The following is a 72,089-nucleotide window of genomic DNA, read 5'->3' on the forward strand; positions in this document are numbered from 1 at the left end:
TTGTGTCATAAAAACTGAGAGTTTTTGTCCCGTTTTCAATTTATTGCAGTATTTAAAAAAGGGATCCGGGAGTTGGGTCTTAGTCCTGAGGTGTACGGGTCGCATTCTTTCAGAATCAGTGCGGCGTCAGAAGCGGACGGTTTGGGTTTAGGAAAGGATGTGATAAAACGCATCGGGAGGTGGAGTTCTGATCGTTATCTGTCCTATGTGCGGCATTAGGTATGCGGAATTATGGTTTTATTTTGTCCAGAAGTGAATACCTTTTTGGTTGTCTTGTTGCAGGTGACGTCCCGTTATTAGTCTGGATTCTTGGACACTCTTTCGTTCATTGAGGGGTGCTGCGGGCGGATGTGAGGCCAAACGGTAGGCAATTAGGTTTTAGCAGAGAGCAAGTGGTGGTCCGGTGGCTGGGTTTTCGAGAGATGGTATGGAGAAGGGTGCTTCCTGAATTCCATAAGGTGGCTCGTTTGGACCGGGCGCCGGACATTTTGGTGGTGCATATGGGGGGGAATGATTTGGGGGCTCGTCCGGTTAGGGAATTGATGAGGGATATTCGAATTGATTTTTTAAGGTTATGGACATCTTTTCCTGGGGTGTTGACGGTTTGGTCTGACATTGTGCCGAGAAAAAATTGGAGGGAGGCCAGATCAGTGAAGGGCATTAATAGGGCACGAGTAAAGTTGAATAGAGCCATAGCAGCTTTTGTTGGTAGAAACGGGGGAGTAAGTGTTCGGCATCTTGATTTTGAGGCAGGGGTTGGTGAATTTTGGGCAAAGGATGGTGTGCACCTGAACGATATTGGGATTGATTTATGGGCATTATCTATACAGGAGGGGATTGAGAGGGCTTTGGCAGTGTTGGGGCGCTCACGAGCCTGAGGTGGTCAGAGCTGTTCGTTTGTGGCGGGGGGTGGGGTTCTTGGAGTTGGCACAGAAGTGTCGGTGGGAAAGTTATTGGAAATTTACAGGCAGTGGCTTGATTAAGCGGGGTGATCTGGCATTTGGTTTTTTGGGGCTCTGGACGGGGTTTTACCCTGGGAGCTTTTGGTGCCCTTGAGCTGGTGATGGACGGCTGAGGGTAACACGGTGGTTCGATTTCGGTTTAGTTATGTCAAATTTATCCAAAGAAAATTACAGGTGCAGTGTTTTTATTTGTTAAGGTACGTGAGGTCGGTAAGTTGGGGAGGGGGCTTACGGAACTATGGAACCCGGGTTGGCCGTATACGGTCATGTGGCGTAACATTGTGTTGATCAGACACACAAAAACTCTGTTCAAAGGTCAGCTTAGGGTTTACTTCATGTACACACAAATTGCCAAAGGCAAATAGAGATCCCTTAATAAAGACCTAAATATAAAACATAACTTTTATTTTGATTATTAGATATAATAACGGAAAAGATAACACACACTTAAAAAAACACACAGTACTGGATGTTTCTGATAATTCAGCGACGGGTTATATGACCCATAACTATTAAAGTGCTTGTGCTTCTGTTATGGCAGCTGTGTATCGAGTGCTTATCTGTCTAATATATTATTCTAAGGAATGTGAACTGAGGTCTAAGATGGTACACATGCAAGAAATAGGAGCATGTTCACACTAGCAAAAAGATGCAAAACCTACAAAAGACAAAAAAATATATCTCATACCCTACCATCATTATATCTAAATGTAAAACAAAGTTACATATGAAATATAGGGTCCTTAGTGAATTATTTTTGATCAAAAAAAGTATACAAGCCGTCCCACCAGCGACAAGGTGACCCTAAATTGGGACGGTCCTACACTGTCTATATTAAAAACCTTACTGTATATCAAAGTTGAAGTAATGCATATAAAAGGGTAGACAAATAGAACCGGGTCCCAACATCAGACCACCTAAGCCCGTGGTAAGCTACATATATACTAACCAGCTCAACAAGGGGGATGCCACACCCCTAATTTGCACAGAATGAAAACAAGACAAAAAACCAAGCAATGTGAACCGAGGTCTAAGATGGTACACATGCAAGAAATAGGAGCATGTTCACACTAGCAAAAAGATGCAAAACCTACAAAAGACAAAAAATATATCTCATACCCTACCATCATTATATATAAATATATTATTCTTCAGAATAAATCACCACCAATAGTGAGTCCTCAATATAATCATACTCGGTATACACTATTCACTTTATTATCAGGGCTTATTTATCAGGAAATTGGATAAAAGGGATTATGCTATACGTAGCATGAGAAAACTGCTTATATGTACAACTAAACTGGTCATCAAGGTGTTCAGCAGTCTCTCCAGTTTCTATAGATAGAAAACTATTTGGATCACAATAGATATCTTTTCATATCCAAATGAGCCTTATTCGGCAATATTTGGTTTCATTCATTAGTGGGCAGTGAGGTAAATGCTTCTACTGCCGCCCTTGTATCTCATCTATTAGACTTAGGAGCTGTAGCACTTATTTATCACTGTAGTGCTTTTCAGTTGTCATGCAATAGGGCTTCTTGTAGCATGCATTCTTACCTGTAGCAGCTACTCAAAACCATAACATTTACTGATTTTTATCAATTGTATATAAAGCGGAAATCATACTGCTCCTGTTATTCAGCCCTTGTATTTTGATCAACAGCTACTAATACAATATGATGTACCACACGGCCCGGCACCTAGAATGACATCCCCACAAAGCCTCACTACACAGTATTATGTCCTCACAGAACGATATGCTCACACAGCCCCTTTACACAGTATTGTCCCCACAAAGTTCCCTTAAACAGTATTCTGCACCCTGTGACAGAGTCACCGGTGTTATATGCAAGAGGAGGTATGTGTCACTCCGGCTGCTAGCTTGTGTGGACTGAAACCTACAAACTTTCCTCCAGCATGTTATATGTTGGAGGTTAATTCCTAAAGATGTGGTTTTATGTGAATGGCAAAGAGGGTGGGAGGTCATTCACCCTAGGTCCCCTCAGAGTGTAGCTGAGCAAGCTTAAATGCTCAGTCACTATTTTTTTTTCTGTAGTGTGTGGTCTGGAGAGTGAATTTTCCAGGCTGTGTTTGCCAGAGAACAACACCGAAGGACTGGTGTTTGGGGCACTTCACTGTGCTACTTTGAGTGGGAAAAGCCTCGCTAATGGACTCTGCTATACTTTATCTTTTGTTTTCCCGTTAACCCGGAGAGGGCCTGTTTATTTTTGTGGAACGCTGCTGGAGTTTATGCCATACAATAAACCAGCAGGAAGTTAACCCGAACCGTGTGTCCTGTGTCTGCCTCTGGAGAGCCGAGCAAGTCAGTTTATCACAACCCATACAGTCTTGTTGCGCAGTATTATGTCCCCACACAGTTCCCTTGAACAGTATTATGCACTCATACAGTTTCCTTGCACAGTATTGTCCCCACACAGCACCTTACTCAGTTTTATGTCCCCCCCTTCCCTCGTAGAAAGATGTTGAAAAAACGTACTCTCCTAACCCCATTCTCCCACTGCTCCAGTCTGCGCTGTCTACTGAGGCACTGCTGGCGCCATGTAGTGACGTCATCACACCTGCAGCGCTCTCAGCTGCACCGGCTCAGTGATGGGACAGGGAGCTGCACAGTGAGGATGAAGATATCAGCGAATGTGAGACGGAGGGTGGCGGAGTGGTTTGGGAGACCAATACATAAAACTCTTTGGCTGCGTGCTGCTGTTTGCCCAGGTCTGGCATAGTAGGCAGTGCTATGTGCTGAGTACATTGCTGCACATTTTTATTTAGAATTTGACACATATTTCTGATCAGAATCCACATGAATTCTACTCACAAGCCATATCCTACTGATCTCAGTAAGAAATCCATGTTGCTGTTCATTTGGTTTTGGATGTGAAAAATGCTTTAATAAGTGAAAAATCTCTTATTGAAGCAGTTTCTCCCTGGAAAGCGCAGCAGGTAGCCACTGTCAGACTTGCCCAACTGAATGACACTAACCCGCGTGGGGACCCACAGCAGGAATATGAGGGTCTGGCTTGGATTTCTGAAACATAGATTCAAGTGCAAATACAAGTCAGATTTTTCCATAAAAAAATCACTGAATGTAGACATACTCTAAGGCAGGGGTCTCAAACACGCGGCCCGCGGGCCGCATGTGGCCCCTCCGGCTGCTTCTTGCGGCCTGCAGGCACATAGACCCCGTAACGATTGCAGCTCTCTCCAGCAGCCGCCGACATCAGCGCTGTAGTGTAGTGTATTGCTGCGCAGAGACCGGCTTTCTGCACAGCAATACCAGTGGCAGCCGCCGGCAGGGCCGGCCCGAACGTATAGGCGAACTAGGCGGCCGCCTAGGGCGCCGACCCTAAGGGGGCGCCAGAGAAAAAATAGAAAAAATTATAAAAAAAATCTTTTCAAAAGGCAAAAAGTTTTAGGGATGGAAAGAAAAATGTACATAAATTTTTTTGCCATAAATTTAAAAGAAAAACTGTTGAGCTTCAATTTACGCACGGAAAGGAGGCGCTAAACTACGGACGTGAGTCGTTTGCATCGCCTGCTGACAGGTGTTTGATCCCGCGCGTTTATTTTGCTCCTAAGTTTTCAAATGTTGGCAAAGCAAAGCAAACAACCAAAAATGCACACACTACACTAAGGGGGCGCCCGAGAGAAAAAAATACGTATACTTAAAAGGTAGGTGTACCATATGGCCTATTTATACGTAGTTTGGACTTTAGGTACTAGTTGGCGATTATATTGATAGATGTCATCAGCAGTCGATGCGGCTAGTGGGAGGAGTCTGCTTTGACGCATTGGCGTAGACTGCCTGGACTGCCAGTCAGGCCAGCTAAGGCAAGGGAGATAGTATCTACATTTTTTGCATATCGGCGCGCGCGATTATAATATTTTCGAGGTATGTCTCTACTGTTTGCATGCTTTATCATGTGAGCCATTGCTGTTATTTTGTATATTCATTACATTCATTGTTCCATGAGGTTTCATGAATGCAAATAGAAAATAAGAGGTTTTTAGTAAATTTTTGGCCTAGGTTCTAAAGTGTTAGGCGCTGCGAGGTAGGTATACTGTTTTGATTTTCAAAAATATTGGAAACATTGGAAATTGTTAAAGAAATTTGTGGTTTTTGTCTTAAAAGTAAAATCGTATTATATAATGTTCAGATAACAATTTTAATCGGCGCGTTAACTTTTAGGTAAATGCTGTGTGTTGTAACGAGTCATGGCTGATAAGAAGAAAAAACTTTCGGGGTTTCAGAACCGTAAAAGAAAAGCTGAGGAGGAGAAATCACTATCAAAAATCAAAGGGTAATTTTTAAAATATCTAAGCAATAGAAATGAAGACGCGGAATTCCAAACGTTGGAACAACAGGCTTCTGTTGCCTCGGAAATATCGAATGTGGAAATAGAATTTGTTTCTCATGCTGAAAATAGTGAACTATAACCATCAATATCTGGTGGTAGATCTGATCAAAGTACCAGTACTGACATGGAGGCTGGTACATCTATAGAAATACTATTCGGACGATCCCGCTACGTGGACCGTAATCAATGATGACTTACGCCTAGATGTAGTAAAACTCGGCCCCACACAAGTTAAAGATTTCTATTTTCCTTTGGACACTAATCGTAGAAAATTTTCTTGTGTTCACTATAAACGTCGTCTTGTCAATGGTGAAAGTCTTGAACACAATTGGCTAACGTATTCTATTCAGAAAAATTCAGTTTTTTGTTTTTGCTGCACGTTGTTTCCAGACTCATCACTTCAACTAGGAATCATCAAACGCTCAGCCTTAGGTACTGATGGTGTAAATGACTGGAAAAACATATCTGCTATTTTAGCCAGCCACGAAAAAAGCAAAGATCACATGATTAGCTTTCAAAAATGGAAGGAACTCGAAAATAGACATAAGATGAACAAGACCATTGACGAAGAACACTTACGCCAAATTGAAGAGCAAGAAAAATACTGGCATCAAATTTTAGAAAGGTTGATAGCTCTAGTGAGGGTACTAGGTACGCAAAACTTAGTGTTCCATGGATCAAATGATGCATTGTTTGCATCTAATAATGGGAACTTTTTGAAATTTGTGGAGTATTTGGCTATGTTCGATCCCGTCATGTGTGAGCACATTCGGAAAATCCGGGACAAAGAGATTCATGCACATTATTTGGGAAAAACAATACAGAATGAGATGATTCAACTGCTAAGTAATGGTATTCAGGAAAAGATTCTTGACGATGTCAAAACTGCAAAATACTTTTCTGTAGAGCTGGATTGTACTTCTGACGTGTCTCATGTTGAACAAATGACTATCATTGTTCGGTTTGTTTCCACATCAGAAGACAAAAAGTTTGAAATTAAAGAGCACTTCTTGGGATTCATTCCTGTTTCTGATACAACTGGAGGTGGTTTGACAGCCGCTGTCTTGAACAAATTTGAAGAACTGTCGCTCTCTGTGGACAACTTACGAGGGCAAGGCTACGACAATGGGAGCAACATGAAGGGAGAAAACATTGGACTACAAAGACGAATTTTGGACATAAACCCACGTGCATTCTTTGTGCCTTGCAGCTCCCATTCTCTAAACTTAGTCGTCAACGATGCCGCTAAATGTTGTTTTGGAGCGACAACTTTTTTCCTGTTAGTTCAAAATCTCTACGTATTTTTCTCTTCGTCAACTCAGCGTTGGGAAGTACTCGTGCGTCATTTGCCATCTCTGACTCTAAAACCTCTAAACGAAACAAGGTGGGAAAGTAGAATTGATGCTCTGGCCCCCCCTCCGTTACCAATTGAGCGAAGTCCATGATGCCCTAATGGACATAGCAGAAAATATTAGTCTCACAGGAAGCTCTGGAAATGTCTCCCGGCTAGAAGCTCAAGGTCTTGCTAAACAAGTTGGAACCTTTTCTTTTGTTACATCTGTTCTAGTATGGTTCAACATTTTGTACGAAATCAATTTGACAACAAGTAAGTTACTTCAGTCACAAGAATTCGATTTAGCTGCTGCTTCTCAACACCTTGACAAAACAAAGAAATACCTGCAATCATTAAGAAGCAATGAAGAGTTTGAGAAGCTGTTAGTTGATGCGAGGGAAATCGCAGAAGAGCTTGGCATACCAGCTAATTTTGAGTCAAGTTCTGCGCCAAAACAAAAAAAGCAGCCTCACCGTGTCCTATTTGTATAGCTCAGTCCGTTTTGCAATGCTGTGGGTCTCCAACCAATAGCCGTGACTTAAGGCTTCACATAAGAAAAATAAATAAAAATAAATTTGGTGAGTCCCAAGAATAATTAAAATCCTCAATTTATTAGAAAATAATTAAAAGATCATACAGGTTGGGGATACATCTCAACGCGTTTCTGGCAAAAGCCCTTATTCTCTGAGATACAGATTCCTTATGATACATGGTATAAAAACAAATGGTGACCAACCATTGATCAATAAACACATATGTTAGCAATCAATCACATTTGAGAATAATCAGCATAATCACAAGGCTAAATCCAAGAAAGCCAGAGAAAAAGAAAGAGAGAAAAAAAAAAAAAAACGACATTCAATTCTCTAAGATCTAATATAGATAAAGGGTATCATTCCTATAATTCATGCCATTGGGGTATTTTGTATCCAGTTTAATAATCCAAAATAACTCTCTTAGGAGGAGTTTTTTCCTCCAATCCCCTCCTCTAATAGGAATATCCACTTTTTCTAACCCATAGAAAGAAAAATTATTTAATTCCCCTTTATGTCTCTCTACAAAATGTTTGCAAGCTCCTGAATAGGATGCATTTTTATTTTTGATGTTGGTGACATGTTCTGCCATCCTTTTCTTTAATTTGCGTATTGTGCAGCCAATGTATTTAATTTTACATTCTTTGCAAAATATGCAATACACAACATAGTTAGTATTGCAATTAATAAATCTTTTTATATCATTGGCTGCATCAGTTTTTTGAGTTTGCAATGTATACTGGCACATCGTACATTTGGAACATGCACATTTAAAAAAACCTTTACAACTGAGCCAGATTTTTTTATCACTTTTTTGTGGCCTGTATAGACTTGGGGAAAGAGTAGCACCTAATAATCTCCCTTTTCTCGGCACACATACTAATCCATTTTCCAGGATTTTGCTTAAATCTCGATCCTGAAATAATATAGGGATATATCTGTGCACAATATTTCTTATTTCCTGAAATTGGCAGCTATATGGGGTACTGAAGATGGTTTTTTGTCCATATTGTTTGGTTTTTTTGTTATTAGTTTCTGGCTGTTATTAATATCATCATCTCTGTTATTTAAATGAGTGTTTCTTGCAAGAACTTTTTTTAAAGCTGAATCAATATGTTTTTTCTTATACCCCCTTTCCATTAATCTAGATGTTGCTACCTTTGCTTGTTCATTAAATAGTGTGATATCAGAGCTATTCCTATAAATTCTATTTAATTCCCCATAGGGGATTGAATTCACAGTATGGGCGGGGTGGCAGCTGTCTGCTCTAAGTGTAGTGTTCCCACTGACAGGTTTTCTATAGTTGCGATATTTAACCCTTTGTTGTTTTACATCCCCCATGAGATACAAATCCAAAAAGCTAATTTTATCCTGCGGTTCAGTATAAGTGAATTTTAAATTTACATCATTAGCATTGATATAAGATAAAAAGTATGGAATTTTTTCCACTTCTCCGACCCATATTAGCAAAACATCGTCCAAATATCTAACATATAGTTCAATGTCATTTTTGAAAGGATTTGTATCTGTAAAAATAGTACTTTCTTCCCACCATGATACAAAAAGTATGGCTAAGGATGGGGAGAAACATGAGCCCATTGGGCAACCTTTGATCTGGAAATAATATTCTTCATTGAACATAAAAAAATTATGCTCCAGAAGATATTCAATACTCCGGATAATCATTTCTTTTGTTTCATCCGTATAGCCACTATATTTTTGCAGATGGTGGAACACAGCAGTTAATGCCAGATTATGTGGAATAGATGAAAACAGATTTACCACATCACAAGACAGAAATTTAGATTTTTCAGACCATTTGACATTTTTCATATAATCAATCACTGATGACGTGTCTTTTAAATAACCCGGTGTTCTGGGAATTAATGGCTGTAGATAAAATTCTACCCACCGACTTAAATTTTCGTTCAAAGAAGAAATACTCGATATGATGGGGCGTAAAGGTGTAGGAAATTCTAGTTTGTGGGTTTTAGGGAGCCCATGAAAAATTGGTGTCGTCGGATTATCAGGTATTATATTATAACTCATTTTTTCAGTAAACACCCCCATTTTAACTCCATCTTCAACCAATTTACTCAAGATTTTCCTGCATGATTCTGTAGGATTAAATTGTATCCTTTTATACGTCTCATTATCATCCAGGATATCATAAACACATTTTTCATAGAGTTTCTTATCCATAACAACAATACAGCCTGCTTTGTCGGATTTTTTAATCACCAGGTCATCTCTCTTTGATAAGCTGGTGATTGCTTTTTTCTCATCTATGGTTAAATTATTTTTTTTTATTTTTTTTTTTTTTATTTGATACATTCTGTTTAATTTTTTGAGAAAGTTCTATCAAATCTCTTTGCATTTCAACTTTTCAGTCTTTAATTGATTCAGCCTTAGAATCTTTTGGATAGAAAGATGGATTCAAAATATGAAAATCCTTAGTATCAACATGTATAAGATCAACATCACCTGATTCACCTTGTAAATCCTCCAAAGCAAGCCGTGCACATTGTTCATCAATGTTCCAGATCCCCCAAGTTTCAATTCGAGGGGCAAGAAAAACTAGACAACCTATGGTCCAGTGTTATCGTGCTTACCCCTACAATTCTCTCTGAACATGAGATCAGTATCTTAAGTAAAGGGACAAATTTTGTTCCGAATCAGGATTTTGATTTATTTCAAACGATTCTAGATATAAATAAACTAGCCAGATTATTGACAGTAAAAAAGCATTTTTATAATGATCTCAATGTCCCTGGGGAATTGTATAAGGAGGAGGATAATTGTGAAACCCTTGCACAATTGACGTTTGATGAACAATGTGCACGGCTTGCTTTGGAGGATTTACAAGGTGAATCAGGTGATGTTGATCTTATACATGTTGATACTAAGGATTTTCATATTTTGAATCCATCTTTCTATCCAAAAGATTCTAAGGCTGAATGCATTTCAACTTTTCAGTCTTTAATTGAAAGAGATTTGATAGAACTTTCTCAAAAAATTAAACAGAATGTATCAAATAAAAAAAAAAAAAATAATAATAATAATTTCACCATAGATGAGAAAAAAGCAATCACCAGCTTATCAAAGAGAGATGACCTGGTGATTAAAAAATCCGACAAAGCAGGCTGTATTGTTGTTATGGATAAGAAACTCTATGAAAAATGTGTTTATGATATCCTGGATGATAATGAGACGTATAAAAGGATACAATTTAATCCTACAGAATCATGCAGGAAAATCTTGAGTAAATTGGTTGAAGATGGAGTTAAAATGGGGGTGTTTACTGAAAAAATTAGTTATAATATAATACCTGATAATCCGATGACACCAATTTTTCATGGGCTCCCTAAAACCCACAAACTAGAATTTCCTACACCTTTACGCCCCATCATATCGAGTATTTCTTCTTTGAACGAAAATTTAAGTCGGTGGGTAGAATTTTATCTACAGCCATTAATTCCCAGAACACCGGGTTATTTAAAAGACACGTCATCAGTGATTGATTATATGAAAAATGTAAAATGGTCTGAAAAATCTAAATTTCTGTCTTGTGATGTGGTAAATCTGTTTTCATCTATTCCACATAATCTGGCATTAACTGCTGTGTTCCACCATCTACAAAAATATAGTGGCTATACGGATGAAACAAAAGAAATGATTATCCGGAGTATTGAATATCTTCTGAAGCATAATTTTTTTATGTTCAATGAAGAATATTATTTCCAGATCAAAGGTTGCCCAATGGGCTCATGTTTCTCCCCATCCTTAGCCATACTTTTTGTATCATGGTGGGAATAAAGTACTATTTTTACAGATACAAATCCTTTCAAAAATGACATTGAACTATATGTTAGATATTTGGACGATGTTTTGCTAATATGGGTCGGAGAAGTGGAAAAAATTCCATACTTTTTATCTTATATCAATGCTAATGATGTAAATCTAAAATTCACTTATACTGAACCGCAGGATAAAATTAGCTTTTTGGATTTGTATCTCATGGGGGATGTAAAACAACAAAGGGTTAAATATCGCAACTATAGAAAACCTGTCAGTGGGAACACTACACTTAGAGCAGACAGCTGCCACGCCGCCCATACTGTGAATTCAATCCCCTATGGGGAATTAAATAGAATTTATAGGAATAGCTCTGATATCACACTATTTAATGAACAAGCAAAGGTAGCAACATCTAGATTAATGGAAAGGGGGTATAAGAAAAAACATATTGATTCAGCATTAAAAAAAGTTCTTGCAAGAAACACTCATTTAAATAACAGAGATGATGATATTAATAACAGCCAGAAAATAATAACAAAAAAACCAAACAATATGGACAAAAAACCATCTTCAGTACCCCATATAGCTGCCAAATTCAGGAAATAAGAAATATTGTGCACAGATATGTCCCTATATTATTTCAGGATCGAGATTTAAACAAAATCCTGGAAAATGGATTAGTATGTGTGCCGAGAAAAGGGAGATCATTAGGTGCTGCTCTTTCCCCAAGTCTATACAGGCCACAAAAAAGTGATAAAAAAATCTGGCTCAGTTGTAAAGGTTTTTTTAAATGTGCATGTTCCAAATGTACGATGTGCCAATATACATTGTAAACTCAAAAAATTGATGCAGCCAATGATATAAAAAGATTTATTAATTGCAATACTAACTATGTTGTGTATTGCATATTTTGCAAAGAATGTAAAATAAAATACATTGGCTGCACAATACACAAATTAAAGAAAAGGATGGCAGAACATGTCACCAACATCAAAAATAAAAATGCATCCTATTCAGGAGCTTGCAAACATTTTGTAGAGAGACATAAAGGGGAATTAAATAATTTTTCTTTCTATGGGTTAGAAAAAGTGGATATTCCTATTAGAGGAGGGGATTGGAGGAAAAAACTCCTCCTAAGAGAGTTATTTTGGATTATTAAACTGGATACAAAATACCCCAATGGCATGAATTATAGGAATGATACCCTTTATCTATATTAGATCTCAGAGAATTGAATGTCGTTTTTTTTTTTTTTTTTTTCTCTCTTTCTTTTTCTCTGGCTTTCTTGGATTTAGCCTTGTGATTATGCTGATTATTCTCAAATGTGATTGATTGCTAACATATGTGTTTATTGATCAATGGTTGGTCACCATTTGTTTTTATACCATGTATCATAAGGAATCTGTATCTCAGAGAATAAGGGCTTTTGCCAGAAACGCGTTGAGATGTATCCCCAACCTGTATGATCTTTTAATTATTTTCTAATAAATTGAGGATTTTAATTATTCTTGGGACTCACCAAATTTATTTTTATTTATTTTTCTTATGTGAAGCCTTAAGTCACGGCTATTGGTTGGAGACCCACAGCATTGCAAAACGGACTGAGCTATACAAATAGGACACGGTGAGGCTGCTTTTTTTGTTTTGGCGCAGAACTTGACTCAAAATTAGCTGGTATGCCAAGCTCTTCTGCGATTTCCCTCGCATCAACTAACAGCTTCTCAAACTCTTCATTGCTTCTTAATGATTGCAGGTATTTCTTTGTTTTGTCAAGGTGTTGAGAAGCAGCAGCTAAATCGAATTCTTGTGACTGAAGTAACTTACTTGTTGTCAAATTGATTTCGTACAAAATGTTGAACCATACTAGAACAGATGTAACAAAAGAAAAGGTTCCAACTTGTTTAGCAAGACCTTGAGCTTCTAGCCGGGAGACATTTCCAGAGCTTCCTGTGAGACTAATATTTTCTGCTATGTCCATTAGGGCATCATGGACTTCGCTCAATTGGTAACGGAGGGGGGCCAGAGCATCAATTCTACTTTCCCACCTTGTTTCGTTTAGAGGTTTTAGAGTCAGAGATGGCAAATGACGCACGAGTACTTCCCAACGCTGAGTTGACGAAGAGAAAAATACGTAGAGATTTTGAACTAACAGGAAAAAAGTTGTCGCTCCAAAACAACATTTAGCGGCATCATTGACGACTAAGTTTAGAGAATGGGAGCTGCAAGGCACAAAGAATGCACGTGGGTTTATGTCCAAAATTCGTCTTTGTAGTCCAATGTTTTTTCCCTTCATGTTGCTCCCATTGTCGTAGCCTTGCCCTCGTAAGTTGTCCACAGAGAGCGACAGTTCTTCAAATTTGTTCAAGACAGCGGCTGTCAAACCACCTCCAGTTGTATCAGAAACAGGAATGAATCCCAAGAAGTGCTCTTTAATTTCAAACTTTTTGTCTTCTGATGTGGAAACAAACCGAACAATGATAGTCATTTGTTCAACATGAGACGCGTCAGAAGTACAATCCAGCTCTACAGAAAAGTATTTTGCAGTTTTGACATCGTCAAGAATCTTTTCCTGAATACCATTACTTAGCAGTTGAATCATCTCATTCTGTATTGTTTTTCCCAAATAATGTGCATGAATCTCTTTGTCCCGGATTTTCCGAATGTGCTCACACATGACGGGATCGAACATAGCCAAATACTCCACAAATTTCAAAAAGTTCCCATTATTAGATGCAAACAATGCATCATTTGATCCACGGAACACTAAGTTTTGCGTACCTAGTACCCTCACTAGAGCTATCAACCTTTCTAAAATTTGATGCCAGTATTTTTCTTGCTCTTCAATTTGGCGTAAGTGTTCTTCGTCAATGGTCTTGTTCATCTTATGTCTATTTTCGAGTTCCTTCCATTTTTGAAAGCTAATCATGTGATCTTTGCTTTTTTCATGGCTGGCTAAAATAGCAGATATGTTTTTCCAGTCATTTACACCATCAGTACCTAAGGCTGAGCGTTTGATGATTCCTAGTTGAAGTGATGAGTCTGGAAACAACGTACAGCAAAAACAAAAAACTGAATTTTTCTGAATAGAATACGTTAGCCAAATGCGTTCAAGACTTTCACCATTGACAAGACGACGTTTATAGTGAACACAAGAAAATTTTCTACGATTAGTGTCCAAAGGAAAATAGAAATCTTTACCTTGTGTGGGGCCGAGTTTTACTACATCTAGGCGTAAGTCATCATTGATTACGGTCCACGTAGCGGGATCGTCCGAATAGTATTTCTATAGATGTACCAGCCTCCATGTCAGTACTGGTACTTTGATCAGATCTACCACCAGATATTGATGGTTATAGTTCACTATTTTCAGCATGAGAAACAAATTCTATTTCCACATTCGATATTTCCGAGGCAACAGAAGCCTGTTGTTCCAACGTTTGGAATTCCGCGTCTTCATTTCTATTGCTTAGATATTTTAAAATTTACCCTTTGATTTTTGATAGTGATTTCTCCTCCTCAGCTTTTCTTTTACGGTTCTGAAACCCCGAAAGTTTTTTCTTCTTATCAGCCATGACTCGTTACAACACACAGCATTTACCTAAAAGTTAACGCGCCGATTAAAATTGTTATCTGAACATTATATAATACGATTTTACTTTTAAGACAAAAACCACAAATTTCTTTAACAATTTCCAATGTTTCCAATATTTTTGAAAATCAAAACAGTATACCTACCTCGCAGCGCCTAACACTTTAGAACCTAGGCCAAAAATTTACTAAAAACCTCTTATTTTCTATTTGCATTCATGAAACCTCATGGAACAATGAATGTAATGAATATACAAAATAACAGCAATGGCTCACATGATAAAGCATGCAAACAGTAGAGACATACCTCGAAAATATTATAATCGCGCGCGCCGATATGCAAAAAATGTAGATACTATCTCCCTTGCCTTAGCTGGCCTGACTGGCAGTCCAGGCAGTCTACGCCAATGCGTCAAAACAGACTCCTCCCACTAGCCGCATCGACTGCTGATGACATCTATCAATATAATCGCCAACTAGTACCTAGTACCTAAAGTCAAAACTACGTATAAATAGGCCATATGGTACACCTACCTTTTAAGTATACGTATTTTTTTCTCTCGGGCGCCCCCTTAGTGTAGTGTGTGCATTTTTGGTTGTTTGCTTTGCTTTGCCAACATTTGAAAACTTAGGAGCAAAATAAACGCGCGGGATCAAACACCTGTCAGCAGACGATGCAAACGACTCACGTCCGTAGTTTAGCGCCTCCTTTCCGTGCGTAAATTGAAGCTCAACGGTTTTTCTTTTAAATTTATGGCAAAAAAATTTATGTACATTTTTCTTTCCATCCCTAAAACTTTTTGCCTTTTGAAAAGATTTTTTTATAATTTTTTCTATTTTTTCTCTGGCGCCCCCTTAGGGTCGGCGCCCTAGGTGGCCGCCTAGTTCGCCTATACGTTCGGGCTGCCACTGGTATTGCTGTGCAGAAAGCCGGTCTCTGCGCAGCAATACACTACACTACAGCGCTGATGTCGGCGGCTGCTAGAGAGAGCTGCGATCGTTATGGGGTCTATGTGCCTGCGGGCCACAAGAAGCAGCCGGAGGGGCCACATGCGGCCTGTGGGCCGCGTGTTTGGGACCCCTGCCTTAGAGTATGTCTACATTCGGTGATTTTTTTCATGGAAAATCTGACTTGTATTTGCACTTGACTCTATGTTTCAGAAATTCAAGCCAGACCCTCATATTCCTGCTGTGGGTCCCCACGCGGGTTAGTGTCATTCAGTTGGGCAAGTCTGACAGTGGCTACCTGCTGCGCTTTCCAGGGAGAAACTGCTTCAATAAGAGATTTTTCACTTATTAAAGCATTTTTCACATCCAAAACCAAATGAACAGCAACATGGATTTCTTACTGAGATCAGTAGGATATGACTTGTGAGTAGAATTCATGTGGATTCTGATCAGAAATATGTGTCAAATTCTAAATAAAAATGTGCAGCAATGTACTCAGCACATAGCACTGCCTACTATGCCAGACCTGGGCAAACAGCAGCACGCAGCCAAAGAGTTTTATGTATTGGTCTCCCAAACCACTCCGCCACCCTCCGTCTCACATTCGCTGATATCTTCATCCTCACTGTGCAGCTCCCTGTCCCATCACTGAGCCGGTGCAGCTGAGAGCACTGCAGGTGTGATGACGTCACTACATGGCGCCAGCAGTGCCTCAGTAGACAGCGCAGACTGGAGCAGTGGGAGAATGGGGTTAGGAGAGTACGTTTTTTCAACATCTTTCTACGAGGGAAGGGGGGGACATAAAACTGAGTAAGGTGCTGTGTGGGGACAATACTGTGCAAGGAAACTGTATGAGTGCATAATGCTGTTCAAAGGAACTGTGTGGGGACATAATACTGTGCAACAAGACTGTATGGGTTGTGATAAACTGACTTGCTCGGCTCTCCAGAGGCAGACACAGGACACACCGTTCGGGTTAACTTCCTGCTGGTTTATTGTATGGCATAAACTCCAGCAGCGTTCCACAAAAATAAACAGGCCCTCTCCGGGTTAACGGGAAAACAAAAGATAAAGTATAGCAGAGTCCATTAGCGAGGCTTTGCCCACTCAAAGTAGCACAGTGAAGTGCCCCAAACACCAGTCCTTCGGTGTTGTTCTCTGGCAAACACAGCCTGGAAAATTCACTCTCCAGACCACACACTACAGAAAAAAAATAGTGACTGAGCATTTAAGCTTGCTCAGCTACACCCTGAGGGGACGTAGGGTGAATGACCTCCCACCCTCTTTGCCATTCACATAAAATCACACCCTTTAGGAATTAACCCCCAACATATAACATGCTGGAGGAAAGTTTGTAGGTTTCAGTCCACACAAGCTAGCAGCCAGAGTGACACATACCTCCTCTTGCATATAACACCGGTGACTCTGTCACAGGGTGCAGAATACTGTTTAAGGGAACTTTGTGGGGACAATACTGTGTAAAGGGGCTGTGTGAGCATATCGTTCTGTGAGGACATAATACTGTGTAGTGAGGCTTTGTGGGGATGTCATTCTAGGTGCCGGGCCGTGTGGTACATCATATTGTATTAGTAGCTGTTGATCAAAATACAAGGGCTGAATAACAGGAGCAGTATGATTTCCGCTTTATATACAATTGATAAAAATCTGTAAATGTTATGGTTTTGATTAGCTGCTACAGGTAAGAATGCATGCTACAAGAAGCCCTATTGTATGACAACTAGTGTTGAGCGATACCTTCCGATATCGGGAAATATCGGATCGGATTGGATCGGACCGATACCGAAAAAGTATCGGATATCGCCGATTCCGATACCGGAAACCAATGCAAGTCAATGGGACAGAAATATCGGAATGAAAATAAACCCTTTCTTTCCTTGTAGGTTAATTCTACATGAAGAAAAACAACTAAGAATAATGTAGAATGTATTGGGGGAGGTGGGGGAGACAATAAAGGCATAGAGGTTTAGCCCAATCAAATGGAATAGCAGGAATTATTTTTTTTTTAAGACGTTCTGAGTTACGGAAATATTGACTATGTTAAGTATTTTTATATTTTGTCAGATATTTATGTTTCACTACTTCCATGCTCTTCACCTTCTTTTTTACTTCTCCCACACTTTCTCCTTCATCATCCTCAGCATCTTTTTCATCCACTTCTTCTTCACCTTCTTCATCTTCTTCTTCTTCACCTTCTTCGTATTATTCTTTTTTTTTACATTCTTCATATTCTACTTCTTCATCATATTCTTATTTGTGACAGGCATTCCTGTAGTTGTTATCTATAAAAGGTTGGACATTACACCTTTCGTTCTGCCCGTCACAAAAGATTTACAACAGGATTTGTCCACGTTCAGTTTGGCCTGCAGCAGCAGGTCTTTTCCAGGGGCACCACGAGGAGCAACGGACTCACCCCCATACACTGCTTAGTCATCTTCTGCTTATAATTTAGATATTATCTTTTGCTCTGATTTTTAGTCTTATGCTTAATGTTCTTCCGCTTTTTGTTCTGCAGCTTCTTGTATTTCTGCTTCTTGGTTTTCTGTCTCTTGTTCTTCTGTATCTTGGTGCTTGTCTTCTCTTCTTTGTCCTCTTGGTCAACTTCTTCAGGGTCATCTTCTTGGTCTTCTTCGGGGTGGTCTTCAGGGTCGTCATCTTCGGGGGTCCTCGTCTTCTTCGGGTTGGTCTTCTGGGTCCTCGTCTTCGGGGTCCTCGTCTTCTTCGGGGTGGTCTTCAGGGTCCTCGTCTTCTTCGGGGTGGTCTTCAGGGTCCTCGTCTTCTTTGGGGTGGTCTTCAGGGTCCTCGTCTTCAGGGTCCTCGTCAGGGAGATCCAGAGTGATTACCAAGAACCATTTCAAAAAGCTTGAACTTGGAAATGTAGCAGAAGGTACAAGAGCAAATGGAACTACCGAGGACCAGCTGACGGTACTGGAACCCGGATGGGTAGCAGAAAGTACAAGAGCCAATGGAACTGCCAAAGACCAGCTGACGGTACTGGAACTCGGTTACTAAGCAGGAGGTACCTGTGCCAGAAAGCACTACCAAGGACCAGCAGACGTTGGTGGAACTTGGATACCGAGAAGGAGGCACCTAATCCAAAGGCACTGCCGAGAACCAGCTGACGGTACTGGAACCCGGATGGGTAGTAGAAGGTACAAGAGCAAATGGAACTACCGAGAACCAGCTGGCAGTGCTGGAACCCAGGGTAAATACTAAAAACAGAGTGGAGCCAGAGGTGTAATTGGAGCAAGTTTTAAATCAGTAGTACAGTGGATGTGGACAAAGCAGGAGAATTTGCCGGACACACAGCAGGGGAACAGCTGACGTTACTGAACCCCAATAACACTGGAGCAAGCGTTGACTGTGCAGACGGCACTTCTGAGCAGCAACTAGCGGTATTGGAGCCCAGGGTAAATACTAAAAGCAGAGGAGCCAGAGGTGTAATTGGAGCAACTTTAAAATCTGTAGTAGTGAGAATGTGGACAGAGCAGGAGAAATTGCCGTCCGCACAGCCGGGGCACAGCTGACGTTACTGAACCCCAATGACACGGCAGCAAGTGTTGACTGTGCAGACGGCACCTCCGAGCGCCAACTGGCGGTGTTGGAGCTCAGGGATTACAGTTCAGGTGGTAGAAACATGAACAGAACAGGAGACCTGGATACTGTTGCCAACCAATTATTTATTCTGGAAGAGGACTGGCAAATTCATGAGAGATCCAGGCCTTGTTCATTTTGAGAAAAGTAAGCCGGTCAACGTTATCGGAGGATAGTCGCATGCGACGGTCTGTTAGTACACCACCTGCGGCACTAAAGACGCGTTCCGATAATACACTAGCAGCAGGGCAAGCTAGCACCTCCAATGCATACTGACTAAGCTCTGGCCATGTATCCAGCTTACAGACCCAAAACTTGAAGGGAGAAGAGCCGTCTGGGAGTACACTAAGAGGGCAAGACATGTAGTCTGTCACCATCTGACGGAAACGTTGCCTCCTGCTGACTGGAGCCGTCTGTGATGGTGTAGACATTTGTGGCGGCGGGGACACAAAACTTTGCCACATTTCGGCCATACTGGTCTTGCCTTGTGCTGAGGCGCTGCTTCTGCTCCCTCTTTGTGCAGAGCTTCCTCCACTGCCTCGACGCACTGAGCTGCTTTGTAAAGCATTAGCAGCACTGCTCTCGGTTGGAATGGAGAACATGATGGAATGTACCAGTGCGTTTTGGTACTCCCGCATTTTACGCTCCCGGTTCAACGGTGTTATGAGGCTTTGTAAGTTGTCCCGGTAGCGAGGATCTAGGAGGGTGGACACCCAATAATCAGCCGTGTTGAGAATGTGGGCGATGCGGCGGTCGTTTCTCAGGCACTGCAGCATGAAATCAACCATGTGCTGCAGACTGCCAACTGGCCAAGAAACGCTGTCCCCTGCTTGAGGCGTGATCTCTGCCTGCTCTGCATCACCCCACCCTCGCTCTAGATACTGACTACTAGAGCATTGTGCACCTCGCTCCTCTGGACAGATGTCTTCCTCATCCATTGACTCCTCCTCATCCTCCTCACAAAGTGTCCCCTGCCTTGGCCTTTGTGAGGAACCACGTTGCGCAGACTGTAGAGAAGCAGATGGCATTTGTGACTCCTCATCCTCCACCTCTTCCAAAACCTCGTCCCTTAGTGCTTGCAGTGTTTTTTCAAGCAGGCAGATAAGGGGGATAGTCATGCTGACTAGTGCATCATCTGCACTCGCCATCCGCGTGGAATAATCGAAGGCATGCAAAACGTGGCAAATGTCCTTCATAGAGGCCCACTCAGTGGTGGTGAAGTGTGAACGGCGCGCACTGCGACTTGTTTGCGCCTGCTGCAGCTGGTATTCCATTACTGCTGCCTGCTGCTCACACAACCTCTCCAACATATGTAACGTTGAATTCCACCTGGTGGGTAGGTCACATATGATGCGATGTTCCGGAAGACGTAATGGGCGCTGCAGAGCTGCAATGCGTGATCTTGCATTGCTGGAACGCCGCAAGTGAGCGCACTCTATGCGGACCTTGTGAAGCAGTGCATCAAGATCCGGATAGTCCCCCAAAAAACTCTGCACGACCAAGTTGAGCACATGTGCCAGACATGGGATGTGAGTGAGGTTGCCTAGGCCCAGAGCTGCCACCAGATTTCGGCCATTGTCACACACTACCATGCCTGGCTGGAGATTCGCTGGCACAAACCATACGTCGCTCTGCTGCTTGATGGCATTCCAGAGCTCCTGCGCTGTGTGGCTTCGATTCCCCAAAGAAATTAATTTTAATACGGCCTGTTGACGTTTGGCCACGGCTGTGCTCATATTGGTCACCATAACAGGTAACCGTTCACGGGTCGATGTGGCGGTAGACCGTGACGGCTCCTGCAGCGCTGATTCAGAGGAACTGGAGTATGAGGAGGAGTCAATGTGTAAAGACTGGATTCCTGCAATCCTTGGAGTTGGCAGAACACGTACAGCGCCACTCTCAAGATCTGTACCCGGCTCCACAACATTTACCCAATGGGCAGTGAGGGAAAGGTATCGTCCCTGTCCATGCTTACTGGTCCACGCATCGGTGGTCAGGTGGACCTTGCTACTGACGGCGTTTTGTAGCGCATGTTTAATTTTTCCCTCCACATGATGTTGCAGGGCAGGGAAGGCATGCCTGCTGAAATAAAAGCGGCTGGGCACGTTGTATTGTGGGACTGCCAATGCCATAAAGTTACGGAATGTGTCAGTCTCCGCCAGCCTGAATGATAGCATTTCAAGGACCAGTAGTTTAGCAATGCCAGCATTCAGAGCCTGTGCTCGGGGGTGGTTTGCCGAGTATGGGCGCCTTTTCTCCCATGCCTGTGCTAACGATGGCTGTAGACTGGCCTGGGAGTGTGAGGATGACTGGGAAAGTGGTGCTGTGGGTGGAATTACACTGTGTCTCTGTACAAAAGTGCTAGAGATTCTTCCATGGCGATCCTGTGAGGAAGCCGAACCAGCTGTGTGTGAGCTGGAGGAAGAGGCTACAACACGAGCTGAAGAGGTGGTAGGTGGCGCTGTAGGTTGGCCTAGGTCTTCAGTGTGTTTTTGTAACTCCACCACGTGCTTGGTCCGCACATGTTTCCACATATTTGTGGTATTGAGGTTGCTGACACTTTTCCCTCTTTTCACCTTCTGATTACACAGCTAGCATTTGACAAAGCAAATGTCATCTGCAACTGTGTCAAAAAAGGACCAGGCACTGCAAGTCTTGGGAGCGCCCGCTTTGGATTTTGGAAGAGCCATGCTCCTAATGGGTGCCGAAGTGGAGGCTACAGGCAACCAAGTCTGCCCCCTCCCTCTCCCTCCTTTTTGGGCTGTTCGGGGAATCTCTTCCTCAGAGCTGCTCCCACCACCTTCCTGTCCCTCACGCCATGATGGGTCAAGGACCTCAACATCTACACCACCCTCTTCAAACAACTGCTTCTCCTGGGTAGTCTCGACAGCACAGTACGCACCAGAAAGAGTCTCATCATCAGATGCGTACTGAGGTGTGCTGCTGACCATAGGCACTGGCCCACCCGCCTCTTCACATTCAGAGAGACAAAACGGTTGTGCATCACTGCATACTACCTCTTCTTCAAATTCTCGAATTCTGCTTGGCTGGCCCCCTCTTTCCAAGCCAAGAGATTCAGAGAACAGAAGTAGAGATGGCTCCTGTCCAGGGCTCTTTGACTGCCTGGGCAATTTGGCAGGTGGTGAAGAGACAGATGGGTGCTCTTCAGTGCTCAGGACCTGAGAGGATCTGGAACTAATTGAAGTCGATGCGTTAGCTGCCATCCATCCGACAACGGCTTCAATTTGGTCCTCCCGCAGCAGTGGGGTACGGCTAGCTCCTACAAAGCTGCGCATAAAGGACTGTTCCCTGGTAAAACTGGGGGATGTTGAGTCACTGGTGCCCGCTGCAGGCACAGAATCCCCACGTCCTCTCCCTGCAGGCACAGAATCCTCACGTCCTCTCCCTGCAGAAACTCCACGCCCACGCCCACGACCACATGCCTTACTCCCTGCCTTCTTCATCTTGGTAGACTGATAAAAATAGGCAGAAAAGTACTAAGGGCTTAGTGTGCTTATTCCTGAACAGCTGCTAACAGGTATAAGAAACACTAATTTTATAAAGTGTGGACTAGACTTTAATATGAGCTAATGTGGCCTACACAACTGTAAAGTGGAGTGTTTGGTGAACTTTATTTAGGTTTTTTTTGTCACAAAAAGACACTGGATGTGCCTGAAGATGTAATAACGATAGTATCACAAACTTTTTGTAGCTATTACAATGCAGGAAGGTAACCTACAATGCAATAGATGAGGCTACAAAAAATAGGCTAATACTAATCTGGCTGGGGCTGCAGGGCCCAATGCTGCAGAAAGGCTCCTCTAATTACTCCTATATAGTGTGTTTGGAACCAATTTAGCTCAATACGGATGGAACCACCACACTAATAGGAGAAATCAGGAAAAATTATGAATTGGCAAAAAAGGACAATGTATGAGGCAGTGACACACACTGAGTGCACTATAACCAGACGTGGCTGAAGCACACACTACAGCGTGAGCTGCACTCACACACCAGACCTTGCAGACAGCCGTGAACAGTACAGATGCAGAGCACTGTGCACTAGCGCTGCAAGACCAAAAAAATTTCTCTATCTACTCCTATATAGTGTGTTTGGAACCAATTTAGCTGAATACGGATGGAACCACCACACTAATAGGAGATATCAGGAAAAATTATGAATTGGCAAAAAAGGACAATGTATGAGGCAGTGACACACACTGAGTGCACTACAACCAGACGGGGTTGAAGCACACACTACAGGGTGAGCTGCACTCACACACCAGACCTTGCAGACAGCCGTGAACAGTACAGAGCACTGTGCACTAGCACTGCAAGACCAAAAAAATTTCTCTATCTACTCCTATATAGTGTGTTTGGAACCAATTTAGCTGAATATGGATGGAACCACCACACTAATAGGAGATATCAGGAAAAATTATGAATTGGCAAAAAAGGACAATGTATGAGGCAGTGACACACACTGAGTGCACTACAACCAGACGTGGCTGAAGCACACACTATAGCGTGAGCTGCACTCACACACACAGACCTTGCAGAAAGCGGTGAACAGCACAGAGAACTGTGCACTAGCACTGCAAGGCACAGCGATTTATAAAGTAGCTTGGGTAAAGCAGAATAGACCAAATAGGTAGCTAAAACTGTCCCTCAGAACAACAGCGTCCTATCCCTAACTGAATTCACAGCAGAGTGAGCTCAAAATGGCGGCGGCGGCTTTTATAGTGCATCATGACATCATTTCAGCAGCCAATCACAGCCATGCCATTAGTTAAGATGCCTACATGCCTAACAGGATGTGCCCACACTTCTTAGGATCCTCATTGGCTGAATAAAATGAAAATGGCTCATTGCATTATGGGAACTTCCGATTCTGGTATACGATATTGCAAAAGTATCGGAATTAAGTATCGGAATTCCGATACCGCGAATATCGGCCGATACCCGATATTTCAGTATCGGAATGCTCAACACTAATGACAATTGAAAAGCACTACAATGATAAATAAGTGCTACAGCTCCTAAGTCTAATAGATGAGATACAAGGGCGGCAGTAGAAGCATTTACCTCACTGCCCACTAATGAATGAAACCAAATATTGCCGAATAAGGCTCATTTGGATATGAAAAGATATCTATTGTGATCCAAATAGTTTTCTATCTATAGAAACTGGAGAGACGGCTGAACACCTTGATGACCAGTTTAGTTGTACATATAAGCAGTTTTCTCATGCTACGTATAACATAATCCCTTTTATCCAATTTCCTGATAAATAAGCCCTGATAATAAAGTGAGTAGTGTATACCGAGTAGGATTATATTGAGGACTCACTATTGGTGGTGATTTATTCTGAAGAATAATATATTAGACAGATAAGCCCTCGATACACAACTGCCATAACAGAAGCACAAGCACTTTAATAGTTCTGGCTCATAGAACCCATCGCTGAATTATCAGAAACATCCAGTACTGTATGATTTTAAGTGTGTGTTATCTTTTCCGTTATTATATCTAATAATCAAAATAAAAGTTATGTTTTATATTTAGGTCTTTATTAAGGGATCTCTATTTTCCTTTGGCAATTTGTGTGTACGTGAAGTAAACCCTAAGCCGACCTTTGAACAGAGTTTTTGTGTGTCTGATCCACACAATGTTACTCCACATTATGAGCTAAAGAGGACTTAAAAATGAGCAATTGATGCCTATTTGCTTCTGTGCTGATCTGACACATGGGCCCATCAGGTAAAGTGATGGGATGAAGTTTTCTCTCCTCATGTTGAAAAATGACATTTTCTGCCACCTATTGATGAGAGAAAAAAAGTGATGAAGATTTACAAACTTCTAACATTAGTCAGTGAAAAACATACAGAACAAGGATGCAAATGGATCTTTTTTTGGCAATCCAATCATTTGAATGGGCCAGTTTTATCTGCAAATCAGATTACAATCAAACATGTCTCAAATTTCTTTTGTGAACCATCAGCATCAGAAAAGGTCCATAGACTATAATTATTATGTTTTTATAAGCAAAGAAAAGGAACACAATGCAAACTCTAAAATCAGACATTTAAATGGATGAGTTTGGTGGGCAAACAGGGTCTGACTGGAGCACCGGGACACTGGACGATTATCCGGTGGGCCAGGGTCCTTGGCAGGACCCTGAGCAGGACGTAGAGGGGGCCCACTGGTTTCAACTGAATGTGCGTCCGAGGACATTTCATTAATGATCAGTATTGTAATATTCGGTCACTATGTTGTAATATCTGGTCCGGGCATGGTGTGGTATTTATCCCTATATGTGTTATTATTTGGTCACTATGTGGTGTGGACATGGTGTGGTGGTATTTCTCCCTTGTATGTGCAATTATTTGGTCGCTATATGTTGGTAATATCTGGTCTGGTCATGGTGTGGCGATATTTCTCCCTTTTACAGTCTGAGGTATTGTTCGGTCACTATGTGGTGGTAATATGTGGTCTGGTCACGGTGTGGCTGTATTTCTCTCTTCTACGTGGGATTATTCGGTCGCTTTATGCTGGTAATATGTGGTCTGGTCACAGTGTCACCTTAGTTCTCCCTTGAATGTGGTGTTATTGGTCTTGAAAAAGTGGATTGTGTTGTGTATATCAGTGAATTGTTCTCTCTGATATTAATTAGGAGAATAATCTATATTTAGATTTGTGATTAAATACTTGGAAAAAGATGCACTTACAGGAATTCTACTGTGAAAACAAGTAATCATCTTTCCAAAGGATAAGTGATAAGGTATTGATTGGTGGGGGTCTGACTGCCGGGACCCGCACCGATTGGTAGAATGTGGAGCTTTTATCCCCACTAGACTGGAGCAGCATGTGCGACTTCACCACTGATCCATTCATTCCCTCAATGGCTGCGAGCGCTGCTCTTATTTTTTTCTGGAAGCCCCAAAGAGAATGAATGGATCTGTGGTCAGACTCCCACCTGCCGCTGCATTTTAAAATAGGGATAAAAGTGTCCTGTCAGGGATAAAACTTCCCAATTCTGATCAGTGCGGTTTCCAATGGTCGGACCCAAACGATCATTAAGTTATCACCAATCCTGAGGAGCCCATGGATCGGTGATAACTTGTTTTCACCAAAGAAGCCCTTTAATGCAAACGACCGTAATTGTCCATCCCAGTTGTGCTGTGCGCACAGTAGATGTGCAGGAGCCGCCTGTGTTTTACAGTCGAGGTCCCACTATAACGGGGATAAAGGCTAACAGGTATCTGCATCTAGCTGTAGGGTGGGCCCCAGTCTCCCCAGTCCCACGCTGTGGGCAAATATAACCTGTCTGGGCAATTGTAGCCAATTTTGCTGCAAAAAAAGAAAAGTCTTTTTACCTTTTTAACCATAACTTTCAATGTCTTGGATAAATGTGTAACCCTTTATTAAATTCTGCCTTTACTATGGGGATCTCATGGTAGTAGAGCATACCAGAGGTTGACTATATTTTATTTTTTATTTCTCTTTTACAGAAAGATCCACGTAAAGAAAAAAAAAAAAGTAAAAAAAAATGGAAACCAAAAGAAAATAAACAGACCACACCTTTTTGGTAAATTTTTATACTTTGAGCAGCCCCATGATATAAGCTGGTGCAGGTCACTAATCAGACAAATCCACATGAATGAGTGTAAGAAGTGAATGCAGCACTCACCGCTATAATAAAACATTGTATTCCATCATTAATAACCATCAGCTTCTCACAGAGGGAGGTCGGCGAGTGGTAGATACAGCGCATTGTGAAAGGATTTGGCCCCCTTGAACTTTTCTACCTTTTGCCACATTTCTGGCTTCAAACATAAAGATATAAAATTCAAATTTTTGGGAAGAATCAACAAGTGGGAATGAAATTTATTGGATATTTTAAACTTGTTAAAAAAAAATAAAAAATGAAAAGTGCAATATTATTCGGCCCCTTTACTTTCAGTGCAGCAAACTCACTCCAGAAGTTCAGTGAGGATCTCTGAATGATCCAATGTTGTCCTAAATGACTGGTAATGATAAATAGAATCCACTGATCCAATGTTGTTCTAAATGACTGGTAACGATAACTAGAATCCACCTGTGTGTAATCAAGTCTCTGTATAAATGCACCTGCTGTGTGATAGTCTCAGGGTTCTGTTTCAAGTGCAGAGAGCATCATGAAGACCAAGGAACACACCAGGCAGGTCCGAGATACTGTTGTGGCGAAATTCAAAGCCGAATTTGGATACAAAAAGATTTCCCAAGTTTTAAACATCTCAAGGAGCACTGTGCAAGCGATCATATTGAAATGGAAGGAGTATCAGACCAATGCAAATCTACCAAGACCCGGCCGTCCCTCTAAACCAGTGTTTCCCAAACTCCAGTCCTCACGGACCCCCACAGGTCGTGTTTTCAGGATTTCATTAGTATTGCATAGATGATGGAAGTATCATCAAGGCATCAGGAATTCTCTCACCTGTGCAATACTATGTAAATCCTGAAAACATGACCTGTGGGGTCTGTGAGGACTGGAGTATGGGAAACACTGCTCTAAACTTTCATCTCCAACAAGGAGAAGACTGATCAGAGATGCAGCTAAAAGGCCCATGATCACTCTGAATGAACTGCCGAGATCTAGAGCTGAGGTGGGTTAGTCTGTCCATAGGACAACAATCAGTTGTACACTGCACAAATCTGGGTTTTACGGAAGAATGGCAAGAAGAAAGCCATTTCTCAAAGATATCCATAAAAAGTCTCGTTTGAAGTTTGCCACAAGCCATCTGGGAGACACACCAAACATGTGGAATAAGGTGCTCTGGTCAGATGAAACCAAAATCGAACTTTTTGGCCACAATGCAAAACGATATGTTTGGCGTAAAAGCAACACAGCTCATTACCATCAAAACACCATCCTCACTGTCGAACATGGTGGTGGCAGCATCATGGTTTGGGCCTGCTTTTCTTCAGCAGGGACAGAGAAGATGGTTAAAATTGATGGGAAGATGGATGGAGCCAAATACAGGACCATTCTGGAAGAAAACTTGTTGGAGTCTGCAAAAGACCTGAGACTGGGACGGAGATTTATCTTCCAACAAGACAATGATCCCAAACATAAAGCAAAATCTACAATGGAATGGTTCAAAAATAAGCATATGCAGGTGTTAGAATGGCCAAGTCAAAGTCCAGACCTGAACCCAATCGAGAATCTGTGGAAAGAGCTGAAAACTGCTGTTCACAAACGCCCTCCATCCAACCTCAATGAGCTCGAGCTGTTTTGCAAGGAAGTATGGGCAAGAATTTCAGCCACTCGATGTGCAAAACCGATAGAGACATTCCCCAAGCGATTGCAGCTATAATCGCAGCAAAAGGTGGCACTACAAAGTATTAACTCAAGGGGGCCGAATAATATTGCACGCCCCACTTTTCAGTTTTTAATTTGTTAAAAAAGTTTAAAATAGCAAATAAATTTCATTCCACTTCACGATTGTGTCCCACTTGTTGTTGATTCTTTCCCCAAAAAATAGAATTTTATATCTTTATGTTTGAAGCCAGAAATGTGGCGAAAGGTAGAAAAGTTCAAGGGGGCCAAATCCTTTCACAATGCAGTGTATAGGCGACGGCAGTGCTGTGTATCTGCAGGATTCCAGGCCAGTATCTGCCACCCGCTGGATTTCCCATGGGAGAAGCTCTGGGATTTTATTACAGGGAAACTGTCATCAGGTTTTTGCTATGTAATCTAAAAGCAACAAGTCGGGGCAGAGGACCTTATCCCAGCGATGTGTCACTTGCTGGTCTGCATGATGGCATTTTGATATAATCCCTCTTTTATCTGCCGCAGATCTAGCAGTTCCCTGAATTCACAGATTATGTAGAGACCAATGCGGGAAAGTTACCCCAAATGTTCTAGAAGTCAGCATTGGATTTTCTGCTTTCAGATCACCTCACAGACCAATGTAAGTTAAGGGACAAGTTCAGATGACTGTTTATCCCACTGTTTTTTGAAAGAAATTTGCCATTAAAACTCATGCATACAGTACAAAAAGAAATAGATGCCACAACCAGGGCCGGCTCCAGGATTTCATGGGCCCCGGGCAAAAGTCTCAGTGGGCCCCTTTCACACCTACCACGATTCATGATGCACAGAAATATAGGTATAGTACAATGCTAAAGATTTCACTTACTTCTCACATTACATGAGTGATATCTATTGTAAAGTCTACAACAGCTCAGAAACCGGTGAATCCTCCCAGCGCACAGTTCAGACCAGACAATATAGTCCTCTATACAGTATTATGGGCCCCACGTAGTCCTCCATATACAGTATTATGGGCCCCACGTGGTCCTCCATATACAATATTATGGGCACCACGTGGTCCTCCATATACAGTATTATGGGCCCCACGTGGTCCTCCATATACAGTATTATGGGCCCCACATAGTCCTCCATATACAGTATTATGGGCACCACATGGTCCTCCATATACAGTATTATGGGCACCACGTGGTCCTCCATATACAGTATTATGGGCACCACATGGTCCTCCATATACAGTATTATGGGCACCACATGGTCCTCCATACAGTATTATGGGCACCACATGGTCCTCCATACAGTATTATGGGCACCACATGGTCCTCTATACAGTATTATGGGCACCACGTGGTCCTCCATATACAGTATTATGGGCACCACGTGGTCCTCCATATACAGTATTATGGGCACCACGTGGTCCTCCATATACAGTATTATGGTCACCACGTGGTCCTCCATATACAGTATTATGGGCACCACATGGTCCTCCATATACAGTATTATGGGCACCACATGGTCCTCCACACAGTATTATGGGCACCACATGGTCCTCCATACAGTATTATGGGCACCACATGGTCCTCTATACAGTATTATGGGCACCACATGGTCCTCCATACAGTATTATGGACACCACATGGTCCTCCATACAGTATTATGGGCACCACATGGTCCTCCATACAGTATTATGGACACCACATGGTCCTCCATACAGTATTATGGACACCACATGGTCCTCCATACAGTATTATGGGCAGCACATGGTCCTGCATCCAGTACTATGGGCACCATATATTGCTCCATACAGAATAATGGACCGCATATAATGCTCCATACAGTATGATCCCCATATATTGCTCCATTCAGTATAATGGACCCCATATATTACTCCATAAAGTAAAATGAGCCCTATATATTGCTCCATACATAATGGGTACCATATAATGCTCCATACAGAATAATGGAGCCCAAATATTGCTCCATACAGTATGGGCCCCATATATTGCTCCATACAGTATGGGCCCTATATATTGCTCCATAAATAGTGGGCCCAATATATTGCTCCATAAAGAATAGGCCCCATATAATGCTCCATAGATAATGGGCCCTATATAATACTCCATACATAATGGGCCCCATATATTGTTCAATAGATAATGAGCCCCATATAATACTCCATACATAATGAGTCCCATATATTGTTCAATAGATAATGAGCCCCATATAATACTCCATACATAATGAGCCCCATATATTGTTCAGTAGATAATAAGCCCCATATAATACTCCATACATAATGAGCCCCATATATTGTTCAATAGATAATGATCCCCATATATTACTCCATACATAATGATCCCCATATATTACTCCATACATAATGGGCCCCATATATTGTTCAATAGATAATGAGCCCCATATAATACTCCATACATAATGAGCCCCATATATTGTTCAATAGATAATAAGCCCCATATAATACTCCATACATAATGAGCCCCATATATTGTTCAATAGATAATAAGCCCCATATAATACTCCATGCATAATGGGCCCCATATATTGTTCAATAGATAATGAGCCCCATATAATACTCCATACATAATGAGCCCCATATAATGTTCCATAGATAATGAGCCCCATATAATACTCCATACATGAGCCCCATATATTGTCCAATAGATAATGATCCCCATATATTACTCCATACATAATGAGCCCCATATATTGTTCAATAGATAATGAGCCCTATATAATACTCCATACATAATGGGCCCCATATATTGTTCAATAGATAATGAGCCCCATATAATACTCATTACATTAAAAAAAAAAAATCAAATACTCACCGCTCCTTGCTGGAAGCAGGCCTGTCTCATCAGGATCTTCCGACTCTCTGCACTGGGACTGCTTAGCAGAGGGTGCTCTGTAGTGACGTCATCGCGCCCTCTACCCTGAGATGTCACAGAGTAAGAAGACGCAGAAGACAGAGGAGCAGAAGAGGAACAGGGAGAGGTAAGTATTGCAAACAGTTTAAAGCACTGGGGAAGGCCCGTGCAAGTGCCCTTTCGCTGGCATCAGGCCCCGCTGACTCATGGGCCCCATAGCGCGCTGGTGTTCCAGAGGGTGAGTGGGCCCCCCTGCTCGCTCAGGGCCCAGGCACTTGCCCGGGTGGTGATGCCGGCCCTGGGTACAACACATACGGCACCCGTTTTTAACTGATCCGCTGCAATGATTATGTAGGAAACTGTATTCATTTACAATCATCCACAGCGTGAGAGAAAACAGCTACAACATTACTGAATAAACAGAAACCCTGCAAGTATAAGAAAATGATTTTATTAAAAATATTTTGCATATCAATCCAGTTTGAAAAAAAATAACTCATTAAGCATTTTTTGCAACGTAGCAGTCCACATCTGACAGACTCCTGTAACTCTGGACACAGTATAATAGTGTGGCCGCTGTTCTCTAGCAGGACCCTCTAATGATAGAAGCAGGACGGCATACTGGATCTCGCACAATGCTACCTGCATGCCATCTGATTGGCTACTGTAAGTGCTCCAGCCGTATAAAGATCACTATGTATACAATATACTCCGAAAAGATGTCAGTGATTACTGTGAAGTAAAAATATTGTGCCCCCATTGAGCAGGAATGATTAGAGATGGACAAGCTCCAGTTGGCAGACAGTCAGTGATGGCGGAGAGCTGATCATCTTTACTCGCTGCTCATTAGGAAAGTGGTCGCTTTCTGAAACCATTTGACTCTGAACTCGGCGTCAGACGCCATTATGTAAGAGGCCAATGTCTGAGTGGTTTTTGTGTCCATTTGTCCTTCCTCTGTTCTTTCTGCCAAAAGATCCTCACCCATAACCTAAGCATTAAAATAAAGTTGAATTGTTACTAATATTTTTGTAAATTTAGGACATGAATTGAATTTCATAAATTAAAAGAAAACTTTCCCTCCGATGTCCACAAAACTGAGCGCCACTACATAAGCCACAAATAGTCTCCCCTCTCTCTCCCAGTCTGTGCAGCGGACGGGAACCATTTAAATGGGTGCAGGGCCGATTTTAGTTAAAGTGGGGCCCTGGGGAAAAGTTTAAAGTGGGGTCCCAAATGCTGACATACAGCACCACACAAACATTTAGCTTGTATTTACATGCGCTGAGATCAGGCCGCTAAACGAGCGAAATCCACAATACTGAAGCCGTTCGACGCTTGTTTCCCGACCTCTTTACACCAGCTGAGGAAGAATGATGGATACAGAACAATCACTAATAGATCAATCTGTCCCCATACAGCATCATGTTATCAGCAGCACATCTGCAGGTTACACCGGCCGATGTGCTGCTGAGAACAAGGATTTTTGTTCTGGCATAAACAATCCAATTACTCGATGAATAGGCAGCATTTTGCTTGTTTAGTATAATACATGCCATAGTCCTCCATATTTTATAATGTGCCCCACAGCCCCCCATATTGTATAATGAGGCCCATAGTCCTCCATATAGTATAATACACTCCCGATAGCCCTCCATATAGTATAATGCACTCCCCATAACCCTCTATATAGTATAATATACTCCCCATAGTCCTCCATACAGCCCTCCATATTGTATAATGTGGCCCATATTCCTCCAAATAGTATAATGCACTCCCCATAGCTCTCTATATAGTATAATGCACCTCATAGTTCTCCATATAGTATAATGCACCTCATAGTCCTCCATATAGTATAATGCACCTCATAGTCCTCCATATAGTATAACGCACCTCATAGCCCTCCATATAGTATAATGCACCTCATAGTTCTCCATATAGTATAATGCACCTCATAGTCCTCCATATAGTATAACGCACCTCATAGCCCTCCATATAGTATAATGCATTCCCCATAACCCTCTATATAGTATAATATACTCCCCATAGTCCTCCATATTGTATAATGTGCCCCACAGCCCTCCATATTGTATAATGTGGCCCATATTCCTCCAAATAGTATAATACACTCCCCATAGCTCTCTATATAGTATAATGCACCTCATAGTTCTCCATATAGTATAATGCACCTCATAGACCTCTATATAGTATAAGTCACCTCATAGCCCTCCATATAGTATAATATACTCCCCATAGTCCTTCATATAGTATAATGCACTCCCCATAGGCTTTCATATTGTATAATGTGCCCCACAGCCCTCCATATTGTATAATGTGGCCCATATTCCTCCAAATAGTATAATACACTCCCCATAGCTCTCTATATAGTATAATGCATCTCATAGTTCTCCATATAGTATAAAGCTCCTCATAGTCCTCCATATAGTATAATGCACCCCATAGTCCTCCATATAGTATAATACACTCCCAATAGCCCTCCATATAGTATAATGCACTCCCCATAGCCCTCCATATAGTATAATACACTCCCTATAGTATAATGCACTCCCCAAAATCTTCAATATTGTATAATGTGCCCCACAGAGCTCCATATTGTATAATGTGACCCATATTCCTCCAAATAGTATAATACACTCCCCGTAGCCCTCCACATAGTATAATACACTCCCCATAGCCCTCCATATAGTATAATGCACTCCCCATAGCCCTCCATATAGTATAATGCACTTCATAGTCCTCCATATAGTATAATACTCTCCCCATAGCCTTCTAAATAGTATAATGCACTCCCAATAGTCCTCCATATAGTATAATGTGCCCCACAGCCCTCCATATTGTATAATGTGACCCATATTCCTCAATATAGTATAATACATTCCCCATAGTCCTCCATATAGTATAATACACTTCCCATAGCCCTCCATATAGTATAATGCACTCCCTATAGCCCTCCCTATAATATAATGTACTCCCCATAGTCCTCCATATTGTATAATGTGCCCCACAACGCTCAATATTGTATAATGTGGCCCATATTCCTCCAAATAGTATAATACACTCCCCATAGCCCTCCACATAGTATAATATACTACCCATAGTCCTCCATATAGTATAATGCACCTCATATTACTCCATATAGTATAATACACTCCCCATAGTCCTCCATATAGTATAATGCACCTCATAGCCCTCCATATAGTGCAATGCACTCCCCATAGCACTCCATATTAGTATAATGCACCTCATAGTCCTCCATATACTATAATACACTCCCCATAGCCCTCCATATAGTATAATGCACCTCATAGTCCTCCATATAGTATAGTACACTACCCATAGCCCTCCATATAGTATAATACACTCCCCATAGCCCTCCATATAGTATAATACACTCTCCATAGCCCTCCATATAGTATAATGCACTTCATAGTCCTCCATATAGTATAATACACTCCCCATAGCCCTCTAAATAGTATAATCCACTCCCCAAAGTCCTCCATATAGTATAATATACTCCCCATAGTCCTCCATATAGTATAATGCACTCCCAATAGTCCTTCATATAGTATAATGTGCCCCACAACACTCCAAATGGTATAATGTGACCCATATTCCTCAATATAGAATAATACATTCCTCATAGTCCTCCATATAGTATAACACACTTCCCATAGCCCTCCATATAGTATAATGCACTCCCTATAGCCCTCCCTATAATATAATGTACTCCCCATAGTCCTCCATACTGTATAATGTGCCCCACTGCGCTCAATATTGTATAATGTGGCCCATATTCCTCCAAATAGTATAACACACTCCCCATAGCCCTCCACATAGTATAATATACTACCGAGAGTCCTCCATATAGTATAATGCACCGCATATTCCTCCATATAGTATAATACACTCCCCATAGCCCTCCATATGGTATAATGCACCTCATAGCCCTCCATATAGTGTAATGCACTCCCCATAGCCCTCCATATTAGTATAATGCACCTCATAGTCCTCCATATAGTATAAAACACTCCCCATAGCCCTCCATATAGTATAATGCACCTCATAGTCCTCCATATAGTATAATACACTCCCCATAGCCCACCATATAGTATAATATACTCCCCATAGCCCTCCATATAGTATAATACACTCCCCATAGCCCTCCGTATAGTATAATGCACCTCATTGTCCTCCATATAGTATAATGCACCTCATTGTCCTCCATATAGTATAATGCACTCACCATAGCCCTCCATATAGTATAATATACTCCCCATAGTCCTCCATATAATGGAATGCACCTCATAGTCCTCCATATAGTATAATGTACTCCCTATAATCCTCCCTATAGTATAATGCACTCCCCATAGCCCTCCCTATAGTATAATGCACTCTCCATAGTCCTTCATAGTGTATAATGCACTCCCCATAGTTCTTCATATAGTATAATGCTTTCTCCTCAGTCCTTAATAGAGTATAATGCAGCCTCCCTATAGTATAATGCAGCCAAACATACAGTACATATAATATAATGCAACCCATAGATCTCGATAAAGTATAATTGGGCCCCAACCATAGAGTATAATTCCATATGCCTATAATGAATTAAATAAACCATTTTCTGGTCTCCATGGGAATCAAACCCACAACCGCTATCATTGCCGGTAACAACTAAAGCTATGAGCAACAGCCTCTGCTGATATCACGGAGGATTTTCGATATTTGGACACTCTGAACCCACAGGCAAATGCTACTGATACATAGAGATACATCTATACATAGCAGTGTATTTTTTGTCCCTGTATTATAGAGGGAAATTAAAAGATTTTTTTCCTATAACATTACTAAAAAATAATGAAAAACAATTATAATAATGGCATTTTCATTGAGCTTTTTTAGATAATAAACATCACAAATCAGCAAATACCATGGACATATGTGTTCCTGTACCTATAACGACCCGCACAACACAGCGATCAGACGATTTATGGCAGGGATGTCAAACTCAAATACACAGATGGCCAAAATTAAAAACTTAGACAAAGTCGCAGGCTAATGTTCATATTTAAAAAAATGTCTAGAATTGCAGACGTTTTTCCTTATCAAATATAATGATGATACTTTTCTTAAAGGGGTTGTGCCACGAACAAAGTACATTTTAATTAATAGATCTTAGAATAAAATAAAACACAATCACAAATAGGGCATACTGGAATAATATAATGTTATGTAAGAGCAGTAAAAAGCAAATGGCCCAATGGCCTAATTTAAATATGTAATAACAAAGGATAAAAAACTTTGACTTAATAAATAATACAGATAATAAAGTATGATGCAAACAAAAGTGCCTCCCAAACACAGTATGATACCCTCACAGTGAATTCCTCCACTGTATCATCCATACACACGGTATGATGACCCTACTGTGACGCGAACACAATATGATGCCGCAACTGTGATTTGCACAAAGTCCTCCATACAGTATAATGGGCCCCATAGAGTCCTCCATACAGAATAATGTGCCACCTCATAGTCCTCCATACAGAATAATGGGCCTCACATAGTCCTCAAAACTGAATAATGGGCCCACATAATGCTCCATACAGTTTAATGTGCCACCTCATAGTCCTCCATACAGTATAATGGGCCCCACATAGTCCTCCATACTGAATAATGGGCCCACATAGTGCTCCATACAGTATAATGAGCCCCTCATAATCCTCCATACAGTATAATGGGACCCTCATAATCCTCCATACAGTATAATGGGCCTCATATAGTCACCCATACAGTATAATGGGCCCCACATAGTCCTCCACACAGTATAATGGGCCTCACATAGTCATCCACACAGTATAATGGGCCCCACATAGTCCTCCATACAAAATAATGGGCCCCACATTTTCCTCCATACAGAATAATAGGCCCCACATAGTCCTCCATACTGAATAATGGGCCCACATAGTGCTACATACAGTATAATGTGCCCCACATAGCCCTCCATACAGAATAATGAGCCAACTCATTGTCCTCCATACAGAATAATGGCCCCCACATATTCCTCCATACAGAATAATGGGCCCTAGATAGTCCTCCATACAGAATAATGGGCACCACATATTCTTTCATACAGAATAATGGGCCCTAGATAGTCCTCCATACAGAATAATGGCCCCACAAAGTCCTCCATACAGAATAATGGGTCCCACATAGTCCTCCATACAGAATAATGGCCCCACATCGTCCGCCATACAGAATAATGGCCCCACATAGTTATCCATACAATGTAATGTGCCACCTCATAGTCATCCATACAGTATAATGGGCCTCACAGTCATCCATACAGAATAATGGGCCCCACATAGTCCTCCATACAGAATAATGGGCCCCACATATTCCTCCATACAGAATAATGGGCCCTAGATAGTCCTCCATACAGAATAATGGCCCCACATACTCCTCCATACAGAATAATGGGCCCCACATAGTCCTCCATACAGAATAATGGCCCCACATCGTCCTCCATACAGAATAATGGCCCCACATAGTTATCCATACAAAGTAATGTGCCACCTCATAGTCCTCCATACAGTATAATGGGCCTCACAGTCATCCATACAGAATAATGGGCCCCACATAGTCCTCCATCCAGAATAATGGGCACCACATGGTCCTCCATACAGAATAATGGGCCCACATAGTGTTCCATACAGTATAATATGTCACCTCATAGTCCTCCATACAGTATAATGGGCCCCACATAGTCCTAGATACAGAATAATAGTCTCCACATAGTCCTTCATACTGAATAATGGGCCCACATAGTGCTCCATACAGTATAATGGGCCCCTCATAATCCTCCATACAATTTAATGTGCCACCTCATAGTCCTCCATGCAGTATAATGGGCCTCACACAGTCATCCATACAGAATAATGGGCCCCATATAGTCCTCCATACAGTATAATGGGCCTCACATAGTCCTCCGTACAGAATAATGGGCACCACATGGTCCTCCGTACAGAATAATGGGCACCACATAGTCCACCATACAGAATAACAAGCCAACTTATTGTCCTTCATACAGTATAATGGGCCCCACATAGTCATCCACCCAGAATAATGAGCCCCTCATAGTCCTCCATACAGAATAATGGCCCCAAATAGTCCTCGATAAAATATAATGGGCTCCACATAGTCCTCCATAGAGAATAATGGCCCCACATAGTACTCCATTCAATATAATGTGCCACCTCATAGTCCTCCATACAGTATAATGGGCCTCACATAGTCCTCCATACAGAATAATGGGTCCCACAACTTCCTCCATACAGTATAATGGGCCCCACAACTTCCTCCATACAGTATAATAGGCCCCACATAGTCCTCCATACTGAAAAATGGGCCCACATAGTGCTCCATACAGTATAATGAGCCCCTCATAATCCTCCATACAGTATAATGGGCCCCTCATAATCTGCCATACAGTATAATGGTCCTCACATAGTCACCCATACAGTATAATGGGCCCCACATAGTCCTCTACACAGTATGATGGGCCTCACATAGTCATCCATACAGTATAATGGGCCCCACATAGTCCTCCATACAGAATAATTGGCCCCGCATCTTCCTCCATACAGAATAATAGGCCCCACATAGTCCTCCATACAGAATAATGGGCCCCACATAGTCCTCTGTACAGAATAATGGGCCCCAGATAGTCATCCACACAGAATAATGGGCCCCTCATAGTCCTCCATACAAAATAATGGCCCCAAATAGTCCTCTATACAATATAATGGGCCCCACATAGTCCTCCATACAGAATAATGGCCCCACATAGTCCTCCATACAATATAATGTGCCACCTTATAGTCCTCCATACAGTATAATGGGCCTCACACAGTCATTCATACAGAATCATGGGCCCCACATAGTCCTCCATACAGTATAATTGTCCCCACATAGTCCTCCATACAGAATAATGGGCATCACATAGTCCTCCATACAGAATAATGGGCCAACTCATTGTCCTTCTTACAGTAAAATAGGCCCCACATAGTCCTCAATATTGAATAATGTGCCACCTCATAGCCCTCCATACAGAATAATTGGCCCCACATATTTTTCCATCCCGAATAATGGTCCCCACATAGTCCTCCATACAGAATAATGGGACCCACATAGTCCTCCATACAGAAAAATGGCCCCACATAGTCCTCCATACAGAATAGTGGCCCAACATAGTCCTCCATACAATATAATGTGCCATGTCATAGTGCTCCACACAGTATTATGGGCCCCACATAGTCCTCCATACAGAATAATAGGCCCCACATACTCCTCCATACTGAATAATAGGCCCACATAGTGCTCCATACAGTAAAATAGGCCCCTCATAATCCTCCATACAGTATAATGGGCCCCTCATAATCCTCCCTACAGTATAATGGGCCTCACATAGTCACCCATTCAGTATAATGGGCCCCACATAGTCCTCCATACAGAATAATGGGCCTCACATAGCCCTCCATACAGAATAATAGGCCCCACATAGTCCTCAATACTGAATAATGGGCCCACATAGTGCTCCATACAGTTTAATGGGCCACCTTATAGTCCTCCATACAGTATAATGGGCCCCACATAGTCCTCCATACAGTATAATAGGCCCCACATAGTCCCCCATACTGAATAATGGGCCCACATAGTGCTCCCTACAGTATAATGAGCCCCTCATAATCCTCCATACAGTATAATGGGCCCCTCATAATCCTCCATAAAGTATAATGGGCCTCACATAGTCACCCATACAGTATAATGGGCCCCACATAGTCCAACACACAGCATAATGGGTCTCACATAGACATCCATACAGTATAATGGGCCCCACATAGTCCTCCATATAGAATAATGGGCCCCACATCTTCCTCCATACAGAATAATAGGCCCCACATAGTCCTCCCTACTGAATAATGGGCCCACATAGTCCTCCATACAGTATAATGTGCCCCACATAGTTCTCCATACAGAATAATGGGCCAACTCATTGTCCTCCATACAGAATAATGGCCCCCACATCTTCCTCCATACAGAATAATGGGCCCTAGATAGTCCTCCATACAGAATAATGGGCCCCACAAATTCCTCCATACAGAATAATAGGCCCTAGATAGTCCTCCATACAGAATAATGGCCCCACATACTCCTCCATACAGAATAATGGGCCCCACATAGTCCTCCATACAGAATAATGGGCCCACATACTCCTCCATACAGAATAATGGGCCCCACATAGTCCACCATACAGAATAATGGGCCAACTTATTGTCCTTCATACAGTATAATGGGCCCCACATAGTCATCCACCCAGAATAATGGGCCCCAAATAGTCCTCGATAATATATAATTGGCACCACATAGTCCTCCATACAGAATAATGGCCCCACATAGTCCTCCATACAATATAATGTGCCACCTCATAGCCCTCCATACAGTATAATGGGCCTCACATAGTCCTCCATACAGAATAATGGGTCCCACATCTTCCTCCATACAGTATAATTGGCCCCACATAGCCCTCCATACAGAATAATAGGCCCCACATAGTCCTCCATACTGAATAATGGGCCCACATAGTGCTCCATACAGTATAATGAGCCCCTCATAATCCTCCATATAGTATAATGGGCCCCTCATAATTCTCCATACAGTATAATGGGCCTCACATAGTCACCCATACAGTATAATGGGCCCCACATAGTCCTCTACACAGTATAATGGGCCTCACATAGTCATCCATACAGTATAATGGGCCCACATAGTCCTCCATACAGAATAATGGGCCCCACATCTTCCTCCATACAGAATAATAGGCCCCACATAGTCCTCCATACAGAATAATGGGCCCCACATAGTCCTCCGTACAGAATAATGGGCCCCACATAGTCATCCACCCAGAATAATGGGCCCCTCATAGTCCTCCATACAGAATAATGGCCCCAAATAATCCTCTATACAATATAATGGGCCCCACATAGTCCTCCATTCAGAATAATGGCCCCACATAGTCCTCCAAACAATATAATGTGACACCTCATAGTCCTCCATACAGTATAATGGGCCTCACACAGTCATTCATACAGAATCACGGGCCCCACATAGTCCTCCATACAGTATAATTGTCCCCACATAGTCCTCCATACAGAATAATGGGCATCACATAGTCCTCCATACAGAATAATGGGCCAACTCATTGTCCTTCTTACAGTAAAATAGGCCCCACATAGTCCTCAATATTGAATAATGTGCCACCTCATAGTCCTCCATACAGAATAATTGGCCCCACATATTTTTCCATACAGAATAATGGGCCCCACATAGTCCTCCATACAGAATAATGGGCCCCACATCTTCCTCCATACAGAATAATAGGCCCCACATAGTCCTCCATACTGAATAATGGGCCAACATAGTGCTCCATACAATATAATGGGCCCCACATAGTCCTCCATACAGAATAATGGGCCCCACATAGTCCTCCATACAGAATAATAGGCCCCACATAGTCCTCCATACAGAATAATGAGCCAACTCATTGTCCTCCATACAGAATAATGGGCCAACTCATTGTTCTCCATACAGAATAATGGGCCAAACATATTCCTCCATAAAGAATAATAGTCCCTAGATAGTCCTCCATACAGAATAATGGGCCCCGCATAGTCCTCCATACAGAATATTGGCCCCACATAGTCCTCCATACAGTATAATGGCCCTACATAGTCCTCCGTACAGGATAATAGGCCCTACATAGTCCTCCATACAGTATAATGGGCCTCACACAGTCATTCATACAGTATAATGGGCCCCACATAGTCCTCCATACAGAATAACGGGCCCCACATATTCCTCCATACAGAATAATAGGCCCCACATAGTCCTCCATACTGAATAATGGGCCAACATAGTGCTCCATACAATATAATGGGCCCCACATAGTCCTCCATACAGAATAATGGGCCCCACATAGTCCTCCATACAGAATAATAGGCCCCACATAGTCCTCCATACAGAATAATGAGCCAACTCATTGTCCTCCATACAGAATAATGGGCCAACTCATTGTTCTCCATACAGAATAATGGGCCAAACATATTCCTCCATAAAGAATAATAGTCCCTAGATAGTCCTCCATACAGAATAATGGGCCCCGCATAGTCATCCATACAGAATATTGGCCCCACATAGTCCTCCATACAGTATAATGGCCCTACATAGTCCTCCGTACAGGATAATGGGCCCCACATAGTCCAACACACAGTATAATGGGTCTCACATAGACATCCATACAGTATAATGGGCCCCACATAGTCCTCCATATAGAATAATGGGCCCCACATCTTCCTCCATACAGAATAATAGGCCCCACATAGTCCTCCCTACTGAATAATGGGCCCACATAGTCCTCCATACAGTATAATGTGCCCCACATAGTTCTCCATACAGAATAATGGGCCAACTCATTGTCCTCCATACAGAATAATGGCCCCCACATCTTCCTCCATACAGAATAATGGGCCCTAGATAGTCCTCCATACAGAATAATGGGCCCCACAAATTCCTCCATACAGAATAATAGGCCCTAGATAGTCCTCCATACAGAATAATGGCCCCACATACTCCTCCATACAGAAAAATGGGCCCCACATAGTCCTCCATACAGAATAATGGGCCCACATACTCCTCCATACAGAATAATGGGCCCCACATAGTCCACCATACAGAATAATGGGCCAACTTATTGTCCTTCATACAGTATAATGGGCCCCACATAGTCATCCACCCAGAATAATGGGCCCCAAATAGTCCTCGATAATATATAATTGGCACCACATAGTCCTCCATACAGAATAATGGCCCCACATAGTCCTCCATACAATATAATGTGCCACCTCATAGCCGTCCATACAGTATAATGGGCCTCACATAGTCCTCCATACAGAATAATGGGTCCCACATCTTCCTCCATACAGTATAATTGGCCCCACATAGCCCTCCATACAGAATAATAGGCCCCACATAGTCCTCCATACTGAATAATGGGCCCACATAGTGCTCCATACAGTATAATGAGCCCCTCATAATCCTCCATATAGTATAATGGGCCCCTCATAATTCTCCATACAGTATAATGGGCCTCACATAGTCATCCATACAGTATAATGGGCCCACATAGTCCTCCATACAGAATAATGGGCCCCACATCTTCCTCCATACAGAATAATAGGCCCCACATAGTCCTCCATACAGAATAATGGGCCCCACATAGTCCTCCGTACAGAATAATGGGCCCCACATAGTCATCCACCCAGAATAATGGGCCCCTCATAGTCCTCCATACAGAATAATGGCCCCAAATAATCCTCTATACAATATAATGGGCCCCACATAGTCCTCCATTCAGAATAATGGCCCCACATAGTCCTCCAAACAATATAATGTGACACCTCATAGTCCTCCATACAGTATAATGGGCCTCACACAGTCATTCATACAGAATCACGGGCCCCACATAGTCCTCCATACAGTATAATTGTCCCCACATAGTCCTCCATACAGAATAATGGGCATCACATAGTCCTCCATACAGAATAATGGGCCAACTCATTGTCCTTCTTACAGTAAAATAGGCCCCACATAGTCCTCAATATTGAATAATGTGCCACCTCATAGTCCTCCATACAGAATAATTGGCCCCACATATTTTTCCATACAGAATAATGGGCCCCACATAGTCCTCCATACAGAATAATGGGCCCCACATCTTCCTCCATACAGAATAATAGGCCCCACATAGTCCTCCATACTGAATAATGGGCCAACATAGTGCTCCATACAATATAATGGGCCCCACATAGTCCTCCATACAGAATAATGGGCCCCACATAGTCCTCCATACAGAATAATAGGCCCCACATAGTCCTCCATACAGAATAATGAGCCAACTCATTGTCCTCCATACAGAATAATGAGCCAACTCATTGTTCTCCATACAGAATAATGGGCCAAACATATTCCTCCATAAAGAATAATAGTCCCTAGATAGTCCTCCATACAGAATAATGGGCCCCGCATAGTCCTCCATACAGAATATTGGCCCCACATAGTCCTCCATACAGTATAATGGCCCTACATAGTCCTCCGTACAGGATAATAGGCCCTACATAGTCCTCCATACAGTATAATGGGCCTCACACAGTCATTCATACAGAATCATGGGCCCCACATAGTCCTCCATACAGTATAATGGGCCCCACATAGTCCTCCATACAGAATAATGGGCATCACATTGTTCTCCATACAGAATAATGGACCAACTCATTGTCCTTCTTACAAAAAATAGGCCCCACATAGTCCTCAATATGAAATAATGTGTCACCTCATAGTCCTCCATACAGTATAACGGGCCTCACATAGTCATCCATACAGTATAATGAGCCCCACATAGTCCTCCACATAGTATAATGGGACTCACATAGTCCTCCATACAGAATAATGGCCCCACATAGTCCCCCATACAGAATAATGGCCCCACATAGTCCTCCATGCAGAATATTGGGTGCCACATAGTCCTCCATACAGAATAATGGCCCCACACCGTCCTCCATACACAATAATGGCCCCACATAGTTTTCCATACAATATAATGTGACACCTCATAGTCCTCCATACAGTATAATTGGCCTCACAGTCATCCATACAGTATAATGGGCCCCACATAGTCCTCCATACAGAATAATGGGCACCACATATTCCTGCATACAGAATAAAAGGCCCACATAGTGCTCCATACAGAATAACGTGCCACCTCATAGTCCTCCATACAGTATAATGGGCCCCACATAGTCCTCCATACAATATAATGTGCCACCTCATAGTCCTCCATACAGTATAACGGGCCTCACATAGTCATCCATACAGAATAATGGGCCCCACATAGTCCTCCATACAGTATAATGGGGCTCACATAGTCCTCCATACAGATTAATCGGCACCACATAGTCCTCCATACAGAATAATGGGCCAACTTATTGTCCTTCATACATTATAATGGGCCCCACATAGTCATCCACCCAGAATAATGGGCCCCTCATAGTCCTCCATACAGAATAATGGCCCCAAATAGTCCTCGATACAATATAATGGGCCCCACATAGTCCTCCATACAGAATAATGGCCCCACATAGTCCTCCATACAATATAATGTGCCACCTCATAGTCCTCCATACAGTATAATGCGCCTCACATAGTCATCCATACAGTATAATGGGCCCCACATACTAGTCCATACAGAATAATGGGCCCTAGATAGTCCTCCATACAGAATAATGGGCCCCACATATTCCTCCATACAGAATAATGGGCCCTAGATAGTCCTCCATACAGAATAATGGCCCCACATACTCCTTCATACAGAATAATGGGCCCCACATAGTCCTCCATACAGAATAATGGCCCCACATACTCCTCCATACAGAATAACGGGCCCCACATAGTCCACCATACAGAATAATGGGCCAACTTATTGTCCTTCACACAGTATAATGGGCCCCACATAGTCATCCACCCAGAATAATGGGCCCCTCATAGTCCTCCATACAGAATAATGGCCCCAAATAGTCCTCGATAATATATAATGGGCACCACATAGTCCTCCATACAGAATAATGGCCCCACATAGTCCTCCATACAATATAATGTGCCACCTCATAGCCCTCCATACAGTATAATGGGCCTCACATAGTCCTCCATACAGAATAATGGGTCCCACATCTTCCTCCATACAGTATAATTGGCCCCACATAGCCCTCCATACAGAATAATAGGCCCCACATAGTCCTCCATACTGAATAATGGGCCCACATAGTGCTCCATACAGTATAATGAGCCCCTCATAATCCTCCATATAGTATAATGGGCCCCTCATAATCCTCCATACAGTATAATGGGCCTCACATAGTCACCCATACAGTATAATGGGCCCCACATAGTCCTCTACACAGTATAATTGGCCTCACATAGTCATCCATACAGTATAATGGGCCCACATAGTCCTCCATACAGAATAATGGGCCCCACATCTTCCTCCATACAGAATAATAGGCCCCAAATAATCCTCTATACAATATAATGGGCCCCACATAGTCCTCCATTCAGAATAATGGCCCCACATAGTCCTCCAAACAATATAATGTGCCACCTCATAGTCCTCCATACAGTATAATGGGCCTCACACAGTCATTCATACAGAATCATGGGCCCCACATAGTCCTCCATACAGTATAATTGTCCCCACATAGTCCTCCATACAGAATAATGGGCATCACATAGTCCTCCATACAGAATAATGGGCCAACTCATTGTCCTTCTTACAGTAAAATAGGCCCCACATAGTCCTCAATATTGAATAATGTGCCACCTCATAGTCCTCCATACAGAATAATTGGCCCCACATATTTTTCCATACAGAATAATGGGCCCCACATAGTCCTCCATACAGAATAATGGGTCCCACATAGTCCTCCAGACAGAAAAATGGCCCCACATAGTCCTCCATACAGAATAATGGCCTAACATAGTCCTCCATACAATATAATGTGCCACCTCATAGTGCTCCATACAATATTATGGGCCCCACATAGTCCTCCATACAGAATAACAGGCCCCACAAACTCCTCCATACTGAATAATAGGCCCACATAGTGCTCTATGCAGTATAATGGGCCCCTCATAATCCTCCATACAGTATAATGGGCCCCTCATAATCCTCCATACAGTATAATGGGCCCCTCATAATCCTCCCTACAGTATAATGGGCCTCACATAGTCACCCATTCAGTATAATGAGCCCCACATAGTCCTCCATACTGAATAATGGGCCAACATAGTGCTCCATACAATATAATGGGCCCCACATAGTCCTCCATACAGAATAATGGGCCCCACATAGTCCTCCATACAGAATAATAGGCCCCACATAGTCCTCCATACAGAATAATGGGCCAACTCATTGTCCTCCATACAGAATAATGGGCCAAACATAGTCCTCCATAAAGAATAATAGTCCCTAGATAGTCCTCCATACAGAATAATGGGCCCCGCATAGTCCTCCATACAGAATATTGGCCCCACATAGTCCTCCATACAGTATAATGGCCCTACATAGTCCTCCGTACAGGATAATAGGCCCCACATAGTCCTCCATACAGTATAATGGGCCTCACACAGTCATTCATACAGAATCATGGGCCCCACATAGTCCTCCATACAGTATAATGGGCCCCACATAGTCCTTCATACAGAATAATGGGCATCACATTGTTCTCCATACAGAATAATGGACCAACTCATTGTCCTTCTTACAAAAAATATGCCCCACATAGTCCTCAATATGAAATAATGTGTCACCTCATAGTCCTCCATACAGTATAACGGGCCTCACATAGTCATCCATACAGTATAATGAGCCCCACAAAGTCCTCCACATAGTATAATGGGACTCACATAGTCCTCCATACAGAATAATGGCCCCACATAGTCCCCCATACAGAATAATGGCCCCACATAGTCCTCCATGCAGAATATTGGGTGCCACATAGTCCTCCATACAGAATAATGGCCCCACATCGTCCTCCATACACAATAATGGCCCCACATAGTTTTCCATACAATATAATGTGACACCTCATAGTCCTCCATACAGTATAATTGGCCTCACAGTCATCCATACAGTATAATGGGCCCCACATAGTCCTCCATACAGAATAATGGGCACCACATATTCCTGCATACAGAATAATAGGCCCACATAGTGCTCCATACAGAATAACGTGCCACCTCATAGTCCTCCATACAGTATAATGGGCCCCACATAGTCCTCCATACTGAATAATGGGCCCAAATAGTGCTCCATACAGTATAATGGGCCCCTCATAATCCTCCATACAATATAATGTGCCACCTCATAGTCCTCCATACAGTATAACGGCCCTCAGATAGTCATCCATACAGAATAATGGGCCCCACATAGTCCTCCATACAGTATAATGGGCACCACATAGTCCTCCATACAGAATAATGGGCCAACTTCTTGTCCTTCATACATTATAATGGGCCCCACATAGTCATCCACCCAGAATAATGGGCCCCTCATAGTCCTCCATACAGAATAATGGCCCCAAATAGTCCTCAATACAATATAATGGGCCCCACATAGTCCTCCATACAGAATATTGGCCCCACATAGTCCTCCATACAATATAATGTGCCACCTCATAGTCCTCCATAGAGTATAATGGGCCTCACATAGTCATCCATACAGTATAATGGGCCCCACATAGTAGTCCATACAGAATAATAGGCCCCACATCTTCCTCCATACAGAATAATAGGCCCCACATAGTCCTCCATACTGAATAGTGGGCCCACATAGTGCTCCATACAGTATAATGAGCCCCTCATAATCCTCCATACAGTATAATGGGCCTCTCATAATCCTCCATACAGTATAATGGGCCTCATATAGTCACCCATACAGTATAATGGGCGCCACATGGTTCTCCACACAGTATAATGGGCCTCACATAATCATCCATTCAGAATAATAGGCCCCACATAGTCCTCCATACTGAATAATGGTCCCACATAGTCCTCCATACAGAATAATGGGCCTCACATAGCCCTCCATACAGAATAATAGGCCCACATAGTCCTCCATACTGAATAATGGGCCCCACATAGTGCTCCATACAGTATAATGTGCCCCACATAGTCCTCCATACAGAATAATGGCCCTCACATATTCCTCCATACAGAATAATGGGCCCTAGATAGTCCTCCATACAGAATAATGGGCCCCACATATTCCTCCAGACAGAATAATGGCCCCACATCGTCCTCCATACAGAAAAATGGCAGCACATAGTTATCCATACAATATAATGTGCCACCACATAGTCCTCCATACAGTATAATGGGCCCAGCATAGTCTTAGATACAGAATAATAGGCCCCACATAGTCCTCCATACTGAATAATGGCCCCACATAGTGCTCCATACAGTATAATGGGCCCCTCATAATCCTCCATACAATATAATGTGCCACCTCATAGTCCTCCATACAGTATAATGGGCCTCACATAGTCATCCATACAGAATAATGGGCCCCACATAGTCCTTCATACATTATAATGGGCCCCACATAGTCCTCCATATAGAATAATGGGCCACACATCTTCCTCCATACAGAATAATAGGCCCCACATAGTCCTCCATACTGAATAATGGGCCCACATAGTGCACCATACAGTAAAATGTGCCCCACATAGTCCTCCATACAGAATAATGGGCCAACTCATTGTAATCCATAAAGAATAATGGGCCCCACATATTCCTCCATACAGAATAATGGGCCCTAGATAGTCCTACAAACAGAATAATGGGCCCCACATAGTCCTCCATAAAGAATAATGGGCCCAACATAGTCCTCCATAAAGAATAATGGGCCCACATAGTCATCCATACCGAATAATAGGCCCCACATAGTCGCCTATACTGAATAATGGGCCCACATAGTGCTCCATACAGTATAATGTGCCACCTCATAGTCCTCCATACAGTATAATGGGCCCAAAATAGTCCTCCATACAGAATAATAGGCCCCACATAGTCCTCCATACTGAATAATTGGCCCACATAGTGCTTAATACAGTATAATGGGCCCCTCATAATCCTCCATACAGTATAATGGGCCCCTCATAATCCTCCTTACAGTATAATGGGCCTCACATAGTCACCCATACAGTATATTGGGCCCCACATAGTCCTCCACACAGTATAATGGGCCTCACATAGTCATCCATACAGTATACTGGGCCCCATATCTTCCTCCATGCAGAATAATAGGCCCCACATAGTCCTCCATTCTGAATAATGGGCCCACATAAGGCTCCATACATTATAATGTGCCCAGATAGTCCTCCATACAGAATAATGGGCCATCTTATTGTCCTTCATACAGAATAATGGGCCCCACATATTCCTCTATACAGAATAATGGGCCCTAGATAGTCCTCCATACAGAATAATGTGCCCCACATAGTCCTCCATACATAATATTGGCCCCACATAGTCCTTCATATAGTATAATGGCCTCACATAGTCCTCCATACAGTATAATGGCCCCACATAGTCCTCCATACAGTATAATGGCCTCACATAGTCTTCCTTACAGGATAATAGGCCCCACATAGTCCTCCAGACAGTATAATGGCCCCACATAGTCCTCCAGACAGTATAGTGGCCCCATATAGTCCCCAGCGTCGCAGGCCAAACACAATCACCCTGAGAGCCAGACTTGGCCCGTGGGCCAGAATGTGACACGTGTGCTCTACATAGCGCACCTGTAGGACTGGTATCTACTACTTTATGCTCACCGTATGGTGGGAATATTGGTTTTTGTACAGCAGTTTTGTCAATGATCAGTATATAGTCACTACTGTAGTGCTGGTGATATGCGGTTATGGCCTGTTGATATATTGTGTAGTATTAATGGTAGTATCTCTATAAATTAAAATTAAAAATTCTAAAAAAATATCTGATTCATGACGGATAATTGGCACAAGTCCATTAACCTTCATTCAGATGCACGTGGTGGATCACTGAGGCGTCACATCACTTTTTTATATACGATATGTATATCTCTTTTTTTATTTTTTTTTATTTTTTTTTTTCTTTAGTGCAGACACTGAGGCGTCACATCACTTTTTTATATACGATATGTATATATCTTTTTTTTCTTTTTTTTTATTTTTTTTTTTTTTAGTGCAGACACTGAGGCGTCACATCACTTTTTTATATACGATATGTATATCTCTTTTTTTATTTTTTTTTATTTTTTTTTTTCTTTAGTGCAGACACTGAGGCGTCACATCACTTTTTTATATACGATATGTATATATCTTTTTTTTCTTTTTTTTTATTTTTTTTTTTTTTAGTGCAGACACTGAGGCGTCACATCACTTTTTTATATACGATATGTATATCTTTTTTTTTTCTTTTTTTTTTTCTTTAGTGCAGACTACCCCTCACCTCCAATATCCTCCTGCGACCTATACTGTATTTATAGTCCGTAAAATGAGAAACTTTGACTTTAGGGAGAGAAACTTTTTTTTCTGCTAATATAATGAGCCGCCCCTGCTGAACACCCTCCTGCTATAGAAAGCTCAACTACGGCGAAAATTTAGGAGATTTACCCTGAATACACGTTGCCTCTGTCCCTTTTCCCAGAAGCTCATTTGCATATGTCACTGATGGAGCTCAGTGATTGGCTGACACAGTAGCTCAGTAGTTAGTGCAGCCCTGCCCACACAGAGCTTCATTGTAGTCTTCATCCTGCCGCCATAGGCCCGGGCTGCAGACGAACGGTTTATAGTGCGACAGTTATTGTAAAACTTGTTATTCATGATGGATGTGCTCTGCTCTAGGAAACGCCCCAGACATCATCCAGCAGGGGGCAGTGTTAATGCCTTCATCAGGCTCTCTTTCCCAACAGTAAGCAGTGATGGATATCTGCTCTGTCCTAATAGAAAGGGGTTGTCTAATAACTGATGCAGATGGGAGCAGAGCGACCCCATTGATTTCTGCATGATGTGATTTTTTTCTGAGAGCGGTGTACGGACACAAGGACTTACCATTGAGCCCCCACACAGCTTATGCAGGCGCTGCGCACTTCAGAGTGGTCTTTTGACCAATAGGTGCTGGGATCAGGACCTTATATCCCATTGATTGGCAGCATAAACAGCACCTATAATATATACAAATGATTGATACATTTTTTAAGTATTTTTATTTTTTTAAGTGGGAAGGATAGATATCTTTATAGTCTCTAGCAACAGCTATGGCTCCAACACCAAGACCGAAGAAAAATGTTTTTTTTTCCCAGTCCATAGGGGATTTGAAGATCCAATCTCCTGATCACTTAGATCAGGGCTTTTCAGTCTTCTTATCATTGGGGCTCACTTTTTCTTATGGGGACTTTTATGTTCCATCCCTAACCCTGCCCCCTTTTGGGCTCATCAGAAATTCTCACTTCTAGGTGGGGTTAAAATAAAACCCACTACACTTTTTGTCCAATGGGTGTCAGCACATGCTCCTTTGGGTGGGGTCTGCATCTCTGCTTTGTTCTTACATGAATTAAATAAACCATTTTCTGGTCTCCATGGGAATCAAACCCACAACCGCTATCATTGCCGGTAACAACTAAAGCTATGAGCAACAGCCTCTGCTGATATCACGGAGGATTTTCGATATTTGCACAATCTGAACCCACAGGCAAATGCTACTGATACATAGAGATACATCTATACATAGCAGTGTATTTTTTTGTCCCTGTATTATAGAGGGAAATTAAAAGATTTTTTTCCTATAACATTACTAAAAAATAATGAAAAACAATTACAATAATGGCATTTTCATTGAGCTTTTTAAGATAATAAACATCACAAATCAGCAAATACCATGGACATATGTGTTCCTGTACCTATAACGACCCGCACAACACAGTGATCAGATGATTTATGGCAGGGATGTCAAACTCAAATACACAGATGGCCAAAATTAAAAACTTAGACAAAGTCGCAGGCTAATGTTCATATTTAAAAAAATGTCTAGAATTGCAGAGGTTTTTCCCTATCAAATATGATGATGAAACTTTTCTTAAAGGGGTTGTGCCACGAACAAAGTACATTTTAATTAATAGATCTTAGAATAAAATAAAAGACAATCACAAAAAGGGCATACTGGAATAATATAATGTTATGTAAGAGCAGTAAAAAGCAAATGGCCCAATGGCCTAATTTAAATATGTAATAACAAAAGATAAAAAACTTTGACTTAATAAATAATACAGATAATAAAGTATGATGCAAAAAAAGTGCCTCCCAAACACAGTATGATACCATCACAGTGATTTCCTCCATGGTAACCCTCCACACACACGGTATGATGACCCTACTGTGACCCCAACACAATATGATGCCGCAACTGTGATCCCCACAAAGCTCTCCATACAGTATAATGGGCCCCACATAGCCCTCCATACAGAATAATAGGCCCCACATAGTCCTCAATACTGAATAATGGGCCCACATAGTGCTCCATACAGTTTAATGTGTCACCTCATAGTCCTCCATACAGTATAATGGGCCCCACATAGTCCTCCATACAGAATAATAGGCCCCACATAGTCCTCCATACAGAATAATGGCCCCACATAGTGATCCATACAGTATAATGAGCCCCTCATAATCCTCCATACAGTATAATGGGCCCCTCATAATCCTCCATACAGTATAAGGGGTCTCACATAGTCACCCATACAGTATAATGGGCCCCACATAGTACTCCACACAGCATAATGGGCCTCACATAGTCATCCATACAGTATAATGGGCTCCACATACTTCTCCATACAGAATAATAGGCCCCACATAGTCCTCCATATTCAATAATGGGCCCACATACTGCTCCATACAGTATAATGTGCCCCACATAGTCCTCCATACAGAAAAATAGGCCAACTAATTGTCCTCCATACAGAATAATGGCCCCCACATATTCCTCCATACAAAATAATGGGCCCTAGATAGTCCTCCATACAGAATAATGGCCCCCACATATTCCTCCATACAAAATAATGGGCCCTAAATAGTCCTCCATACAGAATAATGGCCCCACATAGTCCTCCATACAGAATAATGGGTCCCACATACTCCTCCATACAGAATAATGTGTCCGACATAGTCCTCCATACAGAATAATGTCCCCACATAGTCTTCCATACAGAATAATGGCCCCACATAGTTATCCGTACAATGTAATGTGCCAACTCATAGTCCTCCATACAGTACAATGGGCCTCATAGTCATCCATACAGAATAATGGGCCCCACATAGTCCTCCATACAGAATAATGGGCACCACATAGTCCTCCATACGGAATAATGGGCCCACGTAGTGTTCCATACAGTATAATGTGCCACCTCATAGTCCTCCATACAGTAAAATTGGCCCCACATAGTCCTAGATACAGAATAATAGGCTCTATATAGTCCTCCATACTGAACAATGGGCCCACATAGTGCTCCATACAGTATAATGGGCCCCTCATAATCCTCCATACAATATAATGTGCCACCTCATAGTCCTCCATACAGTACAATGGGCCTCACATAGTCATCCATACAGAATAATGGGCCCCACATAGTCCTCCATACAGTATAATGGGCCTCACATAGTCCTCCGTACAGAATAATGGGCACCACGCAGTCCACCATACAGAATAATGGGCCAACTTATTGTCCTTCATACGGTATAATGGGCCCCACATAGTCATCCACCCAGAATAATGGGCCCCTCATAGTCCTCCATACAGAATAATGGCCCCAAATAGTCCTCGATTCAATATAATGGGCCCCACATAGTCCTCCATACAGAATAATGGCCCCACATAGTCCTCCATACAATATAATGTGCCACCTCATAGTCCTCCATACAGCATAATGGGCCTCACATAGTCCTCCATGTAGAATAATGGGCCCCACATAGTCCTCCATACAGAATAATGGGCCCCACATAGTCCTCCATACAGAATAATGGGTCCCACATCTTCCTCGATACAGTATAATGTGCCACCTCATAGTCCTCCATACAGTATAATGGGCCTCACATAGTCCTCCATGTAGAATAATGGGCCCCACATAGTCCTCCATACAGAATAATGGGCCCCACATAGTCCTCCATACAGAATAATGGGTCCCACATCTTCCTCGATACAGTATAAGGTGCCCCACATAGTCCTCCATACAGAATAATAGGCCCCACATAGTCCTCCATACTGAATAATGGTCCCACATAGTGCTCCATACAGTATAATGAGCCCCTCATAATCCTCCATACAGTATAATGGGCCCCTCATAATCCTCCATACAGTATAATGGGCCTCACATAGTCACCCATACAGTATAATGGGCCACACATAGTCCTCCACACAGTATAATGGGCCTCACATAGTCATCCATACAGTATAATGGGCCCACATAGTCCTCCATACAGAATAATGGGCCCCACATCTTCTTCCATACACAATAATGGGCCCCACATAGTCCTCCGTACAGAATAATGAGCACCACATAGTCCACCATACAGAATAATGGGCCAACTTTTTGTCCTTCTTACAGTATAATGGGCCCCACATAGTCATCCACCCAGAATAATGGGCCCCTCATAGTCCTCCATACAGAATTATGGCCCCAAATAGTCCTCGATACAATATAATGGGCCCCACATAGTCCTCCATACAGAATAATGGCCCCACATAGTCCTCCATACAATATAATGTGCCACCTCATAGTCCTCCATGTAGAATAATGGGCCCCACATAGTCCTCCATACAGAATAATGGGCCCCACATAGTCCTCCATACAGAATAATGGGTCCCACATCTTCCTCGATACAGTATAATGTGCCACCTCATAGTCCTCCATACAGTATAATGGGCCTCACATAGTCCTCCATGTAGAATAATGGGCCCCACATAGTCCTCCCAATACAGAATAATGGGCCCCACATCTTCTTCCATACACAATAATGGGCCCCACATAGTCCTCCGTACAGAATAATGAGCACCACATAGTCCACCATACAGAATAATGGGCCAACTTTTTGTCCTTCTTACAGTATAATGGGCCCCACATAGTCATCCACCCAGAATAATGGGCCCCTCATAGTCCTCCATACAGAATTATGGCCCCAAATAGTCCTCGATACAATATAATGGGCCCCACATAGTCCTCCATACAGAATAATGGCCCCACATAGTCCTCCATACAATATAATGTGCCACCTCATAGTCCTCCATACAGTATAATGGGCCTCACATAGTCCTCCATGTAGAATAATGGGCCCCACATAGTCCTCCATACAGAATAATGGGCCCCACATAGTCCTCCATACAGAATAATGGGTCCCACATCTTCCTCGATACAGTATAATGTGCCACCTCATAGTCCTCCATACAGTATAATGGGCCTCACATAGTCCTCCATGTAGAATAATGGGCCCCACATAGTCCTCCCCATACAGAATAATGGGCCCCACATAGTCCTCCATACAGAATAATGGGTCCCACATCTTCCTCGATACAGTATAATGTGCCCCACATAGTCCTCCATACAGAATAATAGGCCCCACATAGTCCTCCATACTGAATAATGGTCCCACATAGTGCTCCATACAGTATTATGAGCCCCTCATAATCCTCCATACAGTATAATGGGCCCCTCATAATTCTCCATACAGTATAATGGGCCTCACATAGTCACCCATACAGTATAATGGGCCACACATAGTCCTCCACACAGTATAATGGGCCTCACATAGTCATCCATACAGTATAATGGGCCCACATAGTCCTCCATACAGAATAATGGGCCCCACATCTTCTTCCATACAGAATAATGGGCCCCACATAGTCCTCCGTTCAGAATAATGAGCACCACATAGTCCACCATACAGAATAATGGGCCAACTTTTTGTCCTTCTTACAGTATAATGGGCCCCACATAGTCATCCACCCAGAATAATAGGCCCCTCATAGTCCTCCATACAGAATAATGGCCCCAAATAGTCCTCCATACAATATAATGTACCACCTCATAGTCCTCCATACAGTATAATGGGCCTCACACAGTCATTCATACAGAATCATGGGCCCCACATAGTCCTCCATACAGTATAATTGTCCTCACATAGTCCTCCATACAGAATAATGGGCCAACTCATTGTCCTTCTTACAATAAAATAGGCCCCACATAGTCCTCCATATTGAATAATGTGCCACCTCATAGTCCTCCATACAGAATTATTGGCCCCACATAATCCTCCATACAGAATAATGGGTCCCACATAGTCCTCCATACAGAAAAATGGCCCCACATAGTCCTCCATACAATATAATGTGCCACCTCATAGCCCTCCATACAGTATAATGGGCCTCACATAGTCCTCCATACAGAATAATAGGCCCCACATACTCCTCCATTCTGAATAATAGGCCCACATAGTGCTCCATACAGTATAATGGGCCCCTCATAATCCTCCATACAGTATAATGGGCCTCACATAGTCCTCCATACAGAATAATGGGCCCCTCACAATCCTCCCTACAGTAAAATGGGCCTCACATAGTCACCCATACAGTATAATGGGCCTCACATAGTCATCCATACAGCATAATGGGCCCCACATAGTCCTCCATACAGTATAATGGCCCCACATAGTCCTCCATACAGTATAATGGCCCCACATAGTCCTCCGTACAGGATAATAGGCCCCACATAGTCCTCCAGACAGTATAGTGGCCCCATATAGTCCCCAGCGTCGCAGGCCAAACACAATCACCCTGAGAGCCAGACTTGGCCCGTGGGCCAGAATGTGACACGTGTGCTCTACATAGCGCCCCTGTAGGACTGGTATCTACTACTTTATGCTCACCGTATGGTGGGAATATTGGTTTTTGTACAGCAGTTTTGTCAATGATCAGTATATAGTCACTACTGTAGTGCTGGTGATATGCGGTTATGGCCTGTTGATATATTGTGTAGTATTAATGGTAGTATCTCTATAAATTAGAATCAAAAATTCTAAAAAAATATCTGATTCATGACGGATAATTGGCACAAGTCCATTAACCTTCATTCAGATGCACGTGGTGGATCACTGAGGCGTCACATCACTTTTTTATATACGATATGTATATCTTTTTTTTTTTTTTTTTTTTTTAGTATTTTTTTTTTTACTATTTTTTTATTTTTTTTTTTTTTCTTTAGTGCAGACTACCCCTCACCTCCAATATACTCCTGCAACCTATACTGTATTTATAGTCCGTAAAATGAGAAACTTTGACTTTAGGGAGAGAAACTTTTTTTTCTGCTAATATAATGAGCCGCCCCTGCTGAACACCCTCCTGCTATAGAAAGCTCAACTACGGCGAAAATTTAGGAGATTTACCCTGAATACACGTTGCCTCTGTCCCTTTTCCCAGAAGCTCATTTGCATATGTCACTGATGGAGCTCAGTGATTGGCTGACACAGTAGCTCAGTAGTTAGTGCAGCCCTGCCCACACAGAGCTTCATTGTAGTCTTCATCCTGCCGCCATAGGCCCGGGCTGCAGACGAACGGTTTATAGTGCGACAGTTATTGTAAAACTTGTTATTCATGATGGATGTGCTCTGCTCTAGGAAACGCCCCAGACATCATCCAGCAGGGGGCAGTGTTAATGCCTTCATCAGGCTCTCTTTCCCAACAGTAAGCAGTGATGGATATCTGCTCTGTCCTAATAGAAAGGGGTTGTCTAATAACTGATGCAGATGGGAGCAGAGCGACCCCATTGATTTCTGCATGATGTGATTTTTTTCTGAGAGCGGTGTACGGACACAAGGACTTACCATTGAGCCCCCACACAGCTTATGCAGGCGCTGCGCACTTCAGAGTGGTCTTTTGACCAATAGGTGCTGGGATCAGGACCTTATATGTCATTGATTGGCAGCATAAACAGCACCTATAATATATACAAATGATTGATACATTTTTTAAGTATTTTTATTTTTTTAAGTGGGAAGGATAGATATCTTTATAGTCTCTAGCAACAGCTATGGCTCCAACACCAAGACCGAAGAAAAATGTTTTTTTTTCCTAATCTATAGGGGATTTGAAGATCCAATCTCCTGATCACTTAGATCAGGGCTTTTCAGTCTTCTTATCATTGGGGATCACTTTTTCTTATGGGGACTTTTATGTTCCATCCCTAACCCTGCCCCCTTTTGGGCTCATCAGAAATTCTCACTTCTAGGTGGGGTTAAAATAAAACCCACTACACTTTTTGTCCAATGGGTGTCAGCACATGCTCCTTTGGGTGGGGTCTGCATCTCTGCTTTGTTCTTACATGAATTAAATAAACCATTTTCTGGTCTCCATGGGAATCAAACCCACAACCGCTATCATTGCCGGTAACAACTAAAGCTATGAGCAACAGCCTCTGCTGATATCACGGAGGATTTTCGATATTTGCACACTCTGAACCCACAGGCAAATGCTACTGATACATAGAGATACATCTATACATAGCAGTGTATTTTTTTGTCCCTGTATTATAGAGGGAAATTAAAAGATTTTTTTCCTATAACATTACTAAAAAATAATGAAAAACAATTACAATAATGGCATTTTCATTCTGCTTTTTAAGATAATAAACATCACAAATCAGCAAATACCATGGACATATGTGTTCCTGTACCTATAACGACCCGCACAACACAGCGATCAGACGATTTATGGCAGGGATGGCAAACTCAAATACACAGATGGCCAAAATTAAAAACTTAGACAAAGTCGCAGGCTAATGTTCATATTTAAAAAAATGTCTAGAATTGCAGACGTTTTTCCTTATCAAATATAATGATGAAACTTTTCTTAAAGGGGTTGTGCCACGAACAAAGTACATTTTAATTAATAGATCTTAGAATAAAATAAAACACAATCACAAATAGGGCATACTGGAATAATATAATGTTATGTAAGAGCAGTAAAAAGCAAATGGCCCAATGGCCTAATTTAAATATGTAATAACAAAGGATAAAAAACTTTGACTTAATAAATAATACAGATAATAAAGTATGATGCAAAAAAAAGTGCCTCCCAAACACAGTATGATACCATCACAGTGAATTCCTCCATGGTAACCCTCCACACACACGGTATGATGACCCTATTGTGACCCCAACACAATAGGATGCAGCAACTGTGATCCCCACAAAGTCCTCCATACAGAATAATGGGCCTCACATAGCCCTCCATACAGAATAATGGGCCTCACATAGTCCTCCATACAGAATAATAGGCCCCACATAGTCCTCAATACTGAATAATGGGCCCACATAGTGCTCCATACAGAATAATAGGCCCACATAGTCCTCTATACAGAATAATGGGCCTCACATAGCCCTCCATACAGAATAATAGGCCCACATAGCCCTCCATACAGAATAATAGGCCCACATAGTCCTCCATACAGAATAATGGGCCAACTCATAGTCTTCCGTAAAGTATAGTGGGCTTCACATAGTCGTTCATACAGTATAATGGGCCCCACATAGTTCTCCATACAGTATAATGGGACCCGCTTAGTCCTCCATACAGTATAATGGGCCCCACTTAGTCCTCTATATAGTAAAATGGCCCCACATAGTCCTCCATACAGTGTAATGGGCCCCACATAGTCCCCAGCGTCGCTGGCCAAATATAGTAGAGTGTGACGTGTCTTAAACGGGTTTTCCCACAAGCAAAAGTTAATTTTAATCAATGAATCTTGGAATAATAATTATTTCCACAATTGAATGTATTTAAATAAAATGTTCCTGTGCTGAGATAATCTTATAAATGTGCCTCTGCTGTGTATTGTGTAATGACTGTTTCTGACCGTGCAGGAACATGGTCTGATCATACAAAAGCTCCTGGACAGGGGAGGAAGCAAAAGAGTATACAGACATTACAGGACGGGATCACAGCTGATTCTTTCTTAGAAGTAAAACATTGTTTAAAAACAGGCAGGGAAATGTTTTACCTCAGAAAATGAATCAGCTGCGTTCCCTGCTGTAATGTCTGTATACTCTTTTCCTTCTTCCCCTGCCCAGGAGCTGTGGAATGATCAGACCATGTTCCATACACGGTCAGACACGGCCATTACACAGGGGAACATTTATAAGATTATCTCCGCACAGGAACATTTTATTAAAACACATCCAATTGTGGAACTTATTATTATTCCAAGATCTATTGATTAAAATCAACTTTCATTAGTGAGAAAACCCCTTTAAGTCTCTTTCACACGTACCGGAGACACTGACACACATAGACCCATTCAAATTAATGGGTCTGCGCACATGTCAATGTGTTTCCACAGACCGTGTGTCCATGGGCAAAACATGCTGACATGTCCGTTTTTGGATGACAGCAGCACGGATCACAAGTACCCATTCAAGTCAATGGGTCCGTGTAAACACATACCGCACACAGATGCCATCCATGTGACACGTACCGGCGCCTGGGAATCAGCAGTACAGTTAGCGCTGTTTCCAAGCACCGGGTTCTGAATGCTGCCCTCATCACGATTCCCTGGCAACGCTGCGATCAGCACCAGTAGGGGACCATGATGAGAGTAGTAGTGTCTGCTCCTCCAGTGTCCGACTGTCAGAATAAGAATAAAATAAAAACTCCTTATACTCACCTGTTCTACTGTAAGTGTCCACCGCTGTAATCCATGTGACCGCTCAGCAGAGGAGCTGGTGAGAATGAGCCGCTGCAGTGAGCGGGCTGCGGAGCTGCGCTGCACTCAGTGAGTGCCAGGACACCGCTTACTGAGCACAGCTCTGGGGCCAGCTTGCTGCAGTAGTCATTCTCCCCGGCTCCTCTGCCTGAGCGGTCGTATGGATTACAGCGGTGGACACTTAAGACAGGTGAGAATAAGGATTTTTTATTCTATTCTTATTCTTACAGTCGGACACTGCGGGAGCAGACACTACTACTCTCATCATGGTCCCTGCTGGTGCTGATCGCAGCGCCGGCAGGGAACCATAATGAGGGCAGCGTTTAGAACCCAGCGCTTGGTAACAGCGCTAACTGTACCACTGATTTCCAAGCGCCGGTACGTTTGCTCCTGATGCGGCACACAGCTGCTACATGTGTGCCACACATGGACATGGATATCTCCTGTATGGGTTTTCCCAGTACCAGAAATATCCGGACGTGTGAAACCGGCCTTAGTCTGACTGATTAGTAGGGGGCGTGACCACTTAACATGCTTAGGGCAGCATGAATGCCAAATATGGCCCTGCTGCTGACCATCTTATTGTTAGGCTGCCTGCAGGTGTTTTATAAATTAGCCAGTAGGGCAGCATTGATTCTCCAATATAGAAAAAGGCTTGGATGGTGATATACTCAGCTTCTAGCGTTCCTGTAGATCCAGTGCAGATCACTATGGAGGTCTGCACCAGCTCTGAAAACGATGCTTGCGCCATTCGTAAGTAGAAGGACTGCTACAACCTGTGATTGGCCACAGTGGTCAGGTGATGAGAAGAGCACGTCATCATATGTTTCACTAATGATGGGCTCTGCTAGTCACTTGCCTGCTGCTAAAGCTGTGTGCCCACGATGCAGAAATGCTCCGGATTTTTCCTGAGCGTTTCTGCATCTACCTGGCAGAAAAAACGCATGCGGATTGTACATGCAGATTGTACATGCGGATTGTACATGCGGATTGTACATGCGGATTGTACATGCGGATTGTTCATGCGGATTGTACATGCGGATTGTTCATGCGGATTGTACATGCGGATTGTGCATGCGGATTGTGCATGCGGATTGTGCATGCGGATTGTGCATGCGGATTGTACATGCGTTTTTCCTGCCAGGGACATGCGGATGTAAAGCGGTCTTCACTTGCATTTCCGCATGCGGGTTGACAAGTGCTTTCCAAGCGATTTTAGCATCACTTGGAAAGTGCTTGTCAACTTGGTCACACTATATAAATCCATGCAAACGGCATGGATTTATATACTGTGACCCCAAAGAATGATTAAAAATAAAAAAATAAATCAATACTTAACTTCCGATGGCCCCCGCAGTCTTGCTTCGCTCCGTCCTGGCTGCCGGCAGATCATGGTACACTGAAGGACCTGCCGACGTCAGCATCGCGTGACCCGTCACATGACTATGACGTCAGCGCAGGTCTTTCAGTCCACCGCGATCTGCCGGCATGGGAGGACGAGTGCAGCGGGGGCCATCAGAAGGTAAATATAACATTTATTTTTTATTTTATTTTATTCTTTTTTTCACAGGTTCTATGGTACCCGGGTCCGGAGGAGAGTCTCCTGTCCTCCACACCCGGGTACCATCCGCGCATTGGAACGCATGGATTCTGCATGTACAGATGCAGTGATGCGGATTCCATGCGTTCCAATGCAAGTCAATGGCGGCGAAAACGCAGCGCTTCCGCAAAATAATGCAGATTATCATTGGGGAACATGGCAGACCTTCTACCATGCGTTTTTTAAGTGTTTCTGCAGCATTTTTGCCGCTGCGGAAACTCTTAAAAAACGCATCGTGGGCACACAGCCTAACAATCACAGACTGAAGTGATTTTGCTACTTCTTGAAAGAGCAGGTATTGCAGTCAGAGCCAGTAGAGACCTCTATTGCAACCTGCACTAGATCAGTGTCTGCACCGAAAGGTGAGTTTAAGGCCACGTGCACACGCTGAGTGTTTGGTCAGTATTTTATCTCAGAATTTGTAATCCAAAACCAGGAGTGGGTGATAAATACAGAAGTGGTGACGAGTTTCTATTATACTTTTTCTGATTGTTTCACTCCTGGTTTTGGCTTACAAATACTGAGATAAAATACTGACCAAATACTGAACGTGTGCACGTGGCCTAATGCCATTTTTATATTAAGCCCATCCGTGAGTTAAAAATGTTTTTTCCTATATTGCGCAACCTCTTTAAGATTATACCTTAATGGGGTTGTTCAGCCGAGTGCAATTTGCATGAGTTTTTTTGAGATGTTAAAAAACGACAGCTTTTTCAAGGGTAAATTGCTTCAGCAAAGTATTCTCTTTTCCTTTTGGTTTTAGAAGATTTTTTTTCCTAAAGCATTATTTCCTGCCTTCAGATTGGACAGTGCCTAGTTTGGTGCAGTTTCCATCAGGACACACTTCAAAGAAGTGACATGTAGTTTATTTTTTTAGACCAGGATTTTTTTTTAATTTTTTAGAAAAAAAATCTCATTATCAGCAAAGTGGATTTGCCACAGAAATGAATAGGGAGAGTTTTCCAAGTGTTTTTGAAAAGGTTTTTGATGGGAATTTTGGAAAGCAAAAGCAAAAAAAAGCTCCTGAGTCTGCTTGCCAATTTGAATAGTCGTCACTTGACCACAAGTTAGCGATTTGTATCCTTATGTCACATGCCAACTAGTTTCTTTTCCTGCCACTCTCAATAGAACACTGAGAGAAGCAGATGAGAATCTAGTCGGCATGTGAGTGCAGCTAAGCAAATCCCATACTTGGGGTCACATGGCGACCACTTGAATTGTCAAGAATATTACACACTATTAGGACTCAATTAACTGCAGTGCTTGCCAAAAATGTTGGGAACCTGACAACTGATACATGCTGCCCAATCCTAGGGTAACCTGCATGTATCAGTCACTGGCTGTAAGATTTCAGCAATGTTTGTTTGACCTGAAACACTGCAGCATTTCAGGGAAAAAGATACTTAAAAAGCCACCTGGACTGAGCTGCACATGTGACTAGTCAGAAAGGCGGGTCCCTGGCAGCTCATCCCTGCCTGCTCCCCTTGAGTGACTGGTCTCTCTCTATGCATGCACACAGGGGACTGGCCTTCTCGACTAGTCACTGCGTGGCTTGGTCCTTGACAGCTTTTAAAGTAAATGCTGTGGCGTTTCAGAGTCAAACATACCTGGCTGTGATAATACAGCCAGTGACTGATACACGCATGGTATCTGTGGACCGGGCAGCATGTATCAGCTGTCAGGTTCCCTTTAAGGACAGGAACAATGAATTTTCAGATAAGTGTTTTAATACCATAGATGGTCCATATTGAACAAGGACTACTTATGGCTGATGTCTCATTTTACTGCTTTTAAAGTCTTTAAAGAAGAGTGGACCAAAAATTCATTTCATAAAAGCTTTAACCGATGAAGTAAAAACCTTCAATGAATTAACCTTGAAAACTGAAATGAAGTCTTTTAAAAGATTCCAAGTATGGACACCTGTCCTGTCTCATGTATATGAATACACCGTCTCAACAATACAGACAGCAATCTAAGGGATTTTCAAGTGATTCTATAAAATGTGTTGAATATAGAGTTTAGGTGACTTTTATCTAACTTTCAATGCCCATTTAACGCTATCAGAAACGTTCAGCACATGGATCCATATGTATTTTAACTCTTCTTATGCTCTCCTCTAGGTTGTCAACCAGATCTCCAATGTTTTACCAAGGATTTGTTAGGTCTTCTAATGTGATTCTTCCTTTGAGAGTACATTCTTGTTTCCCTCCCGCGCTCTTCGCAGCTCCCTTCAGTCAGATAGAATACAGTAGTTAGACTGGATCCAGCTTTGTTCTGGTAGTTATTGCAGCTTTTATCTCACAAGCGACCATTTTAACTCACGGTGAGACAAAATGGGTTCACAGTCATCAATGCTTTTCCCCATTCTTTTCATAAAAGTACACTATTATACTAAACTAATTGATCAAATAATAGGAGGACAATTTTGTGAAAAATGTTTCTGAAAAAGTCATGAAAAGCTACCTTGCTGATAATCTCTGCGGGAAGCTAATGGCATAGTGCTCTTATGATTACTAAGAGAAACACGCAATTCTGTTACTGACATGTAATGGATTCTGACGGATTGCCAAGGGCAGTGTCACACTCTGCTGTGCACTCGTTCTAGAAATGTTGCCCACTTTGCTAGTGTCAGTTAATGGTTACAGTATGTGTAGGAGACAATTGTCGGAGCTTTGGTATTGGTTTGGCATTATACAATAAAAGCATAAAGAAGAGGGCAAGCAGTGATCTATGGACACTGTCCTCCCATTAGTTCCCAGCATCGACTGAAAATATAATCTCTTAGTGGTGGGCAATTAATATTCCCGAGGGGCCATATGAGAGACAGTTACTATTCTGGATGCCGAACCAGAAGTCTAAAATTAATTCTGCTCAATATTAATATTAACATATTAATTATAATTATTATATTATATTATATTAATATTAATTGTATCACTTAATATTGAGCAGAATTAAGTATGCTGACACCCTCCCATATACCATATGAGCCTGCACACAGCCCCATATATACAGTATGAGCCCCCACACAGCCTCCTACATACAGTGTAAGCAGGTGACCAGATGCAACGCGCAGGGACAAGGTGGAAGTACCCAATGAAACTGTTTGTGTCCCTAATGTGGATGGAAATTGTGGTAACTATAGCAATGGTAAATAATAGTGTTGAGCGAGCATGCTCGACACTGCTCGGTACTCGCCCGAGCATCACGCTACTTGGGATGTTCAGCGAGCACCGAGCATTTCCGGGTTACTCGGATTGGAGCTCGGGTCTCGGCGCTGCACTTTTGGCGCTCTTTACAGAGCCAATGAACATGCAGGGATTGCCAGCCAGTCACTGTAATGTCGCAGCCATGTTGTTTGTAGGCATTACAGTGATTGGCTGACCGCACAGCATCACCTCGAGTATTTAAAACAGGGCGCCTCCATCTTGGACACAGTCGCTCCGGATCAGACAGTGTAGGAACAGCGCTGCTGATTTAGGGAGAGATATATCCTGCGAAATAGTTAGTGTAGGGTCTGTAAAGGCTGCCAGATCAAACAAACAGTCCTTCTCAGGACTAATATCCATCCCAGATACCAGGCAGGCAGGCTGTATAGGAGACGCAGTGTTTATACCAGCAAACGCTGCATTACAGTCCTGTGTGCTCCTGTTGATGAAATTGATGGACTTAGCTCCAGGTCTCGGGGGCCAGGAAAAATCCTTTTTTTTTTCATCTAAATCCTCTTTTTTTTTCCTCCTTCACACTGTACAAATACCCGTCTTTTTAACCTTTTGGTGTGTCCCCCCCCCAAAAAAAAAAAAGTGTGTCTCTGATTTTTCAGACACAAATATATCTGTTGAAAATAGTGTGGTGTAGGCCCGAGAAATACAAGTGTGGTTTTGCAGTTCCACGGTTCAAACCTCTGTATTATCCACTTTTGGGCCATTTATATCTAAAAAAAACAGTTTGAGTGTGTCGCTCACTGTTCAGCTGCAAATATATATATTTAAAAAAGTCTAGTATACCCCAGTAAATAATAACTGTGGTTTTGCCATTCCACGGTAAAAAATCTCTATTATCCAGCTTTTGGTATTTTTTCCGTAAACAGTAATAGTTTCTCCCTGATTGTTCAGATTGTTTAAAAGAGTCGGGTGTAGGCCAGAGAAACAGAACTGTGGTTTTCCTCTTCCACGGTTCTAATCTACTTTTTATTACCCTTTTTCCATTGATAGTGCGAGTGTCAGCTATTTTACTTCCTTTACAATGGGCAAGGCGCGTGGCAAGGGCATGGAACTGGACGTTCTGGTGATGGTGCGTGCAGAGGACGGGGCCGTGGCCAAGGTGAAAATGTGCCACAACCAACAGCCACATCTGCTCGCTCCCACTTCTTGACCGAATTACTAGGGAAGCACAGAACAACACCAGTATTGTGAACTGATCAGTGCGAACAGGTTATTAATTGGATAGCAGATAATACTTCCAGTTACCTGCGCACCACCACCTCCGGTCTGTCTTCCACATGGTCAACTCTTAGAAGCCGTGAGTCTCGACCGCATACTCCTCCTCACCCTGATGCTCCTTTCTCCCACCATGCTGAGTGTCGTCAGACAGCAACTGATCCCACACTTGGACACTCTGAAGAGCTGTTCACTGCTCCATTTCCAGATTTGTGCCCCTCTCCTGCTCCGCTTGAAGTGGTGGAAGAGGAGATCCCATGTAGCGATGCCCAAATATTTGAACAGCCACGGCCACAGGAAGTCGACGCTGGCAATTTGTCACAAGAGGTGGACGATGACGAGACACAATTGCCAGGAAGTGAGGAGGATAGTGGTGTGCAAGTGGAAGAGGAGGAGGTGGTGGATGATCTAGTAACTGACCCAACGTGGCAGGAGGGCATGCAGAGCGAGGCCAGCAGCACACAGGGTGAGGGAGGCAGAGTACCCCAACAGGCAGGAAGAAGCAGTGTGGTGGCCGCACACAGAAGGCGGGCAACAGTTTCCCGTAACACCAACATGAGGGACGTTGCCAGTACAACCGGTAGGTCTTCCAGAGTCTGGAATTTTTTTAAAGACTCTGCTGATAACCCCAAAAAGGCCATTTGTACCACCTGCCATGCCAGCATCAGCAGGGGTGACAAAACTACCAGCCTGACCACCACCAGCATGATCAGGCACATGGCAGCAAAGCACCCGACTTTATGGGGCGAACCCCAGGGTCCACAACCCATGTCAGCGGGTGTCTCCACTGCTTCTTCCACTGTTGTGCGTGCAAGGCAATCCCCTGTCTATACACCATGCAAAGATGCCCCCTCCTCTCAGTCTTCACTTGTTATGGCAGTTTCTCAAGAAACAGCATCAACGTCCACCTCCACGTCCCACCGCAGCGTTCAATTGTCCATATCCCAGACCTTTGAACGAAAGCGGAAATTCGCAGCTAACGCCCCACAGGCCACAGTCCTAAATTCGCACATTTCACGACTGCTTGCGTTGGAAATGCTGCCTTTTAGGCTGGTGGAGACGGAATCCTTCCACAACCGTATGGCGGTGGCCGTCCCTCGGTATTCGGTCCCCAGCCGACACTATTTTGCTCTGTGTGCCATCCCCACACTACACAAGCACGTGTCCCAAAACATCTGCCGTGCCCTCAACAACGCAGTTACTGGGAGAGTCCACCTGACAACGGACAGGTGGACAAGTGCTTGTGGCCAGGGACGGTACATCTCCCTGACGGCACACTGGGTAAACATAGTGGAAGCCGGGACCCAGTCAGACCTTGGGACGGAACACATCCTCCCCACACCGAGGATTGCGGGCCCTATGTCAGTCAGAGTTGCCCCCACAGTGTACAGCTCCTACGCATCATCCTCCTCCTCCTCCTCCTCATGTTCAGCCTCCATCTCAGATATCACCACATCAGTTACAAGCTGGAAGCACTTCAGTACTGCCTCCGCCAAGCGGCAACAGGCTGTGCTGAAACTCATAAGCTTAGGTGAGAAACCTCACACTGCTTGTGAGTTATGGACAGCTGTGAAAGAGCAGGCAGATCTGTGGCTGAGACCGCTGAACCTACATCCAGGCATGGTCGTGTGTGACAATGGCCGTAACCTGGTGGCGGCTCTGAGGCGAGGCGAGATCACACACGTACCATGCCTGGCTCATGTGCTTAACCTCGTGGTTCAGCGGTTTCTTAAATCGTTCCCCGAGTTGCCAGATCTGCTCGTCAAAGTACGCCGCCTGTCAACTCATTTTCGCAAGTCGGCTACAGCTTCCGCCGCCCTTGCAGCTTCCGGCACACCGACTGGTGTGTGATGTTCCCACACATTGGAACTCTAGCCCCCACAGAAGAGAGCAGTTGTGGAATACCAGCTGCAACAAGGCCGTCGATATTTAGGTCTGACTCCACACATAAGACCTCAGGAGTGGACCTGGATGTCTGACATATGTACCATCCTGACAAACTTTGAGGATTCCACCAAGCTGGTGAGTGGCGATGACGCCATCATTAGCGTCAGCATTCCACTTGTCTGTCTTTTGCAACGCTCTCTGCAGAGAATTGAAGAGGAGGCATTGCAGCCAGAGTATGATGAGATGGATCAAGAAGCCGTAGCGGGCGATTACACACAGCCCAGCCTCATCTCATCCCAACGTGCATTGGGGGACAATGAGGGAGAGGAGGAGGAAGGAACAGGAGCTGGTATCATGCGCTGTAGACGGTAGTACCTGTACAACTGTCATGCCGTCGGTTCAGCGTGGGTGGCCTGAGGGGAGGGAGGAAGAGGAGGAGGAAGAACAGGAGCTGGTATCATGCGCTGTAAACGGTAGTACCTGTACAATGGTCATGCTGTCTGTTCAGCGTGGGGGGCCTGAGGGGAGGGAGAAGGAGGATTAAGAACAGGAGCTGGTATCATGCGCTGTAGACGGTAGTACCTGTACAACTGTCATGCCGTCGGTTCAGCGTGGGTGGCCTGAGGGGAGGGAGGAGGAGGAGGAAGAACAGGAGCTGGTATCATGCGCTGTAGACGGTAGTACCTGTACAACTGTCATGCCGTCGGTTCAGCGTGGGTGGCCTGAGGGGAGGGAGGAGGAGGAGGAAGAACAGGAGCTGGTATCATGCGCTGTAGACGGTAGTACCTGTACAACTGTCATGCCGTCGGTTCAGCGTGGGTGGCCTGAGGGGAGGGAGGAGGAGGAAGAACAGGAGCTGGTATCATGCGCTGTAGACGGTATTACCTGCACAACTGTCATGCCGTCGGTTCAGCGTGGGTGGCCTGAGGGGAGGGAGGAGGAGGAGGAAGAACAGGAGCTGGTATCATGCGCTGTAGACGGTAGTACCTGTACAACTGTCATGCCGTCGGTTCAGCGTGGGTGGCCTGAGGGGAGGGAGGAGGAGGAGGAAGAACAGGAGCTGGTATCATAACGCTGTAGACGATAGTACCTGTACAACTGTCATGCCGTCGGTTCAGCATGGGTGGCCGGAGGAGCAACAGGAGCTTGTATCATGCGCTGTAGACGGTAGTACCTGTACAACTGTCATACAGTCGGTTCAGCGTGGGTGGCCTGAGGACAGGGGGGAGGAGGAGACCATGGTCAGTCGTCATCTTGGTGAGGACACGGAAGTCTTGCCCGTTACCAGTCTGGCACGCATGGCTGACTTTATGTTACGCTGCCTTAACCGTGACCCTTGCGTTGTCAAAATATTGGGTGACAGTCATTACTGGTTGGTGACACTTTTAGACCCCCGCTACAAGGAGAACTTTCACTCTCTTATTCCTGAGGTGGAGAGGTCTACAAAAATGTGGCAGTACCAGAAGGCCCTTGCTACAGAACTGTTAAAAAAATTCCCATCTGAACACGCTTGCGGCAGAGGTCACAGTTCGTTGACCAACCAAGGCGTAAAAGCGAGAGAGAGGCAACTCCAATCCAGCAGAGGCAGGGGAACACTGTCAACGTTCTGGGACAGTTTTCTCAGACCCGCCCAGCTTACAGGCCCTGAGGCGCGGGGTACTCTCACAAAGAGTGGAAAGTTTCAAAAGATGGTGAGGGAGTACCTTGCCGACCGTACCAGCGTTCTCTGTGATTCCTCTGTGCCTTGTAATTATTGGGTATCCAAGCTGGACACTTGGAATGAACTCGCTCTGTACACCTTGGAGGTCCTGGCCTGCCCTGCCGCTAGCGTGTTATCGGAGCGTGTTTTTAGTGCCGCTGGGAGAATTATAACTGATAAGCGCATTCACCTGTCAACTGACAATGCTGACAAGCTGACTCTTATCAAAATGAACAAGGGCTGGAATGGGCCAGACTTCTCATCACCACCAAATGACAGCAGAGTAACAAAGTCAAATCCACTGTGTTATTTCGGGAGGTGTATTCACATGCACTGCTTCACACCCACACATGGGTATACGCTTCCTCATTTCGGCTGTTTTATGTTCTTCTCCTTATCCTCAGCCTCCACCACCACTATACCACCAGGGTGACCGTGGTCCATGTTGCCATTATTGAAAGTTCCTCCGTCCTTATTTTTGTCAGCTTTTGCTTGGAAGGCATAAGCAAAGACTGTGGGAGACCCACTCCCCAATAATGGGAATAATATTTTTAAGATGCTGTACTGTATGGCTCTTGTAAGGGGCATTAAAAGCATCTTGCTAAGCTACTGGGACCTCCACCACTTTTCCGAGGGGCAGTAAAACCGTC

The sequence above is a fragment of the Phyllobates terribilis genome, unplaced genomic scaffold (assembly GCF_046119375.1).
Source record: "Phyllobates terribilis strain yellow unplaced genomic scaffold, ASM4611937v1 Scaffold_303__1_contigs__length_2303217, whole genome shotgun sequence".
Classification (NCBI taxonomy): domain Eukaryota; kingdom Metazoa; phylum Chordata; class Amphibia; order Anura; family Dendrobatidae; genus Phyllobates; species Phyllobates terribilis.